The sequence below is a fragment of the Aquila chrysaetos genome, chromosome 19 (genome assembly GCF_900496995.4).
Source record: "Aquila chrysaetos chrysaetos chromosome 19, bAquChr1.4, whole genome shotgun sequence".
NCBI classification, from domain to species: Eukaryota; Metazoa; Chordata; class Aves; order Accipitriformes; family Accipitridae; genus Aquila; species Aquila chrysaetos.
This window is the reverse complement of record NC_044022.1, coordinates 24,672,603-24,734,798: the sequence shown is the minus strand read 5'-3', so window position 1 is coordinate 24,734,798 and position 62,196 is coordinate 24,672,603. Positions and strand designations below refer to the sequence as shown.

Below are 62,196 nucleotides of genomic sequence, written 5' to 3'. Positions count from 1 at the left end.
AAAACTTGCGAAACTGGCACCAAACTCCTTCCTGTACTGTTCCACCTTGTAAGGCTTTTGGCCAGACTGCTTAACTGGGTCTGGGACTTTGCTCCTCTACAACAGAGACAAAAATCTGCCCCGACCTGGCTTGTTTGCTAAGATATTGGCACTTTGTGCCAACATTATTGAAGGAGTGCCTTGGGTTCCCCCAGCTTTCCAACCTTCCTGGGAAGCAGTTGAGTTTGCAAGGTGCAGAAAGAAAGCAGAGGTTTGCGTCACTGAGCAGATGATTCTGCTGGCTTGGAGTTGGCCAGAGACCTTTCCAAGCTGTTTTACAAGCATGTAAGGGCATAAGAGTGACTGTGCTGCGTCACACCAGGTCTATAGCCTTTCCCCATCCCTCCTGGGGTGGAAGCTTAGGAAAGGAGCATACAAACAACATCAGAGGGAAGTGATACTGCCCCGATACCTCCTCTGTGCCTACGAAGTTACGGCTTAGGGACTTGCCAAGACACAGGTTGTACGTTTGTGTTGAAAAGCCTCTGATGAACATTTCTTCCCTTAGCTACACAATTGCCTTTGGGATCTGTATAAATGTTTGGTATTCATAATACCTGCTGACAAGGAGGTCCATAACTGAACCCCAGACTTTGTGAAAAGGAAGAGTCTTGCAGTTTTTTTCTAACCCTACTGCCCAATAACATCATTTGATGACCCTAATTCTGCTATTATTAGAAAAAAATGAATAGTTATTCTCTATGCCATTGTGTGCCTGTAGAGATATTTATCGTGTCTCTCTTGCATAATCTCTTATGAGGTTGAACAGTCGTATTTTATACACTTCTTGTGAAAAACATTTTACACCTCCAATCCTTTTAAAACTTTTCTAATTCTGCTATATCCTTGTTGAGAAGCAAAGCTCAGAGAGCAAAAGAGCTTTCAAGACTTGGGTACTTTGTGGTTTCTTAAGTGACGTCATCCTGTAGTTTTCTATCCCTTCCCAAGTAATGGCTTCCCTATAATAGCTTTTCCTAAATGTCTTTTAGCCACAACTGAGTGTTCAGTTAACATTTTCATAGAACTCACTCTTATGACATCAACATTTCTTCACTGAGCGCTAAAGGGTGGTTCAGAGACCTTCTCTTTGTAGGAAAAAAAAGTTGTTTATGTTAATCTGCCAAATGTAGCATTTGCTGCCTTTGACTTTTATCCCTCAACCACTCTTTCCACAACTTTTCACAGTTACTTTCCTCTTTAGGATTCCTAATAACTGAGTGTCCTTCACATACAATGTCCCCTCACTTTTCACTCCCTTTTTAAGATGATTTATGGATGTACCGCATGGTGCAGACTGTATCCTAGATCCTGTGGATATCCCCTGGTGATATACCTCCATTATGGAAACAAGTCATTCATTTCTACTCCTCAAGAGATATCAAACCCTTAGACTTGTCTTGTTTCATGAACTTCTTCATCCAAAACTAGTATCAAACTACAGGTTTGTATGAATTAAAATCTTCTATTATTTCCACCTTCCCACCTTCTCAAGAAAAGACACCAGAAAAAATATTATACAGTCTTTCTGATCCAGCCCGAAATCCCATTAGACCCAGTGTAGCCATCATGGGAGTTATGTACAATTTAGATACACCTGAGCAAACACTCAGTTGAGCACAATCTTCAAGTCTTTGTAGATGCCATGAGGCGTCTTTTCAGGTCTTCTGTTGATGCAGCTGTGTTTGGCCATTTCCATCGTCAAGTGCCTGTTGATGGGAAGTGACATTTTGATACCAGTCTAGTCATGGAATTCTACATGTATGCAGTACCAGACAACACTAGATTTTTTTTGGCTTGGTATGGCTGCTGTATGAGCAAACCACATTGGTCTTGTGACCCTTTCTAAGCAGTCATCGGCACGCTGGCCAAAACTTGCTGTTCTTCCAGGCTTTCCTATGCCTCTGTCTTGCTACCTCATCCAAAACTGGGGAGCTAATACTTGCCTAGCTCTCTTTCCAGCAGAAGGGAGAAAGAGGGTCCAGAGATGGGGCTGTGGTCCTTCTCGCTGCCTCTGCTTGGCAATGCCTCAGCTCTGGCAACGCTGCTCCCTCTGCCCAGCAGCCTCAGAGCCGAGCAGAGCTAACCCGCCTCTGGAGATACTTCTCCTGGAAGGGAGAATCAAACAGTGTTTCCCATCTCTTCCCTGTTCTGCTGGGAGTGGCAGACCTCTGGTTTAGTCCTAGCTCTTGCCTTGTACCCTCTTTCTTATTGGGCCATAAAGAGTCTTCCTTCCATGATCCAGGTTGGGCACCAGGGGCCAAACTCCATACACACCTGCAGCGCTGCAAACCTTCAGTCTTTCCACTGAAACATCATCAAAATCGTTCTACATTTTCACCAGCAAGAACACGGGTGACTTTACTCCACTGGTACCAGCACTAAGACCGTTTCACCTTCCTCCGCTGCCACAGTGTATTGGCACCCAGATGAAAAAACTAAAGAGTGCCTCAATTTCTTGACCTGTACATTATCTCTCCTAAAGTATGTAAAAGTGGAGGTTCATTACAAACTTTCTATCTGCTCCTGTTGTAGTCAGTAGTCTTCTAGGTCTTTACAATTCACTTCATTTACTTCTTTTAGGGTATTTTTCATCAAGGACCAGTCATCTGCCTTTGGAGTCTCCTACTGACTTCAAGTTTTCTTTTCTGTGTTAGAGGAAAATTAATCCCTGACTGTAAAATCAGCTTTATTCCTCATGGACTATGAGAACACAATTTCAAGCTCTTTGTACAGTGATGCACAAAACGTTGATGAGGAATGCACATTGCGCTGTATTTTTCTCACTGAACTTACTGTCCCCTTTACATGTCAGTCTGTAAAGGATCCCTCCAGAGTTTTCATTACTAGTCATCTTTGTGCAATGCAAAATGAAACATGTATTGGAATTATTTATACCATAAGACAACTCAAAATTTTTCTACAAGAGACACTAGATTTTGAAGTAGCAGATGATGAATACAGTAAATTAAGGGCATATTGAAGGATATTATATCAGAGCCAAGGGCAGCAGACAAGATGTTGGAAGGCCCCTAATTTGCATTAATAGATCTGCAGCCTTCAAATATGAAATTAACCCAAGGTTAGATTCAGTCATCCTGCCTGGAAAAAAACCCTGTGTTACAGGGATTTTATATGGCTTCTGTGAGCTTCGATTTAAAGGCACTGTAAAAAGGGCACAATATCTCTGTAGTCATCAGTGTTTCTGGGTCTATAGTTTAAAGAAAGAAAAGGTGGTGAATTTTGTTGGTAACTGGATAGATCCAATCCAGGTTTGTGGCCGTTTCCTTTAGTTAGTAGAAATCCCATTTTATGTGATACCTGACAGTCCCTCTATTGCATTTTCCTGCCTCTGGCAGTGGTCAGCAGTGATTGCTTAGAGAAGGGGAGTGTAAGGGATTTCTTCCCCAGCAAACTCTTCTCTGCTAGCGACAGCTGGCTTGGCAAGCGGATGAGCAGGTACTGGGACTAGGGCAATTCCACAACTGTAATGAAGTGAAGCAGAGGCACAGAACTTTTTAATCATGCTTTTCTGTCCTGCCCAGGACTTAATCCGCCTTTTCTTCGCATGCATCAGAAGAAATCTCATCCCCTTTATGACTACTATGAACCATGGCCCTCCAGGTGAATCACAAAGAAAGCGCTTACCAGCAGGCAGGGAGCCTGATCATTTCTTAACTGCGTCTCTGGGAAGACTTCAATTATAACCATTTCCTAAGTGTGGAAATAAACACTTTGCGTGGGTTGCTCCAGCGGTGAAGAACCTCCTACCATGTCCTGACTTACAGACCAAGAAAATTGTCTTCCTGCTAGGTAGGATTAAAACAAAAAAAAGTATCTTGTTTTAGCCCTCCTAAACCTGAAAGCTTCTTAAAAGTCTCAGAAAAACAAGAACCCCCCCCCCCAAAGAGCCATCCAAAACTATTCCCCTGTCTCTTCTTGTCCATGCTCCTATGTGGAACAGCTGGGAGCAGCTTGTTAAGAGACACCAACTTATGGTCAGCCCATCCTCATTCGCAGAGAGTGAATAACAGCTGAAAACAAGAGTGCTTCCGATGACAGCCACCATATAAACAGACAGCTAACAAGGGGAACACTGGATAAGAAAGCTGCTTCCCTCTCTGTTCTTCATAGAAACCCTCATTACCTAAATGGAGCTGGTAAACCTCATTCTAGGTATCTTGACAGGTTAATTTATTACTGTTCTTTTTCTACCAAAAGGGCCCAAAGCAAAAAAAAAAAAATATTTGGGGGGTTTGGCTTGAAGCATATATCCAGGGATCGAGGGCCATTTATCATTCCCATCCTCTGTCCAGTGTGTATGATATGGATATCGCACTTCCAGCTGAATTTTGGAGCAATAAGCTTTATTCACCATAGTCACAGGAACTGCTTCATCAACATGAAGCTTGACTTGAGTTGCCTTAAACCACATAATTCAAGTCACGTCCAGGGCCTGATAATATTTTCCTGCACCAGGGCTACTCTTTGAACTTCGTGGGATGCCAGTCACCCCAGAGCAGTGGGGTGGGCTGTGTTAGGACATGGGGAGGACTGACCCCCCCATCCCTTCAGAGGCATGGGCTTTCTCCTGAGCCCCAGCAGATACCAGGGCCTGTCTGCCCCCATCCTGACCCAAAGTCCAACAGGCGGCTGGATTTTGTGGGATGTACAACGCAAGGGAGGCAAAGCTCTGGCTGCGGGAGGGCTGTCTCGGAGTAGCTGGAAGCGATATCAGAGGTGAAGAACATAAACCAGCCCCAAATCTGCCTTCTGAATGACTAATCGGGCTGAGTCTTGACTGAACATCAGATGGTGTCTCATCTACAGCCAGACTCTGCTATCACGCTCCGCCGATGCTAAAAATGAATAGTGTGATAATCCCCTCTCTGGGGGAGAAATGGTTTGCAGTGTAAAAGGTGTGTCTCAAACTTTTTGAAACCCCAGGAGTTCTGCAAACACTAGAAATGATAAAGCCCAGTTTCCTACTGAGCTGTGGCTCTTGATTGATTGCCTTCAGTGCCTGAAAAGCCCGTGAGCTCTAACTTATATTTTTCTTGCTGTGGGGTCATTTATAATCTCTCTCTCTCTTATTCTCTCCCCCCATGTGAGTTCTCACATGAGCATTTGCAGGATCTCTCTCCTGCCCAGCTGATGGGAACATGACACAGCTGAGACATGGGATAGACACAAGCACCCGCTCACGACCCACAAAAGCCTTCTTTTGGGGGATTATACATAGACAAAATGGCTTACACCCAAATACAAAGGAATTAGAGAAAGTTAATAATTTCCAAGGCTTTGGGGGTAGACGGAACCTTTGAGATAATCTTATCTGGCTTGTACAACTCAGGCCAAACAACTGCACTAAATGGCTTCTGCGTAAAGCCCTTATCTTTTTTTTTTTTTAGCTGACAGGCATCATCTTTCTTATAGAAGAAACAGTAAACTGGGATTCGAGAGATCAGCATTCAGTATCTAATCTCCTGTTTCACTTTGTGTTGCTTAATTAATTCTGTGCTTCAATTCCCTCTGGGCAAAATATAAACAACAATACTTCACTGTTTCACAAAATTATTGTAGCTGTTAAATGTTTGTAAAGTCATTCAGATACCACAGTGGTGAGAGCCATGGAAAAATCTATACATAAATCAGAGCTGTTTATATTTCTGCTGATAGCAGAGATATCACAGAGTTTTTCTCGTATGGTGGTTTTTTTTTTTTAATCCCCAAGTGTGGAGAAGATGTCATATTACACACTGAAAAAAATTAAGCTCATCAACATCGTAGTACAAAAAAGGGGAATAAATACTTCTTAGCAGCAGTGTCGTACTTCACATCTTCAAAGCACTTTGCAAATATCTGCCAGGAAGCTGACTTTCCACTCTGATGTTCAGATTCCCAGGGTATTGTTTCTATTTTGGTGAAATGTTTGTTATGACAGCATGACCTTCCTGAAAGAATAGCTTCAACATTTGAGAACCCATCCCTGGCAGAACTACATGTCAAACTGCATTTTTAAGCAGCTCTTCTAAAATATCTAAAAGCATGTATCAATAATCCCATTCTTTCTTACGAATTGGTGGGGAGTTGTCCGTACAGGGGACAATGAACCAAGCCTTTCTCCTGCAATGTGTAATAAGGAGGTTGGAGGGATGCCTTCATGGGAGGAGTTGGGATTTAACATCATAAACATAATTTTTGGGGGAAAAAAGATGAAAATCGAAATGGCATGTGCTAGGGAGACCATCATCCTGCCATTCCGCTCCTCAGAGGTGAAGAAGGGCACAGAGAGCTGTGGGGCTACTCCTGGGACAGTGAATTGCAAGCAGAGAGCAGAGCTGTGGATGAGGTGCTCTGGAGGACCTGGCCCCAATCCTGGGCAATTAAGGTCAGTGGTCACAGGAAGGAGTCCTCTGTACATCATTGCTCCTGGAGAGCTCAGAAACGGAGTTGCCTGAGCAACTGAGACCCCAGAATTCATGGTAAGGACCTCACAGAATGGGCCCTCCAAGCTCAGGGGTGGGAATGCCCTCTCTTTGCTGTAAGGGAGCAACGCAGCATGGTCACCCTTGGGTTTTGGGCTGTTTCCTAGGGCACTGTGGCTCTGTGAGTTGGCATCTATGTGCAGTAGGAAGGGTCTGCTTGCCAGACCCTTCTTTATAAACCCAATAGTGAAAGGCATCCAGAGGGCTTTAAGACAGTGTCATGAAAACGGACTGCTCGGAGAAAGTCCCAATGCTCCGGCTGAGGGAAAAGCTGTAGCATGAGCCCAGGCTTTCTTTGATGGCAGGAATCACCTGCATAACCTTAGTCTGGAGGAGACCATGGGCTTCTTTTGTTTTGAATCCCAGATTCAAGGTAGAATTTGCTTACTGGGAAGGAGGGAGGAGAGCAGAAGAGAAGAGTCTGCTCACCAGAGAGATTTCAACCTTGATGTTTTGCAGTGTTTTTTTGGCTTCCCTCTCCCCACCTAATCATTAAAATGCACTTTTTCTTGCAAGCAAATGCAGCCAAGACTTCCAGCTGCAGCACGGGCACTGAAAACCACCACGTTGCAGAGCAGGCTTGCTGTAGCCTCCTGTCACTCTGGCATGATGCAGAGCAGCAACAAGCAGTGTAAACAGATCAGCCTGGAGAAATAAACATTAGGCTAAAGATTATTTAATGACTGTTTTTAATTAAGTAATTTACTGACTAAGGTCGGCGGCATGGGGTCCTGCCTCCCATGAAGACCTTGAGGATTGTGGTCTGCAAGAGGTGTAAATCAGGGGAATTTCTTTGAAGTGCAGTGGTTGTGCCAATTTACACCCAGATAAGGATGTGACCCTGTGAGTTTTCCACTTGCTTTGGTTGGAATAAGGGCAGGCCCAGGTTTTGCAAGACTAAAAAAGATCAAAGAGGTGCAGTTTCTTGGAAACAGCGGAGGCGGGAAAGCCAGTCTCTAAAGATTTCCTGCTCCTTCTGTAGGAGAAATGAACAAACAGCCAAACAGAAAAAGCAAGCAACAGGGTTCCTGGTATAACCAAGCCTCCTTTTAAACATCTTTCTCCATCTGGGATATGTATAATTGCTATCTTCCGGTTCAAGCCACAAATAAAAGGCACTGTAAACATTTTAGAAGGGCCTGGATTCATCCTACCTAAATATAGGCAATGAGCTGTGCTTTCCGGGTTACAAGCACGTCACTCTAGGCTCCCTCTATAATTAATAGAAAGTGTATACTTTCTACGCCACTGAGCCAGAGGGACAGTGACTGAGACCTGGTCTAAGGCTGATATTCATTGCTTAGGGTTCTCACTCTCTAGAGTCAACAGTTTGCGTTGAATTTACACAGCCTTGACTCTGCTCTGGACTCTGTGGCTCCAAGACCTAAAGAGCCCAGAAAGCCAATTGCATCCTGGGCTGCATCAAAAGAAGTGTGGCCAGCAGGTCGAAGGAGGGGATTCTCTGCTCTGCTCTCCTGAGACCCCACTTGGAGCACTGTGTCCCGCTCTGGGGTCCTCAGTATAGGAAAGACATGGACCTGCTTGAGTGGGTCCAGTGGAGGGACACGAAAACGATCAGAGGGCTGGAACACCTCTGCTGTGAGGACAGGCTGAGAGAGTTGGGGTTGTTCAGCCCGGAGAAGAGAGGGCTCCGGGGAGACCTTATAGCAGCCTGCCAGTACCTAAAGGGGTTCTACAGGAAAGATGGGGAGGGACTCTTTAACAGAGAGTATAGCAATAGGACAAGGGGTAATAGCTTTAAACTGAAAGAGGATAGATTTAGATTAGATGTAAGGAGGAAATTCTTAACTACGAAGGTGGTGAGACACTGGCACAGGTTGCCCAGGGAAGCTGTGGCTGCCCCATCCCTGGCAGTGTTGCAGGCCAGGTTGGACGGGGCTTTGAGCAACCTGGTCTAGTGGAAGGTGCCCCTGCCCATGGCAGGGGGGTTGGAACTAGATGATCTTCAAGGTCCCTTCCAACCCAAACCATCCTGTGATTCTATGTGTGTTTCCATTCAAAGTATCTGAAATAATGTAGGCAGTGCTGATTCCACCAGCACAGTGTGGCGATGGGATGAAACCACAAAGGTGTTGAATGCTCTTGGGTGGTGAATCAGGGCACTGGGGGGATGTTTGAAGGTGTAATGTTTGCTGAACCAGTATTGGAGAACTGCATGACTGGTTCTTCTCCTGGGTCAAGCTCAGGCCTGAACAGAGCCAGGGAGGCAGGGAAAAATGAACAAGGATGGACAAGCCAGAGTTGAGGTCTTAAGCCTGTCTCTGACATACTTTTGTTCAATACAGTATGTAGTACACTTTTATTTAGGAGTGCATTGATACACACAGATAGATGCTTTAAGATCTGATGTCCAAGGACATCTGTTCTTATTCATAGCTATGATGGCACAAAATATACACATGATTTAGTGATTATTTTCCTACATATTAGCATAGTGTCTGTCATCACCTCATCTCATCCCCTTCTGATGACTCACATGGTCACCATCCCAGCACAAGTGTGGCATAGAGAAGGTCTTACATCCTCTTAGGACAGTTTGGCAAAGGGACGCTGGTTGCTGTGTCCCAGGAGAAGAGGAGAACTCATATGGGAGCCTCACAGGAGCTAAACCTGTGCTCCTACTCCTTTCTCATACACTTGTTAATAAGTTTTGTTCCTCGTCACTTCAAATTCTTACATGATTTCTTGCATTAGGCTTCAATAAACTCATCCTGGTGTGGTTAGCCTGCCCTGTTGGACTCGCCAAGCGTAAGAAAGGAAATAATTCTTTATCCCTGACAGAAAATAACAAGCCATGTTTTAATGTCATGTCCATAGAGACAAAAACTGGATGATAGAAATTAAGATTAATTGGAGAAAAATAATCAAAGAAGATAACATATTGGTGGATCATGCTCTAGGCCTGGCAGTTCTGATGGGCCGGACTTCTTGTCAAGCAGCCTGCTGATTCATGATCTGCACTCCTTGGAGGATATGTTTGTGATTGTACCCAGATGTTCACCAATCGGAATGAACAATGTCATGTCTGTAATAAAAATGGAGAAACTGTTGGTAGCTCTGTCAGCCGCAGCTGAAAAGTGAAAGGGCTCTTGCAGCATTTACACACCAGGGTGAGTTCTTGGGAAAAATGAGTAAAAGGTGATGTGGCCTGTCTGGTTTCTTGGTGTTTGTTTCCTAGAGACCTACTCAGTCCTTTGGGGAAACATTTGGATTAACAAAAATTTTGCCTGTGGGCCAAAGTGCTCTACGTTACCCCCTCTGTATGCTGGCAAGCCAGGATTTTGATCCTGCAAACCTCCAGAGGGACATGAGACATCTCCTTTACATCATCTTTGTTTAGAAATTTGGAGTTACTTGTTATTTAGTGTGATGTTCTTCTACCTGAGACTTCACCATACACATAAACGGTGCTGCTGTGGAGGTTAGGAAACAGCAGAGCCTCCTCTTCAAGGTAGAGGAGCATTCAGGTTTATTTTAGGACAGCATATTTACCGCAAGTGAAAGGAGATGATCTGATGTGGCATACAGCACTTTTGTACCAACACAAATCTCAATGGTAGTTATTACATCGGTTTGTTTTTTTGGAAAAGAAAATTGCCCTCTAAACCAAAACAACAATAATGGTAAGAAATTTGAAGATAGTCCAACCCTAGACCGACAGACATATTTCAGCATCACAAGTTGCCATGCAAGGGCGTGCAGGGAGTGGAATAGGTGGGACACACACCATCAAAATAGCAACAGCAGCAAGCCTTATTAGATAGGCTGAATATGGGAAAAATATGTGTCTTTTTCCCCTCACAGTGGTTGTCAAAGGGAATGCGTGTTGAACCAGATCCTAAATGTCTCACAATATTTTTAGGCACCTGTAGCATTAACCCAGAGTAAAGATCCCCCTCCTCAACAAACTGCAAGGAGCTGCGCCCTGAAAAAACCCACATGCTAAAAATTCAAAAAACTCTCCCAGATATTTGTTGTGACTACGACTGTCAAAATCACATCACTGTTATTTGAGCAGAGGGTAGCTGTGAACCCAAATGTAGCTCCTTGTTGCCTGGAAAATTGTGGACCCTGGGAGCTTGAGAAATCTTATTGAGGGGGATTTCTTCTCCAAAACCCCACAGGGCTGAATGAGACAACTTCAAAATAACTGACGCCTCTGCCTGTATTTCTTTGAGCAAGGTTGACCTCATGTAGGGTGCAGAAAAAAAGTAGTAATTCTTAGCTAAAATGTCTCAAGCAGTGAAGCCTGTAGAAATTCCGACGATTCAAGCTGAGTTAAAGGAGAAATGAATAATACTCAACTAACGGAGCCAGAAAGGTTAGGCTGGTCAACAGAAAATAGTTTTAACTCAGTGAAGATCGTTACTCCCTCCACATTTTTGTCTTGAAGAGGTGTGTAGAGGGAGCTGTCGGTTTAATGTAAGCAACTGCAGATAAATGCCATCAGACACCGATGCTCCGGAGGAAAGATCAGCTTTATTTCATGAAGCAAAACCAAACATCAGTGACAACAACACTGCCAGGAACGGGACCTCACCCACACTAAGGAAAGCTCTGCCAGGTCCTCAATCTGTCATCCACAAGGATGGAGTTTTCCTCCAACCTTTGCTTTGAAGGAATATATTTTGACGGGGGGGGGGGGGGGGGGGGGGGGAATACCTCCTGGCTCTTGGACTGGGAGGATGCTGTGGTACCACATTTGTTTCCCTACCTGACTTTTGGTCTTGTCAAAGGCTTACGTTGCTAACCTGGGTGGATCTGCTACAAGTCATCTGTTTATTGTCCGGTTAATGCCATTGCTTGGTTGTTAAGTCCCAGTTCTGGTTTGCTTATCTCATTGCACCAGGCGCTGAGCAAGCAGAGGGAGAGACAGGCTGGGTCGCTGAGCAGGACAGCAGCGGTTCTCATTCCCAGCAATTGGTAGATAGCTAATTGTCTGATAGCTTTTTGTCTCTAAAAATCCTTTTTGTTGCCATTGTCCAGGTCAGAAGACAAGGCAAAGTAGGGTGTTATTTTTGACATGTTATTTTTTCACTATTGTGGTCTCCGGGTCAGAGAAGTGTCATACTTTTCCAGGCTTCAGTGGGGACTCCATTAGGAGAAAGATATCCGCTTGCTTAGAAACTACAGGTTTTTTCCCCTTCACTCTTCCGCTGCATATTCTCATGGGGTTAGCTGATCACCCCATGGGTGTGGTAGGAGAAGCAAGACTGATAATTATGCATACCAGGACACATATTCAGAAAAATATTCTAATATTTAGGGCAGATGAATTGGAAACATATGTATCTCCACAGAACTGAAAGCCAAAACAGAGCTGTTTATCTGCTGGATTTTATGTACTACTACTGGCAAAGAAATCAATGATGAATATACACTTTTGAAGAAATGAAGTGCTACTTCAGGGCTGTTCTTACAAATGCCCTTTCTTCTCCAATGCAATTATCTGAATGGCACCGACCTCCGAGCAGGCAGATGGTGAGATTGCTTTATTCATGCAGCTGGGTGATGGTCCCAAGAGTTTGTGAGAGTCCTGGTGGGAAACGCTGATTTCAGATGCCACAAGCTTTAAGCACCCAGACAGAGATATTGTCCACTGGAAGAGCCTAGCTGTCACCTTCAAAGCAAGAATTTATCATGCTTGAGTCTGGGCACTCCCCGTCAGAGGCAGCTTGGTTGCCCATTTGAAATCCCTGGCCCAGAGAGGTGGAAAGGCAGGTCTGGGATTAAAGGAAAGATCATAGGTTCTGCATGAGACATTGTGACATGTTTGACATGCATCCCTGGTCATCAGCTCACACTTGGAGAGCAGGTCTCAGTGCTCCCCGTGTCCCAACCTTGAGCCATGACCTGACCCAATGTGGAGCAGCCAAAGCAGAGAGAAAAACAACACGCAGGTGATTTTTCATAAATGCTCCCATTTTCTTCAGTTAGTTCCTCAGAGGATAATAAATGGGATAATAAGTGGTGTCAGGACATTTGGATTTTGTGTCCCATTCCTCTTTTTATGTGAAGCTATGTCTCTTCACTGAGTCAAACACTCTGTTATGAAGACAGCATTTTTCAATTCAGGAGCCTGGGGAAAGGGTCCGGTCCCAGGGCAGGCTTGGGAAAAGGTTAAGCCATCACCAGCACTTGTGCAACACAAACATCACACCTACAGATAAACCCTGAAGAAGGTGATTGCAATGGTGGTGGTGGTGGCAGTTGGCCAACTGACTTTTTATATATATATATATATATATATATATATATATATGAAGCATAAGTGAATTCAGAATCAGCGATATAAAGTATATGCGATATACATGCATATAAAAATTTAAGTGCCATATGTGCCACCAGCAATGTCTCCTTGCCAGTGTTTGTTTTCAATTCTGTCTTCTGATTTGATTCCCCTTCCTCATTTTTATTGTCAACCATGTCTGGACATTTTTGTCAAAGTTTCTAAGACCTGAAAGCTTTTTCTTCCAAGCACTAAGTTCACAGACTCTCCTCCTGATAAAGCAGATGATAAACATCTGAAGCAAAGAGGCGTCTACTTGAAAACAGCCCAGCCAGCATGGGGACCTCTGAGACCAACTTAGCTGGATACAGCTGGAGAGTCTGGGAGAAAGGGACAGTCCTAGTTCAGATAAGATTTTTTAACCCTCTGAAACAAATCTTCAGCTGGAACATACAATCTAAACTTGACATCTTTTGGGGATGGAAAATGTACAGCTATGACTAATTTCATGACTATCTCATTTTTCCTCCTTACTGATTCTATTAGGGTGTTTTTTCAGAGAGAACCTGTGAGAAACTGAGGTCCTGTTCTCAGTGAAGTGTTGAGATCACAGGGCATGTGATTTTTTTTTTTTTCCGTTTTTTTTTCTTTTCTTCTGGTCTTGAAGCAGAGAGAAGACAAGCGGCGAAGGGAGAGGTTAGTAATGAAGTTATTTTGCACACATGCAAACACACACTTTAGATCTCAGTGATGCAAACCAGATGTTCACTGTCTGACTCTTAGGAAGACTCTAATTTAACTCATCCCAAGTTGTAGAAAATATGGAGGCTTCTATCAAAGTGTTGCCAAAAGAGGATTTAGCTATTTCTAATAGGAACTATGCACGTATATCAAATATAGTTGTTACAAATTAATCCTTGATTGGTTGAAATGTTGTTCCTTAATCAGTTGAAATTTCTGAGACTCCATTATTATTCGTAGGAGAAGAGTTTCACTGAAAAATTTTTGTTCTGTGGCAAGAGTTCCCAATTTCTCCTCATGTGGCTCCAGTTCTGAAATTTAACTCCATTTTAATCAGCCTGATGTCCTCAGTTAAAAAATAATTGAATTTCCACCAGTCTCATAACCCCGTTCATAACTTCATTGACCTCTCAGTTGGGAGCTGCTGCTGGATGCTTAGTTGGTTTTGTGCTGTTCATTCCGGTCTGTACTGTCTTCTGCTTCTGGTTTTGGTTTTGGTTTTTTTTTTTAACATATACCTCATATGGTATCATTTAAGCTCCCTGGTTGCACACAACTTAAATAGGAGGATGACGGCTCCAAAATACAGATTCAGTGATAATTTTTAAGTCAATAAATGTTACAGTTCATTTCAGGATTCCCAAACTCACTCTCATAATCCTCCAATAACCAATCAGAAGACCTCGCCAGTCAAAGTGAACCAAAAGCTGTGTTTTAATTTAAGAGCATATTTACATTACAGCTCTGGTTCAAGGTTAACATTCTGCACTCTGGTTACCAATTGCTATCACACTGCTCTTTAGAAACAGACCACTGTTTAGTTAGTCTTTTGATGTTGCTGCAGCATTTTAGGTGAAATTCATCTCCCCTAATTTTGATGCATATGTAGTGGAGGCATCCCCAGGAGTTCTGGTTGCCCAGATTCCTTTTATAGTCAATGAAGAGAAATAGGCACTTTGGAGACTCATCTGCCTTATTTTACATATCTTCTTGAGGAAGAGGTGGTTTTTACCCTATCACTGTGTATGTCTCTTTAGATGGGTATTATCAGCTCAGCTGATAACTCAGGTATCTGCATTGGGTCAACTGAATCTCACCCTTTCTGTCTCTATGGAAAATTCAATTCACATTCAATGCAAAGTTCAAATGCAATAATTCAGGAGTAAGTGGTGTTCTCTCCTCTCTTTGAGTACCATGTAGTAGTCCCTCATTAGTCCTCTCACTCCTTGTCCACTCTAGCTAAAGGATCTACTCTGTTTTAAGCAATTGCAACCACTATCTTGGACTACCCTACCTGAAGGCAGAGACACAACCTTCATGCCTCTACTGTTCTGAAACAGCTCTAAAATCTGCTCGAAACTTCAAGGGAAGTTTGTCCAAAAGACGTCGGTCTGTTCCAGCCTCTGAAAGATGGCTGGAAGGAGGCCTTTCAGGTGTCCTTCATGTTTCGTGTGGTCTGTGGTGGGACTGGATGAAGACAGTTTAAGCAGAGCTTTACTTGCACCCCTTTCCCAAGCTGCAGATACGGGCGTGCTCCACAGCTGTGGTAGGTCTCCACGTGTCATTCGTTTCTGGGAACCCTGTTCCTGGATAGCTAGAGATGTGTGAGAAAGGATTAAAGAGGTTGATACGTAAAGCTTGGCACGGAGATGACTGAGGAGGACCGTAGGATAGGAGTCAGCTGAGATGTGAAGGCTGTGAACATAAAAGGAAGTGAGGGATTATTTACTGAGCTTTGCCGAGAGGAAATAGAACAAATGGGATGAGGCCCAAAAGAAAACGTCAGCCTGGCTTTCGGGAAACTGGATGCATTTTTATGATGCCCGGAGTGAGGATTAAATAAGCAGTGCGTTATCAGATAAGATGCTGAATCATGTGGGATAATCGTGATAAAACATGGAAGAGAGCCCTAGCCTGGCAGCTGGGAGCCAGGGTCCTCTCCCTGGCTTTTTCATCTGTTTGCCAACCTTGGGAAACCTGCTTCTTGCCTTCACTTGTCTCATTAATCTGTAATCACTTTGGGAAAAGACTTTTGGGACTTGTTTTGAGTTTCTTTTACAACGCCTGCCCCGAGGGAACTATTTTCTGGGTGCTATTTTAATAGCATTAGTAAGTAGTCTTCACCAGGGTCAGATTTCCAGGGAGGACTGCTCATTGTAGTGGTGTTTTAGGTGCCTAACCTCTCCTGGGCAGCTCATGTTGGACTTGGATTTACCATAAAATGTTGTGCACCAAGGACAAGGTTTATGCTGCTGAGCAGAGAGCTACCTAAGATAGCAAACAGAAAATGTAATGGGAGGACAGGGTGCTACTAAATCCTTTCTCGTACAATATGTTGAAGGAATAAAGCTTCTCCCTTTTAACTCAAGGTGACCTTAAATTGTTCATGGAAGAGATGACACCCTGGATCCAAGTTCCTCCTCTTCCTCAGGACACTTGAAGACAAAGCTCCTTCCCCAAAATAAGAATGCATTTGCAGGATGCTAAAGGACATCCCAGTGCCACATTTCCCACTGTTGTTTTGTGGGGCAGGTCAACATCTGGATGTCTTTCCCAGACCAGACTGTGAAGAGGAGACAGAGAAACATCTGGTTTATGAGCTCCATTGGATTTTAGGAGAAAGCTGGGTATTGAAAAGTTGATGCCAGGACTTAGGCAGTCCTTTTCATACCACCAAAAGACTATTGTAGACTGCTATGGAGTGCTACTACTAGGAACACAGACAAATGGGATTTTAGGGATCTTTAGGGTTAGAGGGCAGCTACTTGAACGGTTTTGGCCTTACACTGGTGCCAGAAGTAACAACTAGATGCTTAGTCTTTTGGTGGAATTTAGCATTTAAGCTTTGAAAGCTGCTTCTTCCAATTTCTTGAGACCTAACAGGGTAATGACCTTCCAGCATGTTAAAAGAAAATTCCCAGTGAACTGAGAAATTTTAGAAACAAATCAAAACTGAAACAAGAGCAGGATGTGATAGTAGCAATAAATACAACAGTGCTTTCTTCTTTTCTCACAGCAATAGTCCTATGCTGGGAACTTTGCCTTCAAAATGCCTGCTGGGAGGTTACCTGGCAGAGACCGAGCAGGTGAAGTGCTTCCAAGCTAATGAGCTCCAACAGATAAGAGCAGGAACTTGTCTGGTGAAGACATGACTCCTTTCTTTTTTCTTCCAAAGGAGCTTTCAGAGTAGCATTGTTGGGTAACCACAATTCACATAAAATATTTGCTCTTTGGGAAATGAAGCTGAGATAGTCTCGAGTCTGGCAGAAAATCCCCATAATCCCCAGAGAATATGGAACGTGAAGGGGAAATACCGCTGGCTCCGGAGTTCAAAGCAGAGATAAAAACTCCCCAAACTCTGATTTTTCTTCTAAACAGTATTTGTGGGCTTTAATGTAAACTCTTTGCGTGCAGTCTCCTTGCTCTGAATTTCTCCCCCGCACAAGCTGTTCCTGTCTTTTTGCAGTCCTGCAGTGGCAGAGAGGACAGAAGGTCACATTCGCTTTGATGGGTGCATGCATGTGCGTGTAACCTGCTGGCAGAGCTGCAATAGCATCGGCCACCGCGTTGTACAGACGTGTATTGAAATTGGATCCTGTAGGTGCTGTGGAAAGACGTAAGCAGTGGCAATCTTTCTCTCAACAAGGTTACAAATGATATAACAGATGGATGAGACAGATAAATAAGCATATTATGGAGTGAGAGGAGACAAGATGATCAACAAATATAATAGGGTATGTTATATCTTATCATCTGCTGAAAGGCCCTTCAAGGCTAAATGTGGTTCTTGGTGGTCTGTAAGAGAGCTGTCCCTTAGACCTAATACTGGAAACCAGACTCCAAGTCCTGAGCTCGGGTCCTGCTGGCAAGACATGGGTGGAGTTCTTATTACGCACTGCAAGCACTGAAATGGGGAAATTAATATTATCAATAATTCTAAGCACCAGACAAAATTATTTTGCTCATCTCCGAACTTACCCTGCATTTTAGCAGAATTTGCCAAATAGTTTCAGCGGGAAGCTTTGGGGCAGGGGATGAAGGTAACGATGAGGAGGCAGTACTGCAACAGCCCTGCCCAGGACTGCCCAGTAGTTTAGGCTGGATGTGAAAACAGAGACTCAATCTGTGCTTTGACCAAGGGCATCAGACCCCCTCAAGCTCTTCTGACACAGCAACACAGCAGCTTTTTTGCCAGCACTGTCGCTGGGTGCTCCAGACTTGCAATGGTATATCCCCCCCCCCTACTTCCTGAACTTCATTGTGGCAGATTTATGAATTTTTTTACCCTTTCATGGCCGTTAGAATTATAGCGTGTTCGCCTCCAGATGAAATACATGATATAAAGTACTAAGGAAATGTTTGAAGCTAATAAAAGCAACACAAAGCCCTCCCAATTCCTCTATCCTGCTGACTTAAAAATACACTGGTTGGCTCACATTGACCTAAGAATGACTGTTGGGACAGGCAAATGTATGGGATATGCAATATTTCCGGGAATAGCTGCTAAGATGCAAGCCAAACATCTTATATTGGGAATCATGTTCATAAATCAGGAAAGGGGAATTGTGAACCCATTCTGATACTCACTCCTGGTCCTGGAGGAAGGTCACCACAAACTCAAGGATGATACGGACCAGTGTGTCCTTGCTTCTGAAATTCTTGAATTCTCTAGTGTTTCAAACAGGATAAACATTTTGGCCCAGATCATGAGCTAGCAGCATGTTTTTCCCCAGAAGGAACAAACTGTAAGTTGTAATCTTAGATCTGAACATTCCTTATTAACCCATTTTTTTTTAATCAGTGATAGCACTAATTAAAGTACACATTACTAACAGCATGCAGGAAAAAACAGGAAAAAACATATCTATTGTAACATGTTTAATCAGGGCCATGTTTAAGTGAAAATTGAATGTTTTTCTTACAAATACTCTTTTGTGCAAATAGAAACTTGCCCAAAGATGGCCGTTCCCTGCATTATACAGGCAATCATGCTGAAAAATCAAACTGATCCACTCTGGTCTTATAACCTGGGAATCAACTCGATTTTACTAGTGTGAGAAAGAAGTCATTTCTGGACAGCAAGCACCACCAGGCCATAAACAGATATCTGTCCTTTTCTGCAGCCCATTAGACTAGTCCTCTTGGACAAGTAGGCAGAGACACCTTCTTCCAAGCAAAGTAGAGGTGGACCAGTTACTTTCAACCATTGCTTAACATAGCTAATAAAATATTCACAAAAAATAGGGCAATGATTCAAAGGTGAAATCCTGTAGAAACCTCAATTCCTGGCATTGCCAGGGAAGTCCATGGTCTAACAGTGGGTGTTTTCCAAGTATAATTTCCACAGGAACCCATCATCCTATAAGGAACAGAGGAGAACAAGCTGCGATAGCAAAGACAAGTAGATCTGAGGAAGAGCACTACACAATGGGCTTCCTCTTGGCATTAAGCACAGCATCTGGGATTCAAGGAACTGAAGAGGCAGATGAGTCAGATGGGTCTGGGCTGTAGGGGTCAGTTATGCTCAACACCTCCATTTCTGGCAAGCCCATGGAGGAGCTTCTGGAGGGTCCTTCTGACCTCTTGGGGTTGAACTAGTACAAATGAGAGTAAAATTTGACCTGCACGTGTCTTAGATGTCTCTCCTTGTAATGAGGAAAATCAGGAATTAAAGCCAAGAATAATTAAATATTCTGAATCAAGTTCTACAACCGTCTGGTTTCCAAATGCAAAAACACTGCCTCCACTTTGGCTCACAAAAGCAATTCACATACTAGACCCTCAGGGCCACCATTCAAGCTCCCTGTAATTTTTTTTTCAGCTGGGAACTGCCTTTAAGTTTTTATCAGAACTCAGCTATCTGCCTGCGTTATTTATATGTATACACATGTGTACCAGATCCTCGGTTAACTGATTTATAGCCACTGAGGAATGCAAAGAGCAGCATGCCACTATTTGCACTTGGAGCTGATTTTTTTTTTAACAAAGTTTGTCCTTTTTTGAGAGCTGTGACATTGTCTCAAATTAAGCTGCTTTTTTTTTTTTTTTTTTTTTGTGTGTGTGTGTGTGTGTGTGTGTGTGTGTATTTCAGGGAGGCTGGTAATTTTGGTTCTGTTCTGCTTCATTGCTGGGTCAGACACCAGACTCAGAGTATGAAAGTCTTTGTTTTGGGACATTCTCATGTTATTGTCTACTTGAAGGGGCTGACCTTAGTTGTCTCTTCAATGACCAAGCCAGTGGGTTGGTTTTGAGGTCAAAGCTATGTGTGTGCAAGAGGGCTTTGTGATAAGCCAACTCATAAAAATCTCTAGTGGTTTGGGATCAAAGAAAGTGGTGGTGTTTGTACTAATGTGGAGAAGGATCTGTGCACAACATTTGCTGGAAATGAGCTTGTGAGGAATATGAGGCTCCTGCATTTGACATACTCCATGTTTTTTGTTGGTTTCGGGTTTTTTTTTGCTTGCTTCTAATCAATGCTGTAAGTTTTAATGGCTTGCTTTGTGCTAGCTGAACTTGATAAACTCTTTAAAGAAGGCTGCGGGATGATAAAGCATGAGTCAGGTCCCATAGCAGAAGGAGAGGTCCTTGTTTTGCTTTGGGTGGAGCTAACAGCTGCTGGCGTGGTTGATGGTTGAAAGGGGAGTGAAGTGGATCTGGGACCTCAGCAATCACCTAAACGCTTCGGGGACCTGGAGAAGGCCTGGCTTCTGCTTCCAAGTGGCCAAGACCCCGGAGGAGGGGGTTATGCATCAAAAAGGCTGCCTCCTCCCACCGCTGATGGGGTGCTAAAGTTGTGTGTCCAGCTGGGGCAGTGCGGACCAAGGTTATCGATGGGGCTGTGGGGTCTGTGGCTCGAGGGCTTTGCTCGGGAACCTGCAGTATCATTCCCACGATGCCTGTGCTCCTGGGAACACACACCCTTGGTGAATATCCTCTTGAGTTTCCAGATGACAAGTCTGGTTTAGGCAACCTCAGGCTCATGCCCAACTTCAGCTCGTAAACTCCTCTCCAGCTGAGGAGAGATCCAGAATCGGCAAGGAATGAAGGGGCAGCACTGTACTGTCTCCAACACCTCTGCACAGCCAGCAGAAGAGCCGAACTGAGTGGATAAGAAAAGAACTCTGTGGTTAAGAAAAACCACAGGACTAGGGACAATCCTTGTGCAAAGAAGGGACTGTGAACAAACCGTTGGGCTTTTGCCCAGAGAAGGAAACATGTCATGTTTCAAGTGGTGATCTATCCAAGACTGAAATAAGGTATCCTTGATGCAAGCTTGATGTGGAAAGGTAATGACACCAGACAGCACTTATGTTCCATGTAACAAAGTTAAACAAAGAACCTTGTGTGCATTTGAAGAATAGCATCAGTTTCCAGAGACAGTATTCATAAATAAGTAAGCTTAATAGAAGCAAGCCTTTCCATATTCTGCTGCTTCTGTTCTCATTCCATACTCATTTCCTTAGTGAACACCAGGTCTTGGGGGGACATGTTCTTGACTGCATGCAGTTTGATAAACCTGTCAAAACCCTGGTGTCACTAAAAATCATAATCAGTTATTTTCAGATGACACAAACACTGGGAAAAAGGCAGACGGGGAAAATTTATGACATAAGAAAACATAAAATCTTATGTACAGGATCAAAACTGAAAGGCACACTTACAAGATGAAGAAGATTATGGAAAGCAACAAGGCTGGAAGAGACTGGGGAGGATGCTGCTCAGGTGAACATAATCATCTGATGGCATCTCAGAGTGCGTAATTGTGGGAACTGTAAGCTTTGTTCTGTTTCCATTCAGCAATGACTGTCTCCAGAATGAGGACTCATAGTCAGTGTCTATTTAAAAAAACCAAACAAACAACAAAAAAATACCAACAAAAAAACCAAACCAAACAACCAAGCTTGGAAACATTCAGGCAAGAGAACCAAGGATAATTAAGGTGCTGAAAAATTTGCCTTGTAGTAGAAGTCACAAGGTGCTCAGACTGTGTAGCTGTCAAATCTAGAGGAAAAGAAGTGTCTTGATCAGATTCTTACAGTACTTACTTTGGAAGATGATTTAGGAGAATTTTCAGTCTTAGACAAAAAAGTAGAATGAGACCTAAAGGCTGGAGGTTGGACCTAGACAAACTGAGATTTAAAGTAAAGGCGTGTAACAAGTCATCAGAACAGCTTGGAACAGGGAATGTGGTTGAATTTCCATTGCTAGCAATTCTCCAAATCACCACAGTACATTTTTCTCCATTTCAAGCATGAATTAACTGCCAGAAGCCTAATGGCCTCTTACGCAAGAAGTCAGACAAGACGATCACCATGGTCTCCTCTGAACCTACAGCCTATGACTAATGTGTCATGTGTTTGTTCTCTCATTCTCTCTGGGGGAGAAGGAGATGCAGTGGGCTGTTTTGTTTTGGAAGGATTATTAGGAGTTTCTAGTGTGCTGTACTTATTTTAGAGGAGGGAGGACAGAAATGCGTGTTGTAGTTGAAATAGAGAGTTGCAATGTTTGTGGGGGTTCTTTGTGGGGAGCTTGTCCCATCCTGGCCCCTGAGAATGCTTTGTATTTCATCCCTCTTCTATTAGAAAGTGCCGGAGGATTGAGATGTTCCCAGTCCTGGAACTGTGGATGATCTTTTGCCAATGCCACTGAACCCTTGAGGAGTGGGGTTATGACACTGAGCTGTAGGAAACTACTGTGCACAGGAGAGTCATTGCATGCTTCCACGTCTGATTCAACTTGCTGTGGTGTTTTGGACCCCATGGAAAGATAACTCATTGCTGATTCGGAAGACCTGTGGTGCTCCTCTCCTCATGCGCAGCCTTCCTTCATAGAAAATGAGCGATGTACAGCACAGCAATACTTGCCGAGGGGATAGCGTTGGCCCTCTGAACTATGTCAAAGGTTCAAAGATGAGTGTCAGGGCTTCTGAGTCACTTTTCAAATATTAAGATAGCTCATAATATCACTTGCAATCAGCCAAAGATAACTGTCTCGCTCTCATATATCCAAGCTGTGACTAATCAAAATCATTTTTAAGGGAAAAAATATTTATCCGGGACAACAGCTTTTACTGTGATTAAAAAATGTCATTGCTTTACAGTGTTTAATGAAGCATGCAGTATCAGCCTTGCTGTTAGTGTCTTCTGCAAGAAGAAACTGTGCTATACATACACTATATACTATACTCAATTCAGGAAACACTGAAGAAGCAGGGAAGGCCAAGTTTTGTAAATATACAGCAAATCTTTAGTATTGAGCAAAACATTATCGTCACTCTATAAGACAGCATAACAGACCACTGAACTAAGGAGAGAGTTGTTATTTTACATGTAAAGAGAAGAGGGACTATGGACCACATGCACAGAAGGAGTCAGGTGCCTCAGTCCTCTGAAGCAATAGGGACTTCGGTTTCTAAGAGCCTTTTTAGGTCTGACCACAACTAACTGGTCCAAAGCCACAGACAAAAGAATATAATCCCTGTTCATTCATCCCAGCCTGTAAATAACAACTGCTGAACTATTTTGGTTAATAAGACCTCAGCTTTCTGTTATGGAGGCTTTGTAATTTATCCAAACCAGAGCACAAGAGCTAACAAACCTGAATTTGAAGTAAGTTTGGATCCTTATTTTAGATTTGAGCTTCTTATTTTGGTGGCCAACAGTAAAAATAGATAGGCAGTGAGCATCATTGGTAGCATTTGCAATTCAAGGCATAGGGTTTAATCTGCAGCCTCTTGCTGAACAATCCAACACTCAAAGCTTTGATGAATAGGCAGAAGTTGCCCACCAGGTTGAGCACTGGTTCACTATTTCTATAACAAAATCATCATTTGCCTCCAGGCACATACATATAATAAGACTTTCTCTGAAAATCTCACACCCTGTGTTAGTAACGAATATAGAGGCTGAGAACATAGGGTGAAATTAATTGTTCAATAAGAGCAGCGGAAATCAGGATTAGAAACAAGATCTTTTGAGCTTTATCGTTGTGAAACTGCTCAAGGAAGAGGAAATCCTGTTCCCTTCAATTCAACAGCAAAGTACCAACCTCTTCCTGGAGGTTACACACTTTGATGAACTCATTCTTGACAGGTACTTTTACCCTCCTCACCAGAACCTTTCAGCTCTCGAAGCAAGTTTTTTTCTAAGAACGATCAATGAGAAAGTTCAGGTTCCTATTTATATATGACAATTTGTTAAGATGTTGGGTTTTGGGGCTGAACCCTGTGGGATCTCCCATATGCCTCAATCCTGCTGCAGCCAACTGCAGTTGGGGTGCTGAGCTCTATTTTGTGGGGTTTTGAGAGTGGTCAGCCATTCATGATTTTGCAGCTTTGAGGAAGGAGAGAGAGAACTGGTCCTGGCAAGTCTGAGTGGAAATCTAAACCAAGAGACCAGATCCAAGCTCAGAGCATCACATCCTTGTGTTCAGTTAGATGTGACGCTTAGCGCATCACATCCTCTTGGGCAGTTCAGACCAAGGTAAGTCCTTCCCGAGATCCATTATGAGTGTTTTGGAGCAATATTTCTTTTTGTATCTCCCATCCTTTGCAATGCTCTTTTATAGACATGTTATGAGATTGATCCTGACACAGACTGGTGTGCACTCCCTGATAGTGCCAAGAACTGTAAGTGTTTTTCATTTTCTTTCTCCCAGAGCACTCCTGTGTTTCTGACGAATGAGCTATTGTAATTCACATGACTCAGGTTTATTCAGCACGCTGTCAGACCTGGAGTGCTGTCAGATATGTTTGTTGGTTTTATGTTCTTCCAGGCCTTTTATAGGAAATCACAGAAAGCTGCTATTTCACCCTGTACACCTCTCGTATCAACAAACGGCTGACTAACACAGTCCTCCTTCCTCTGCACGATAGCTTGTCCTATAAAAATTCACATGGCTTACTCTCATTTCTGAAGCTAACTGGTTTTACCCGCACAGATGAAGTAGACCCAGACAAGCTGACACATTTTTGTAACACGTCTTACATTCAGATTTGATAGTTCGCATACCATTTCTCAATTTTGGGACTGCAGAAAGGCAACAAAAAAGTGATTTATAAAGAAAACGTTCTTAAAATGCCTCTTTTAGATTTTTTTCCAGCTAGTCAAGAGTCACTGTGTTTGGGGCAAATGCTTCTGAGCAATGTCAGTAATCACTTCGGCTGTGCAAATCTTTTGAGTGTTGCTCCTTCTCGAAAGAGACAGTGTTGAAATAAAGTAAAGATTTACTTTTCAAGGGGGGTTACAGGACCTTTCCCCAAACTTACAGCAAGATTTGGGCAGCTCCCCGAGCTAAAATGGAAACACACTCCTCACCCCCTGCACAACCCCTCCTATCACTTGCAGGAATGACCTTTGAAAAGTGGGTTTGAAGAAGGGTGGCTCGGAGGTTTGGCAGCACATCTCTGCTGACCTTTACCAAAATGCTGCTCGCTGTTGAGCTGCTGTCACTGTGCATGCTCCTGCTTTCAGTCTACCTCGGCTGCGTAGCAAAATGCTCGAGCTTAAATCTCTCCTCCACCTCTCGTGTCGAAGCGGAGTTGTGCTCTTGCACATCAAGAACGTGCATAAGCCAAGTACTAGAGCTGAGCTGACAAGCTGTAACTTCTTAACCACCCACTTGATTATATATAACTGTTTGCTTAAGGGCTTTCTTTTACTTTTCGACCCCCCATGCTGATAGTATTTATACACATATTTAACTTTACGTACACAAGTGTCTGATGTCAATTAGCCCACTCTGATAAATGAAGCGTAGCACATATGTAAATGTTTGCAAGAAGGAAGCTTTGATCCTGTTTATATCTTTCATATCTCTAAAGGAAAATAATCTATGGTGTGTAAATCCAGTGTCTATAAAAAACTCATCTTGTCACATCATTTTGCTATTGGCCAACACTATTACTACTGCTGTGGGACGCGAGCACTGCTAGAGGACGCTGTCTGAGGGCCTGAGCCAGCCAGTCCTATGTAAAGTTCCTTCCAAACCCTTTAAATCTAGATCAAAAATGTCCGGAGTGAGGGAGAGGTGTCCAAAGTTCAGACATTGGGGGAAACTTTTGCCACATTCAAATCAAACCCTTACCCTTACTGATGCCAGAATTTTACCACTGGCATTTGGCTTTGAGCTTGTTAGAAAAAAACATAAGTCAAGTTGCCAACTTCTACTACAGAGTAGAGTTAACATGGCATCTGACTTTGACGTGAGGTGGAATAGGGGCTATATTTCTGTTGAACTACATTGAAGTGTAGTGAAGTTCTGCTGTTCCCAGAAATGGCTGGGATTTGTAACCCCAGAGGTACCATCCACCTGAACCTGTGCAAATGGTCACCTGATTTCTGATGAGACTGATCTATCCCATCCCTGCTCCTGTTGGAGAGGCCCATTTAGTATAACACTGCGGAGGACAGAGAGAGAAGAGGATCTATCTCTGCATTAATTCCTGATTTGGCATTTTGATGAATGGGTAGTCAGGATTTTAACTCCCTTTCCATACACATAGGAAGAAATCTTTGCCTTCTCCAAAGACTAATTCTATGAATTCCTTTGACCATTATGTGCTGCACTCATTTATCCATTCAACTTCATTGTAACAATATGGTAAAAAGTGATCTTCAGTTAATTTTTTGAATTCATGCTACCTTGAAATGCAAATACATTTGCTTTCATCCCACCAGTTAACTCCTGCTTATTCAAAGCCAGACTGTAACTATTCTCACTCTTATAAATGTTCATTTTGATGGAGGACGTACGTGGAATTTGGCTCCTGATGCTGTTTGAAGAAGCCCACCGTGATTTATAGTCACATAAGATTCTGGAGAATGTACAATTTTCAGTTCTACATTATAATCCTGTCCTCAAACCTTCCGCCTACTCAGTGCTCATCATCTTCTTGCTGAAACATCTGGTCTTTAGACAACTAGAAAGTGTACTGAATTATAAACTGTGAGGTTGCTCTTCAACCTCGCACATTATCACTCAACAGCAGATATCAGAGACACTTTACTTCTAATAAACATCATATGCAGTGCAATGGCTTTGGAGATCTTTCTCCTTTGCTAGTAAGTAGGAGATACCCAGCTGCACTATCAAAACTGCAAATATTTGAGACTAAATTGCACAAGATGTGCTTTGTATTTGAACCATATTGGTAGGATTTGCCAGATTAAATATAGATGTATGTGATGTAGATGTTTGTGTCTGAGCTCCCTTTTTTGCCAGCGGAGAGAAGGAGGCACTGTTAGAGACTGATTGTAGAAGAATCTATCCAGCAACTGATCTTGATTCCATAGAGTCTTATAGAAATACAGGTTGGGAAGGTCCTGAAGAGGTCACCTGTGTCCCCACTCAGTCTCCTAGGGTGGATCAAACACTTCTGGACCTTCCTCAGCAAGTGTTTGTCTGCGCTGTTTCTAATAAAATGGAAAGACCAGGTACCATGTCGACTTCCATAGAAAAGACATGCACAGATGGCTTAATCCTACACCAATTGATGAAGCGTTAATGGTTTGATCTGACACTTTTTGTTTCAGGTTCTGAAACGTTGTGTACCTGCTTTAAGTTACTCTTCTACTATTGGCTGTGGAGAGAGAAAAGAATCTCTGAAAAACATCCTTCCTGCCCCAAAATATGTAAAATCACTTCTTGGTGATGTGATTCCTCTGGAGGTACCTCTGTCTCTCTGTTGGCTATAGACCAACACCTCAAATTATCTGCCCAGCTTTAAGTGTGATGGATTGAGATGGGATGAATCTGACAATCATCAGGCCAGCAGTCAGAGCCCAGGCCTGGAAAAAGATTTTCATGAGATGACCTTGAAGGTGTTCAGATTCCAGACCAAACTAGGGCCAGGTTAAAAAAAAAAAGAAAAAAAAAACCAAACAAGAAGAAAAAAAGAAAGCCTCTACTAAAATGAAGATTTAATAGGCCTTTAAAACATGTTTCTGAAAAATGTGAGCCCTTAGAGCTTAGTTGGAAGACATTAGCTTTATATATATAACAAAAATATCTGCCAGTGACAATCTGACCTCCTTAAATGCTTAATTTGATTCAAAGGTGACATGAATATTATTGCAAGGCTGATACCAAATAGGAAGAGCTAAATGACCAGAAGACCATCAGTCTTCTTTCCCACCTGCTGTTACTACCCTTTTATCAGGGCCTGATGAATGAATTACATCTTAAAAATTCAGCGCTGCACTCTGATGGCAATAGGAGTAGTGTTTCTGTCATTTGCAGTTGACACCAGGATATTTTCTAGATGCTCAAGATTATAAGTGCTGCTACTGTCATATCACCACCTTTAATGGGCATTTAAAGTGACTACTTGGGTAAGTTGAATTTACATTTGAAAAGCATTTTTAAGTTCTGGTAAAAATATGAAATTGGGGAAAAAAAAAAAAACAACAAAAAAAAATTTTCTACATAGTGAAGTGAAAGGCACTTCCTAGAAATTGTTGTAGTTCTTTTCCCAGTCCCAGTGCCATAAATGGCCTGTTCTGATTCTTTCACAGCTCCCAGGTCAAACCACACATCTTTTTTACACAATTTTTCAATAATAGAGGTCCACGTACAGTCCAAAACTTCAAAGTTATGTCACTAACTTTGCAAAGTGCATAAGAAAGTAGGAAAGTAAATATTGTGGAAAGGAATAAGAGGGCAACCATTACGTGAATAAGGGAATTACTTAAGTGTCTAAGAAAGGATTTCAGATGACTGTTAATCATTACATTATTATGCAATTTCTATATATCATTAACAGTCTCCCTTTGTAATCTGCATATTTTTCTAATATAAGGTTTCTTTGATGATAGTCCATTTTATTACGCTTGGTGATGTTTCTAATTACCAGTGTCAGTGCTTCATTACTTTTGCTGTTATTGCACTCATTAATGATCTATGAAGTTTTTTCCTTTTTGATGTTTTTCCCAGCTCAACACATTATGAAACAGGCAACACTTTGCTGTAATGGGAAGTATAATTTTGAGAATCAAACTAATTTTCCCAATAACTTTTTTCTGATACTTTCCCATTTTCTGTCGAAGCCTGAACACATGTTTGTAATCTCTTTTGGTGTCAGAATGCTGTCTACATGTTCTGGAAACTCTGAGACCTAAACTGCACATTTTCCAATAGCAATGATGCAATGATTTATACTGGATCCTTTTAAGACTGACTCTTAGTGCTTTTGATGTGCTCAACCAGTTGTACTTAAGCTTTATCTGGACTTATGTGGGTCCCAGATCTCCTTCCAATCTCAAGTAGTGCTATAGAAGTAAATGAAATATTTCAAGTGTAAAATCTGAGGCTGGAGTCCCCAAACTAGAACGTAATAAATCTGAAGTAATTCAGCAAAATATCAGTGACATATTTGCTAGGAGTCAAAACTGGGAACAAACATTTCTAAACACAGACAATAGGCCAAATATAGGGAAGAGATTATAAGGAACAATGAGTAGGTTTTTTTACATTGGTTTTAAGAAAACAAATGCCAAATACAATGTTTTGGATAACTTCTTTAAGAAAGAAGCGCAAACCAAGTTTGGAAGCGCAGATCCACTCTCAGTTCAGTCTTTGAAATACGGATCAAAGTTGTCTGCGCCACGGAGGCGTCAGTCAGCTCTGCTCTGTTTCTGCTCCTTGAAGGCATCTGCTTTGTATTTCATCGGGACTACTGCAAAATTGCTTTCAGCTATAAATTTACAGTGACTATTTTTTCTGAAAATGAAAGACATAAGTGGCAGCTTACTAGCAAACGAACAGTTCCTGGGCCTGGCTAAGGCTGCGTGTGCTACTCTGATGGGTGACTGCTTCTGTCTAGAATAGAGCTGGTGGAGTTACGGTTGATGAAGATTAAGCCCATCATACATATTGCTGGTTCAGTTACCAAACAAGAAACTAAACAGATAGGTTGGATCAACTTGAAATGAAATTTTCAAGCCATTTTCTGTTGGGGTGGTTAAATAAAACAGTTGGGTTGAGCTATACAATTTGATGTATTTAGACCAAAAGTCAGAAGAAACCAAGGCTAGGTTTATGTGCCATTCATGAAATGGAAGATTAGGAATAGCTCAATATCAATCCCAGGGAAAAAGAGTGTCCCTGGAATAGAGATCAAGGATTCAAATCCCTTCAAATCTCTTCTAATGAAGGGAGCCCCACTACAAAGTTTTGGGGATGTCCTCAGTGGTAAGTGCCATTCACTGTGTTGAGCTGAATGGCGGACCCCAGCAGCATCACAACCTCTTCCCCATTGGATAGCCACTGTTAAGAAGTTCATAGGTTAGGTGGCTCTGGAATACGAGTACAGCTCCAAGTTTTGCTTTAATTTTTTAAAATATTATTTAGGACAGGGAAGCCTGTTTCTCCTTCAGAGAGCTCTCCTTCAGGATCCTCCTTCTCCTCCTTCTTCTCTTTCTCCTTCTCCTTCTCCTTTCCAGAGTGCCTGGTAGCTATCTGGGTTCATGCTCGGAGGTGGGAGATGGGCATTGAGATGCTGTGTCTGCCTTCCTGTGCCCTCCCTTGGCATGGGATCAGGACCCCTGGACCAGGCTTTCCCATGACAGCACCTCCGTCAGTGGCATCAGAGGAGCTGTCATGTGTGTCATCGTCAGTCATCAGTGATGTCAGCAGCTTCGTGTTGACTTTCTATGGTTATTCATGCAAATTTTCATGTTGAAATTTGGCAGGACATAGAGCCTGGGTGCAGCCATGTTTTCAGGTCAGCCTGATGTGTTTTTTCAGAAAAAAGAAATAAGATCTCCTCAGCCTTGTTAGAGCCATGTGTCTGTGCAGTGAGGCCTCTCGAGTCCGCAAGGGTATGCGGTCAAAGCTCCGCTCCGCTTCCTCTTGTCCCAGCTGAATAGGATAACCGACAGTGACCCTTCCCTTGATTTTGCTGAGTGAGAGGAGATGGAGCTACGTATGTGGTTCTGGGATCATTTTGGCACATATATGGGGTTGAGTTAAGTCAGTAGGCCTCATGACTGAGGCTGTTATTTCTCCTCATTTCCATGGTAACCTCTCACAAACTGATGATAATTTACCCATATGCAAGATGCTCAATGAAGGCCATATGCAACTCGATTGTATATGACGTCTCTTATTCAAAAACCTTCTATACAACAACCATGGTTGTCCCACCGAAAACTACTTTCTGCAGTTGGAGTTCAGGCTGAGAATCTTTGGAAACTGGATTTTTCTATCTCAGTTGGTATGGGCTAAAAATATCCATCTGTATTCCCTGGTCCCCACAGCAGCTTGTCATATATTTTCATGCCATAGCAGCATGAGTGGCTTAAGAGATCTTAAGTAAATACTGTGTATGTACAGCACTGGGGTTTTTTTCCTTCTGCATGAACAGGGTCCTATTGTGTGGTTTTAATCTGTAGTTCCCCTCGTGCTCCTTTAGCTTCCTCAACGGGTTCTCAAATTTCCCGTCTGACTTGGCAGTGGTGCCCTGGCTGGAGTCTTGCCGTCCTCTGTTTGGATATACAACCAAAACCCCAAGTGGCCCTTTTTTGGTTATGCCATCAATTAACCTCACTGTGAAGAGCAACCTCTCTAACATGCACAACCTCTCATACTTGGGATGTCGGGTAACTTATTTATATGTATTGGTTAGTCTTTAGGGTATTTATTTCTCTGATGTTAATTCTAGATTGTTGTTTATTTCTACTGGGCTGGCTAAAGCTGCCAGTTTTCAGAAATCTGAGCTCTGCAAACAGTACAAGCAATGCAAACAATACAGGGATACGAGCGAGTGACTGTGAGTCACAGCTTCTACATTCAATTTCCACCTACACTTCTACACTCAATTAACTCCTCCAAGGCTCAGTTTCAATACTTTACAAGAGTCCAGTAATTACATAGGAGTGCAGTGGTTTGGGCAACCTTAGATGAAAGGGGTGTAGATATTCAAAACCTGATAATTAATTTAAGTGCTGTAAATCAATGAATAATAATGATTAATTGGCTGTGATTTCTATTATTACCTAATGATGACAGCTACTTGCTCTCCTCCAGACCTCTGCCCTCCCAGTAATACAAGTCATGTGAACTGTGGTTCAAACCAGAATTTATGGGAAAATTGAACAACAGAGATCCCACTAGCTCTGCAGCAAGTGAGAGCCACCTGAACGGGGAGCGAGGACACAGCCAAAGGGAAGCTATGCCAGAAGGAAGGCTGTTTGTTTTGCCTTGCAATCACCATTGATAATAGGGTAGAGGAAAAACAGTGACAATGGAAAAAACAGTGAAAACCACTGCCCTGCACCTTATGTCCACGTGCACCCCAGACTGGCCAGATTGTCCCTGCGCTACCTGGCACTTTGCAAGTAGAGGCTGAAGACCTAAAAGTACCCCAGGAAAAGAGTGTCTGCTACCTTGCATGACCTCTGCCTGCACCCCGGCTGATTTCTCATGCCCCTTTGGGTATTTTCCAAGACTCCCCAATAGGGAAAATCCTCCCACTGTGAGAAAAATGTAATATTTGGCTCGTTAAATTGACTGTCACTTCTGCAGCTGATAATCAGGGAACTGCTTATCTGTTAAACAGCCCCAGTCAAGAGCGGGCAGCCAAAGAGTCTGCATGAGTAACGTTGCTGAATCAGCCAAAAAACCCTTCCCTGGGCTGCTATACAGCCTCTCTGCACCCCTCCCAGCCTATCTCCCCTCTCCAGGACACAGTGAGCAAAGGGCTGTGGTCTGCTCCCAGGGAGCACTTGAGCCTCAGCCCTGTCCCGTCTACCTCTTTGCTTTGCTGGATTGTGACCATAATATTGCAGAGGCAACAAAAACCTGGCGAGGTCTGGGTCACTCTTCCTCACTGGGAAGGAATGGACCGCACCCAATGCAGTCCTTAGGCGGGACACCCACTGATTTATGCGAATTGACTCCAAAGCTGGCTCCATCATTACTTGCTCCTTCATCCACAGGCACCAAACCTAATTCTTCTCCAGAGCATTGCTATCCTGCAACCGCCACAGCTTTCTCCAGCACCCCTGAGGGAAATGGGGCTGCTTGCGTTGACTAATCATGCATGATACATAGCAAAGACTCATCCCTCACATCCCAGCTGCCCATCGGACCAGCTATCCTGGGTTTGTGATGATCCTTGGACCGTTCCACAATTGGATGTGGTGAGCCATGCTAGCACACCGCGCTGCCCTTTCTGGGTTAGCTTTCTCACATCGGATAAAAGCAGCTCTAAACATCAGAGCGATCTATCTGGCTCCTGAGTCATCGCTGCCAGCCCAAGAGGACCGAGGGATTGGCTGGTTCCAGTTTTATTAGGAGTTTTTCCTAATTTAATAGTGGGGAGCACTGTAGGACAGCTATGTCACCGCCTGGCTCTTCAGCCTTTGACTTCACTCCGGGGTTCTCAACGTAGAGAGACATCGGTAGGGCATGAGCCGACCCTGTCTGGGGCTGTGTGCCCGTGAAAGCTCCTTGGTGGAAGCTGTGAGCTCAGGCACATGAAGCCGTGCAGATCCCAGCCAGAGCTGGCTTGAGGCCCACCAGCTCAACACTCGGGTGGAGCAAATATACATCTGTCTGCACCCGTCCATGGAGACGTACCCTTGGGTACGGACAAGGACGGAGCTGCTGGGGAGGGTTGTCCAATGCCTTTCCCCAGAAGCATTTTCCCTGGCACAGGGCTTGTCTAGAGCAACCCTCCTCAGGGGGCTGTTTCCTTAATGGAGGAATGTACTCATAGCCTGATATAGTGTTGAGTTATAAAGACATGATTTGTGACACATGTTACTGCATGGAAGGAAAACGGTAGCCCCAAGTAGCCCGGGTCTGGGGAAAGTATGATTTATTCCCTACTGCTGTATCCAAGAGCATCCTGGAGAGGCAGCAAGTCTGCTGCCAAGACCCCTGGGGTTGTTTTCACTGCTCCATCCCTCCAATTGCAATGAGGAGATGCTCTTCAGTGTTATCCAAGTATTACTAAACAACAGACAGGTGCTCTCTCTCACAACATCCTAGGGGTCCAGCTCCCTTTTGGGAGCCACACATGGCTTTTACCAACCCAAGCGAGGGAGGAAGGCAGTCATCTGGCCAGCAGAACAATAGAGGGATGCCCCATTCAGCTCAGCTTTGGCCGAGGAGCAGATTGGTCTGGTGGCTAAACTGGAAGCCTCAAGTTTAGCTCCTACCCAGGTCATCTGGAGAGATGGGGAATGGCCATTGCAAGGAAATTCAGCAAAGATGTGTATGTCTTGGGGTTAGTGCAGAGCCCCTGCCTTGTGCACATTTTCACCCTTGGCCAATGCAAAATGCATTTTGTTGCAAATATGGGGTGTGAGCTACCAACGCACACTGTGGGGTGAGAACTAGCTGCAAGCACATATTTATTGGATAAGGCTGCTCCAAATGGTGTCACCTTGTGTAGTTTCTCTGTGTGCTTGGAGGGACTTATGCAGGTCTTCCCCATCTATGGAAGGAGCCAGACTGTGCTTCTCTCCACCCATTTTTGGTTGAGCTTGTCTGGAAGCTCTTCAGACATGTTTTGATACACACCTAACACAGGGCAGTCCTGATCCCTACAAGACTCTCAGTGTGCCTGTAATGTGGACAAGTTCTCACCTGAGGAATGCAAAAAAATTTGTTCTTTCTCCACCTCGATCCAAAGAGTGCATTGATTTTTAAGTGAAATTTATGTAGGTTCAGATGAAAAATCTAGCTTAAAAGGAACTTTCTAAGTTTATAAGTTATCAGTTGCTGCTTTGAAGTCTTCTGCGTGTGCTATGGATAACACAGTCCACAAGCTGATGGATGAAACAAATACTTTACGCTATGCTTGGTTATCCAGACCCTAACATGGTGGAAATCAACAGATTCAGGAGAATTAAAAAAAATAATTCTCCCATGAAGATTTGACCTTCTACTTTTTCAATAGGACTACGATGGGGTTTTTATGCCTATACTATGAACAGTCAAGACTAGACACCATTTCCCCTTGGTCTGCATCCTGTTTTTGAGAACAATAGCTGCATTTTTGACACAGTGCCAGCCCATAATTTATGCTTGCCTGCATCCTTTAGAGCACAGACTTGGCTGATATTATAATATTTTGGTGCACTGGAATGACTGTTTCAATTAGAGCAGATTTTTTTCTAATAAATTATATTATTTCTAAAAATTTAAATGTTTTAGGAATAATAAACAAGGAAAAGAGGTCTCATCTCTCGATGAAATATGGGTGCGTAAATTCCCTTGACCTAATCTCCAGTCCACTAAAAAATACAGTTCAAAAGTTCAGCTTGGGATCAAACTTCGTTGAGTTTATGTCCTGTTTGGGACAGACAACTTGAAACAAATGAGGGCAATCCAGTGAAGAACAGAGGGAGAAGAAGGTGGTGGTCAGGATGAAGTAAACAGAACAGCTGGGGGGAAAAAAGCAAGAAATACATTAAAAGAATGAATACTCTGTACAAAGCCTCACTTTTGATGGTATCACCACCTTTCACCTAGGTTGTCCTCTGAGCACAGTCCAAAAAGTTGCTGGATGCATCAAACCTGCTGAGCATCACCTAATGTCATTGCCAGTCCCGTATATGTTGTTGGTGCCATTTGTAGAGCAAAAAGTGAGCGCCGACAGCAGCAGCACCTTCACTGGTGTGAATGAAACAATCCCACCTAAGGGTTGCTCCCAAGCAGGAACTTGGATATGCTGGTTGAATTGTCCTGTGAGAAACAAGCACATTTTTCATTCGTGGAACAAGAAGGATTCAGGCACTCAGGATGATCTGAAAACCCTCCGGGATAATTAGAGTTGTCTCGGAAGTCCTGAATAATTCACATTCCAACATCTGTGAGTCCAAACTGATGGAAAGGCATCTGCTCCCTTCCCCATGCATAAAGCTTCTTCCAGGAGGCAGTCTCTGCTGGGTCCCCCGGGTTCAGGATTGATCCCAAAATACATTTACGTCTATGCCACCACCAAGACTGTAAAAATCCACCCAACATTTGACTTACATTTTCTATGTGTTTCTTCCTTCTTCCCTGCTGATTCAGAATGTTTAAAACATCCCTTTCTGTTTATATTCTTTAATTCTCCCCCTTCCACTGTGAACCAATTCTCATAACCTTTCTGCAAAGGTCCCATTTTTCACACCTTTCCCAGTTGCTGCTGCATCCCCTCTGAACTCTCTCACAGTGTCTGGCTGGAAAACTTTGCCAGGTTTTGTAACCTCATTCTTGGGAGAAAGTACCAGGGATCTTGGGGAGAGCATTTGGGAGCTCTGCAAAGCAGGACAGCAGAAGGGGGATAGGAGCAGCTGCCATGGAGTTGGGTCTCGTGACCTAATAAATTATCCCTAGACAGGATGAAAATGATACTGGACATAGTCTTAGCCTGTCCCATTTGTCAAGTAAAACACAAAGATGGTTTAAACTACTTCACAAGCAAGGAGAAGTGTAGAGAATTGTGAGGGCTTGGCTGGCGAACAGATTGTAACTTGACCTCATTCATTTACGGCTGAGATGTCTTCAAAAACTGCACCGACTTAACCAGAAAAATGATTGCCATACCTTCCCAATGTGCATAGTATGTTGTGTCTTTATTTCTGATTTGTGGCTGTATCTGAAACAGTGCAGTGAGAAAGCAAGGGAGTTTTGGGTGTTTGTATGCAAAACTTAGCTATGTCTGAGCTACGTCTTTTAGGCCTTTATTAATTGAATAAAGCTTTTTTTGTTATTATTGAGGGGGAAAGTTAGGGAGATCTACTCATTTTATTTGACCCAAATAAAGCAAGATCTTTCTTTGAGATAAGACTTTATTCCCATAACAACCCTTGCACAAGACCCAAATCCCAAGAGGCAAGTTGCGAAATAAGAAGTGGTAAGAAAAAAACCAACATTTGGGCCATGAGATGCTGAAAGCATTGTTCCACAGACCGCAGTAAGTGGTTTGTTTAACTGTGCAGCACTCAGGTACTCTGCTAGGGGACATCTGAGAATACTTTGTGCGGGTGAGTCCAGAGGTCTACTGAAGAGCAGTAGGAAGTGCACGATGCAAACTGAATGAAGTGATACATTCTGTAGTGCACAAACACCTGATGTCATTTTATTGCCTTTACTCGAAAGCCTCCTCATGAGCCGTCTAAGGAAGCAGAAGTTGGAAAAGCAATTACACTGTGGGAAAAGAAGAAAAACAGATAACATGACGTTGGATGTACACAGGCAGAGAGTTGTGCAAAACCTTCTTGGTTGAAAGCTGGTCTTGATTTCTGGTTTTGATTACTGTTTAAGAGGGTAAACTGACATTAGACTCCAGAGAACAGATCTAACGTAACCAGTTAAAGCAAAGGACTCAGAGCACCTGTTTTTCAAAATAATTCTGACTTATCCAACAGTGGGTTTGACTGGATGCCCACAAACTGGTGTTCAGTTGCCTTTGAGATACCCTGGCGTATCTTGCCTGGCCTCCAGCTGATGCTGAAGAACAGCCGTTTCCTCTCTATCCTGTATCGTATCTGCAAACTCTGTATTGATGTAGCCCAAGCCCCAGGAACATGCCAAACGGCACTATTTTCTTGCCATAGACAAACCAGCTGCCTATGTTTAGGCAATTGACTCAATCAAATCTTTAGCTCTGGGTTAAGATTAAGCTCTGGCTTGTATCATAAATAATGTGGGCAGCAGGACCAGGGAAGCGATCGTCCCCCTATACCCAGCACTGGTGAGGCTGCACCTCGAGTACTGTGTTCAGTTTTGGGCCCCTCGCTACAAGAAAGACGTTGAGGTGCTGGAGCGTGTCCAGCGAAGGGCAACGAAGCTGGTGAAAGGGTTGTCAAGCATTAGAACAGGCTGCCCAGGGAAGTGGTAGAGGTATTGAAAAGACTTGTAGATGTGGCGCTTAGGGACGTGGTTTAGCGGCAGACTTGGCAGTGTTAGATTAACAGTTGGACTTGATGATCTTAAGGGTCTTTTCCTATCTAAATGATTCTCTGATTCTAAGATACTTAAATGTAAATGGCTAGATGTAGCCATCACCATGTGAGCTGGTGGTCGATGCTTCTTTTGCAACTAGTGGAGGTCTAGTCAATATAGTTGATGGAGGCTGAAGGGAGGTTCAGCTCACTGTGGAGCAGGACTGTCGGTCTCCCAGAAGACCTGAGTCACAACCTCCAGGCCACGTAGATGTAGATGCCCTAGGGAAATTTAGATGTCTGTCAGGGGGCTCATATGTCATAATCCTTCATGGTGACACCTGCATTTTAACCTCTTAAATGACTTAAATGCCTTAATCTGGGCTATAGAGGGAGATGGCACTGGCTACTGGTGGTTCATATCCCTAGACCTTCCTCATGAAGCACAGTGACTGGATGTTGTGGTTGCTTTTCTTTCTCTTTTCTCCTATAGCGTAGTATTTAGAGCACCATGTAGAGTATGGCACACCGTCACTCAGTTTCCTCCTCTGCAAGAAGGGTATTGCTTTAATCAGTACATCAAGCAATATGGGAGCATGGTACTTCCCAAGTGTCTCATTCAGGCTCTTCCCCTCTGTCTGCTGCAGTCCCAGTGGCCAATTTGTTGTGTTGAGGGCACAGTTCCCTCCTCCAGAGATTACTTAAGTGCTCCTTAAGGGGCGCAACGTTCTAAAAATTGAGGATAATCTGATAGGGTCCACCTAGAACTCCCCTTGGACTAGCAAGGAGGGCACTGCTTGAGGAGCAGAAAATACCGATCTGGGTAGGGAAGAGAATGGAACCAGCAGTCTAGGCATGGAGTTATCATGGCAGATCTATTTCCAGCTGCACTTTGTGCAGAGCTTTATCCAGCAGCGATGCTTCAGCAATATATACTCACTTAGGAGACTTGGCAGAGGGATGCTCAGCATGAGAGCCCTGTTGGGGCTTACCCAGATATGAATGGTTTTGTGCTGTCTGCACCATTTCTGAATATGCCAAGGAGCAGCGTGTTAAATGTGTAGGGAATTTTAACATCAGACACAGTCCTCTACAGACTTTAGGCACCAGATGGAAGAATCGGCAGCTGAACAAGGATTGTAAAGATTTAAGTTTTGGACTTAAATACCAAAAGTGGCAATTAAAGCACCCAAATCCTTTTCTGGACCTTCCCCTCACTGGGCATCATTCTTCCCAAACAGGAAAGGAGCTCCATTTAAGGGTGATGGGTCCAGTTCAGCAATGCAATAACTTGCCTGACGTCTGTGGTGAAACACGAGGGACAGATTAGAGGAAACATACGGTCTTGAATCACATATGTAAGGCAAGAAACATATGCTAAGGTCTGTTACAAAGAGCTTTTTCCAAGAGTAAGCAGCAATTAATGAAGCTGGGGTTTTGAAACTCTTCAATCTACGACTCTTGCCAGAATTTTTTGTTACAACATTTTAAAGTGAAAGGCAGTGGAGTCATAAAACTTGTAAATATTATTAAAAAGCACCAATTACAAAATAAGTACTCATGATAGAAGACAGTTTTACAATAAAAAACATTTTTGAATGAAAATCTTACCTCATAGGTCTCTTCTGGAATTTCAAGGTTACTGCCATTATTTTATTTTATATTCTTCCTGTGTCCCAGCACTACTTGATGTGTTAAAACATTAAAAGTTTTATATAGTTTCAACAGCCTAACTTTTTTTTTTTTTTTGCTTTGCTTTGTTTTGTTTTAGTGATAACTGGGGGGGATGTTATTTAGCATTAGCCGATTGAAACATTTCCTCATATTCTCTAGAACAAAGATAATAAAAGCAAACTGAATGTTGCAATGATATTTTTTTTTTTAATTGTATGAGAATGTGCTTGCTGCAGTAGGAATAACTGGATTCAAACTGAAGGTCTGGCCTTACAAAGCAAACATTTCTCAACTTCAAGTTTTTCAGACTTTTCATGGAAAATTTTGAAAACTTTAATTTTAATTTTGAGCTATAAAAAAGAAAAAAAAAAAGAAAAAAAAAAAAGAAACATTATGTGAACTCAAACTTCCACCATCTGACTAAGTCTGCCCACATCTGACATCATCAGCCACTTTTGTCATCTCTCTGGGCACTTCTACTGCCAAATCCCTTCCATAGCTTCAGTGCAGGGAGTAGATACCACTAACAGGCTCTGTTGCTCAGAAGTTTCTCTGCTACTCTATTCCTCACCTAAGTGCATGACCTGTTCTTGTTTTGCAACATTTTGGATAATAATTCAGGTTGGAAAGGGCCTCTGGAGAGCTCCAGTCCGGCTCTCTGATCAAAGCAGGGCCAACTTCAATGCCAGAAGTGGTTCCTCAGGGCCTTGCCCTCATGAGTTTTGAAAATCTCCAAGGATTTTCCAGAGTTTGACCTCTCTCGTTATGAAGAATTTTTTCCTTATGTTCAGTCTGAACTTCCACAGTTACAACTCTCAGTGGTTGCATCTTGTCCTTTAACTGAATACTCCTGGAAAGAGCTGATGCTGTCTTCTGTGTAACTGCCTTTCCAGTACTGATAAAAGATTTCCCCCCAAGACTTTCTCTTCTCCAGGCTCAACAAGCCTAGTTCCCTCCATCTCTTTCTCAGATATCATATCCTCCAGCCCCCTGACCATCCTGGTGGCCTCTGCTGGACTCACTCCAGTTTGTCAGTCTCTCACTTGCACTGGGAGGCCCACAGCTGGACACAGTAACCAGATGTGGCTTTAGATGTGCCAAAGAGAGGGGAGTAACAACATCTCTTGACTTTCTAACTAAGCTTTTGCAAATACAGCTCAGTATGCAGCTGGATTTTGTTGTCACTAGGGCACGATGCTGATTCACGGACAACTCGTTGTCCGCCCAGACCCTCAGGTCCTCTTTTGCAAAGCTACTTTCCAGTCGTCTTGTCCCTAGGCCGGAGCATTGCATGAGCTTGTTCTTGTCCAAGGTGCAGGTCTTTGCTGAACGTCATGAAGTTTCTGTCGGACCATTGCTCTGACGTGGAAATTCCCTCTGAATTGCAGTTCTGCCCCCAACTTATCAATCACTGCTCCATTCGGTGTCATCCACAAACATGGTAAAGGCTCTGTCCCATCAGCTTAAATACAGAAATGTAGCTTAAAGCAGTGTGCAGCCTTCCTTTCCTTTGTATCTGCCCTGTAATGCTGCACTCTCTGCTTCTGCTTCTGATTTCATCCTGACCATTCCTCCCCCATTTGTCTTCCAAATTTCTGTGCTTACTCCCTTTCTGTTCTCCCCGCCCCACGCCTCCTGCCCAGTCGTTGCCTGTCCCAAACCTTCTTCTCCCTGGTGGGTTTCCTGCCTAAAAATTGGTTTCTCTCCTTCTCTGGTCTTGTCTCCGGGCCCCTGGAGTCCCCTCTCCACTCCATTTTCTGGGAAAGTCAGAAAAAGTAGAGAGGAATCTCTTCTGTTGTCACCTCCCAGAACATTTCTTCATAAAGAGTACTGCTTATGAACTGGAAAATGTGTGTCTTTGATGCAATGACAGCTAAAATGGACAGGAGGAGGAAATCTGCGGAGCTAACTTGGCTCTGCAATGCGACAGAAGAGCCATGATCAATAGCTTGGGAGAAAAGTGACTCTCCCAGTGTTGCAGGACTGTTCCCTTGTATTTGCCAAAATTTTGTTTAGCATCATGTTGCGTCAGCCTCCAAATGTCTTTGCTTGTGAAAGAATGTTGCACAGCCCGATGGGCCCTCCTCAGAAAGTTCTGTGCTTATTCAGTCTCTTTTCCCTCCCATTTCGGTTTCCCCCCGTTTCCCTGTATACTATATACTTCTTTGTGTATTGTGACCCCTCGTGAGCTGAAGCCCTCCTCTGTTTACATGTGTCACATATTTGCCGGCAGCTAACATGTCCCCTAGCCAGGGTACCCGTGTCTCACCCTGCTCCGCACAGCTCAGCTCTGACTGCCTCTTTGCCAAACTTTTCCCACCCCTCTTTCTCGGATGTTCTTCACTTTCCAGCTACAATTCTTGGTTACCCATCATGAAGAGCTGAATTGTACTAAAACCCTCTTCTCTACTCCATTTCCCTTCCATCTTTCACTTCTTCTATCATCCTTCATTTCTGCTCCTCTCTTATTTGTCTCCTAGGCTCTCTTCTCACTTTTCCACTACAAAAGATGGGTTGAAGCTTCACAGATCTCCTCTAACCTCTTTCCCTGGCGAGATGTGGGTAGGTACCTATTACTGCCTGTTCCTCTGGAGTATTTTCAGCTCTCCACTGCTTGGAGGGAATTAGACCAACATTTGGTTTTCTCCTTTTCCCATCACTCAGCCTGAGCTCTCTGATGGCTCTCAACAGTTCTCATCCCCCTTTTCCTCTTGTTTCTTGGCAAGATCTATTTGAACCCTCACCAATCTATCACCCGTGAGACCAAAATCTACTCTGGCTGGATAGTTGCAGCACTGTCAGAAAGCTGCAGACACTAGATTTAATTTTTGTTCTTTCCTTATAGATAATTTTCCTCTTTCACTCAAGTTAAGCCACAACAGCAGGTGAAAGATTGGTCTGTGAGTGAGGAGATATTTAACTTGGTCCTTCTGAGAGCAGACTACAGGGCAGAGGAGGTGTTGGTGGGTAGCTTTGCTGTATTTCAGCTCTTCAGATGCTCAACACAGCACTGACAGGGCAGGCAACTATCATTAGAAAGCAGTAAGTGAAAGAATTATATATTCATCTGGACAATCTCTTTTTTTTTTTCTGGGGCTTGTGTGAGGCATACTACAGACCCTTGGTTTTGAGAGGAGATGGCCCCAGTTTTCTGGAAAATCAGACTTGTTTCAGGATTGGTGAGATGCAGGCTGCAAATATAGGCATCTGAAATAAATCATTGATTGCTTTTGAAAATATTGATCAAATTGCTTCACATGGACAAGCATGAAATAGGAATCCACAGGCACCAGCACCACGGGCTGTTTGTTATTATAGAAGATCATTTAGTACAGGCTGTTCTAATTTATGTTAAAAAAGCTAATCCTGAAGCGATGTATTTCTTATACTAGCCTGCGTGCATCTGTGCCTTTGCACATGTGTGCACAAACAGAATAGGCAATTGTTATGGAAAATAATAGATATGGCCAGAGAATACCTTGCCATACAAAGTAAGACATGTTTCTCTCTCTTGTGGACATATAGGGGATTCAGATTGTGCTTTTGGTTTGTTTCTCCCCAGGCAAGCAAGATGGTACTGAATGGCATGGGGAATAGATAGGAACAGGAAAGCAAATGCTCTGGGCTCCCAAAATATTAGGAGGCGCTTACTGGGTTTTATACTAATCCACCTTGGCTAGTTCAGGGCTGAGCAGGGTCCCTGCAGAGAAGTCTGTAGCCAGAGGCTCTGGTACTCCGCTAGGGCATTGTTTTGTCTTGGCTTTGCAGGAAATGCCAATGCCTTTGGAAACTGAGACTTGACTTTCTGTGGATGGCCAACATGAGTCATGGCTTGCTGAACTCTCAGGGACTCTCTCTGGGAGTCTTTGTAGTGCTTCCAGTACTTATATCTACTTGATCCCACTGCAGAGGATCGTTTTGGGGAACAAACGACAGCAAACTGTGGTAGGAAATATTTGAAGGAGATCTATTGTCCTGCCCCATGCAAACAGCTCCGGAGAGGAAGCCACTTGTTGCATGCAACAGTTTAAAAAAAAAGTTTGCATTGGCTGCATAAATCCCACATGCTCTATTACGTATCCCAGAATCCCAGAAGGATATTCTTTGGCTTAGCAGCATGAGCTCTCTTTGCATCAAAGAGGACTTTATGAAAAAGCAATGAATGAGAGTGTAAAATTTAGTTGCAAAACAGCCTGTATCATGCCAACCTATTAGGACAATGGGGCTGACTGGTGGAAAGATGTGTAATGGGTGAGTAATGGCTACATTTGATGCAGGATCAGGTACTTTGGGGTTTGGGCTTCTTGCAGACACAGGAGCAGACAGGGGAGGCAAAAGTTTGGGCTGTCACCCGCGTACCCCTATTTTGAGGAATAATATCACACAGAGCTCCCATTTCTCCCTGTTTTCCCTCTCTTTGCTCTTTTATTCATATTTTCTTTCCTTCATGCTCCTCATCCCATCCAGAATAACAGAATTGGCTGGAGTGGGCTCATGTCACTTCTCAGTTGCTTGTGACACTAACAGAAATCCAAATGAGCCATACTGCACTTTATTGTGAGGCTTATTCCTCGAGAAAGCTGATTCTGCTCCCAGGGAAGTCAGTGGAAGTCTAATTAGTCCCAGACGTTTAGTAATAACAAGCACTTCCTTTTGGTAGAGCCAAACAAAAGCAGTGTTAAAACCGTTAATTAAATGGGTTTGGCTCTGTCATCAGGTTATTAACTAATTCCAGTCATGGCAGCCAAGCTAATACTGGCTCTTAGAAGGAGATATAATCTTGCCATGCTCAACATGAACTCAGTGTGTGGCTAAATTAGCCCACGTCTGGGCGCACAGCTCAGCTTGCTTTCGCACCAAAGGAAAAGCTCACCAACCAACTTCAGCATTGGGCTTCCAACTAATCCCTGGGATTGCTGCTTGTGCCAACTTTCTCCTACAAGAATAAGAGCTTGAGCCAATGGCTAGCATTGGCTTTCACAGGTGTTAGATCAGGCCCTATCGCTGCTGACTCTGTGCAAACACTTGCCTGCATCTTCAGTAGATCTCCTTGCTCTCCGTTGGTTGTACTCTAAGATGTGGAGCAGCTGTCCCTGCTTCAGTACCAGAAGGTAAAGGTCTAAGGTGGAGTCTGAACACCATAGAAAAATAGGAAGACATAGCTTTTAATCCGTGGAGCATTCCAAGCTGGTGCTTTAATATATTCACAACCCTGTGCTTTTTACAAAATTCAAAGGTGTTTTTATTGTACAAAATTCCACAATGAAAACTACCAGCCAGTTTCTTACATAACTGCTTTAAAAATAGAATTATACACCCTTTTGTAGTGTGTTAATTTTGACATTCACTAGCTGGAAGAAACAGAAATGGAGCAGCAATTTGACTCTGAGTTATTTACCTGGACAGGTTTTGGTTTGACCTCTATTTATGTGCCTTAATGTACAGTTCCTGGCATTAACAGAAAACCTGATATAGCTCATTTCGAAGCCATTGAACCCCGTTAGTAAGTCAGGCTCCCACTGTTGATGAGCTGCTTTTCACTTCAAAAGTGTGAATTAGCTGTCAGAGTACGGGACATAACATATGTCAGTGTCAGCTTTTAGCAACACAACAGGTTGGCCATGTTAAACCCATCACAGAATGAGGACCCACGTAACTTTTCTTGCAGCCAGTCCTCTAGACCATAATATCTTTTTAGGGAGACACAGTGGACATTTGATCTGAATAATGGCCCAGGACTAGTTTCCCTGTGTATTGTTTCACACTGGTATCTTTACAACACCTTTTTGCTGTCTAACCTCCTGTGACCTTTAAAAATAGATATATTATTTATTTGCATTGAAATGCAACTGTATGCAGTGAGTTCCCAACAGTTTTCCTTAGAAAGATAAACATTTCAGTCCAATGTTAGCTGGTTGAAAATCATTCTCCAAGATTTTTCTTTTAAAAAGCGTTCACCCCAGAGATGAATTTCTTCACATTAAACCCAGTTAAATATGTATTGCACACGAGGGGCAAATTTCTTCTCTTTGAGTTGAACTGTGGACCTGTGACCTTCCGAGCAGATCTGGGTAATGTACAGTGCAGCTGTTTCACGCCTGAGATTTCTCTTACATCCCTTGTGGGTATTAAGTGCCAAGACTAGTTGACCTCATCAACCTCTCATGTCTTGCCCCAGTGGCTGGAGCAACATAGTACAAGCAAAGGGAGGTATCCAAAGCAGGTTCCTACCACCAAAGTCTTTTTGTTCCCGTGGTCAGCCATGAATTTTCTAAATGGCAGCCATGAACACAATGGACACAAACTGCAATTTCCTTTTTTAGCCAAATTCACATTGTTTTGGAACTCATGGGAGATTTGCAACCAACTTCAAGGAGTGAAAGATTGTATTTTGGCCCACCCTGGCGTAGGTTTGTATCATTTCAGTTTAAGAAGGGTTAGGAGCTAACCAGTTAGGAAAAAGCAAAGCTCAGACCAAATCAAAATACCTCACAGATACACATAACTTTGAGAAGGGCTTTCCTACTCAGTTGCTGTCATCAGTGACTGTCATAAAGTGATTCAGTTACAATGCTCAATTTGCGTAAAGTCTTTCTGTGAAAGTGACATCACAAAGTATCTCTGAGCTTAGTGAAAAGTCTCAAGACCTTAGAGGGCTTTTTCTTTTGGTCTGGTTTAAATCACATATCCCTCAAAACAACAGCAGGACTTTACAGCGGCCTCTTCCACCACTGTATAAACTTTTTCAAGCAGATCTGCTTGTGAATGAAGCAAGTGCAAAACGCGGGAAATTCTCCTTCCAGTCCCTGCAACCCAGAGCACTACAGTGGTGCAGTTCAGGGGTACTTTGAAACTGTCTTAAAATCCACAGTTAAAAATCAAAGAGGAGAATTTTACCCTTCATTTCTACACACTGGCAGTGTAGCACCTGATTTCTTCGGTTTTCAAGGCATTTTGTGTTCCTATGCTTTAAACTGATGGCTAAAGTTTTGCCTGCGGAAGCAAAAAAATGAACCCACGCCAATGATGATCACGGATAAAACCAACACAAATGTTAATATAATAAGGAAGTTGATTTTCTTCAGATCCTCTTTTTCACAGTCTTCTGGTCTAATGTTCCCGATGTACATTTCTTCCTGGTACCTGAAGTTCTGAGTGTACTGGCACGTTAAGTGCTCCACGTTGGGGATCTGGACATTTTTGTTCTGGATCATTGATGAGAGCCAGATGTTTCCACAGCAGTTGAGTGGGTTCCCAGTGAGATACAAGTTTTTAAGGGAATTTTCTAATGCTAAAATATTGCTGTTCTGTAATGTACTAAACCTATTGTTCCGTAGGTCCAGAACTTCCAGTGGAGAGTCACTACCCCACTTAGGCAGCCAGTTCAGCTGATTTTCAGAGAGGTTTAAATGTTTAAGGTGACTAAAACAAGGCAAGTCAATATTTAAATCTATCAGCCTATTGCCATGTAAATACAAATATTCCAGAGACTTTTCCAGTCCCGATAATGCTTTAACTTCTATTTTCAGTCCGGGGTTCATGGAGAGATCCAAGACAATCAGAGAAGTCTTGTAGAAAGTGTATGCTGGTAGGATGTTCAGCATGTTGTCGGCCACGTACAAATACTGAAGAGTAGGAGAATCAACAAATGATACACAGCCACTTTCCTCTCCAGCAAGTCTTTGCTTAGCTAATCCTGAGTACATGCTGCAAAGGCTGATATTATTGCTCTGTAGGTTAAGCAGTCTGAGGCTAGGAAGACTTGAGAAGATATCAAATTGTAGGGTCTGAAGATGGTTGTTCTGAATGTAGAGCTCCTTCAAATTTGACAACGTGCCAGCATCTAGGAGAAGGTTCTGCAAAGCATTGTAGCTCAAGTCGAGGACAGTTAGGGAGATCAATGCACTGTCGTAAGTTACTGCAAATGCCTGAAGACAGTTTTTGCTGAGATTAAGGGTGTGAAGGGACAACATTGATTCAAAGAACTCATCCGGAATAGATTTGATTTCATTATAACTTAAGTCTAAATATACAAGTTGGGATAGATAAAGAGAACTTTTGTTTCTACTTTGCTTCTGATCAAGAAGATGAAAAGAAGCATCTAGCCATTCGTTTTCCATATAGTCCATTTTATTATGAGAGGATTCAGCAGTGAGCTGGATTAAGTTCTTTGATAAATTCAGAGTTACCAGTTTATTTACCTGGGGAAAGACTGGGAAGTGAAGCAGTTTGTTTTCACTCAGATCCAAACATCTTAAGCTATATTCATCGTCTGACTCTGCTGTGTGGAAGGTCTCAATGCTATTCCTGCTAAGGTCAAGTATCTCCAGCTGCCTGAGGTTGAAATCAGAGATGCAAGTAATGGAATTCATGGAGAGATTGAGTTTGGAAAGGTTCACTAGAGTCTCAAAAGCACCTTCTTCTATTTCCATGATGATATTACTCTGAAGATCTATCTCCACAAGATTGGGAGATCCCTGAAACATCTTGTGTGATATCATTATAATACTGTTGTCTGCCAAGGAAAGATACCGCAGTGCTGGAGCTTGTTTAATGAAATACTCAGCCATCCCATTGTACAGACTGTTGTGGGACAAGTCCAGTACTTCCACCTTGGGTAAAAGTCCAATCCCTTCTGTCCCATTCTGAGCAAGCTCATATAAGTGATTGTTGGCTAAATTTATTTCCAGCAAACTCGTCATGTGTGCAAAGACTCCAGGCGTGATGAAGCTTATCTGGTTAGAGCTTAAATCCAGGCACTGGAGGGAAGTGTAAAATGATAACGGCATTTCAGGGATGCTTTGAATCAGATTTCCAGACAGATCTATTTTGTTTACATTCGGCTGGAGCTCACGAGGGATTTGGTGGAGGTCTTTGTTGTGGCAAAATGCCTGCGAGTTTGCCTGCCAGAAAAAGAGAGAAAAGGGGTTGTCACGTGACAAATGGAAAACATCTTTGCATGAAATATAAAGAAAATAACATTCAGCATCCAGGCAGGTCCTTCTTCTGAAACACTGATCACACTTCTTTCTCTGAGCATTCAGACAGCAAGAACAACAATCCTAATGCTTCTTTGCAGCTAACAGCACTCATTTCATTTTAAAGACATTTCTGACTTACAAGAGTAGAGAGTTTTATCTGCAAGTGGTAACTACTAAATGTTCTCCTTTTTGTACATTTCTCCCAGGCTCATTTTAATAGTTCCAAGTGAAAGAGTTGTGCCCTCTTTCCATTGCAACCAAGCACCATTTCCTCACTTTTGTTCTGATGTTAATTTTCTCAGCTCCATCACTGTATTAGATTTTGCAAACTATACTTGCAATAGTAAGTAGTATGTAGAAGAGCTTTACTCTGTTGGCAGCATAGGTCCCAAAGCAAGGAGGTGGAGAAATGTATAAGGATCCTATAACACAAACTCCATCTCTCTCCTTCCTAGTGACACCCTCAGATATTTGATCGTGTCTTCCTTTAGCCATGGCTTAGTTAAGCAATACATCTTTAACCAAATGGGTCATTCAACAACTGAATCATTTCCGATGCAAATCTCCAAACTATTCCTGCTTTTACCATCCATGTTTATCCTTTTCTTAAAGCAACAGTTCCCTTCTTGTGTGGGGAGCACACCTTATGAAACCACCCCCACAAGACACCCATGATACAACATGGAAAAGACAAATTATGTAAAGCCAGCTTTTGAGAGGAAAAAAGCTGTGATGTGCAGTGAGGGTCATGCCTTTCCAGTCCAATTCTCAGCAGCAGGGTAGAGAAAAAACCCAAGTGTGGACGTCAAATTAATCTTCTAGATGCGTGTCTGTTTAATTGCAGCTAGGACTGAATCTGTGTCCAGAGCAAAATTTGGAGTGTGTGTTCATAAGGAACATTGGAAACATGAACATGATCATCCTTGCAAAAATGCAAGCTGTACTTTGTTATTAAGGAGAACATATAGCAGCAGGAGGAAGTGGAATGTGAAAGGCTTAGGCAGCATTTAATTTACTGGAGGAAAACTCTTGTTATGAATGTATTCAGGGGACTGCATCATGTACTGTTTGTAGAAAGATCAGAAAGAAAAGAAAGAAAAAAATCTGTTGAATCTCAACTTCCGTGGAGAAGCAGAATCCAGGTTCCATGACGCAAAGCTTTTCTGATATTAAAGAAACATTAAAAGTAAAAAATGCTAAGCCCCATTGTTTCATGTGAACTTCTAGGTGAATGAAGTGGCAGGTCTGTTTAGGAGAAGTGGGGCAATAGTCAGCGCTTTGTGAATCTCTTTTGCATCATGTGAGTTTTGGAGACTGCACAAAAATGTGCCAGAGAAGTGTAAGTGCTCATCCAAACTCTAGATATACACAGGCTGCTCCACAGTCCTTCCCATGATACATCTTTCCCAAAGATCCCAAGTAAATGGCCTATTAAAACCTGAACCCCTTCCTTTTCTTCCTCCAACTCACACAAATCTCCCCCAGCTAAACAAATTAGGAAAAAAGAGTAGGGGATTTTATGGCTTCTGCCTGACATTATTTCTTTTCTGCAAAGCCACTGTAGAATTGATCATTTTGAGCTAAAACGTGCACAGAGTTGGGCTTAGCTCCGAGGCCCAAATAACAGGGCAGGAATTCTCTTCTAGCTCGGTTTGTGGAAGAGGGAGAAGCCAGAAGGATACAAAAAGCCAGAGTGAAAAAGCAGCAGCTGCTTTGCAGCCTAAGGCAAATGCCAGGTTTCTTCCCACTCTTTGAGCCAGATCTCAACAAGTGTTGAGCACCCTCCACTCCCTCTGGGCACCCAGCATCTTAGCAAAGTCCCCATCCAACTCCCATCTATGCCAGACGGCTGGTTTTCACTGAAGTCGATGGGGGAGAGGTCAGTCCCAGTTCACCACGTAACTTGCAGGACTGGGCCTTTAATCTGCATCCACTGAACCCTCCCAGTGATAAAAGGGACTGATAAAATCTATACCTCCCACTGTCTGCCATTTGTTCCTATAACATTTCTCCTCCCATTTTTTTTTTAACTTTCATTCCTTTTCACTGACTATTTTGATCCTTACTGAATTTCTTATCTAGTCTGTTCTGCACCATCTTTTCCCCCCCGAGGCTCAAACTGCATGAATTTCATTCTCATCAGCACGAGGAAGAAAATACGAAGCACGTCTCAGTGGGATGGAGCAAACAGCATCTGTTTGCGTGTATCTCCCCTCTTCCCACCCCATAGCCCAATGGGTTGGCAGCCTGAGGCTGGAAAAAAGGTTTTTGCCAGTCTTATGTTCTGCCTTCATCATCTCTGCCAGTGCTGCCACTGGTTTGTTTGAAGTCCATTGGCAAGAAGTACTGCAGGGTGGTGAGCACTTGGTCCCTTTGGTGTCTGGTCCCATTCTGATTCTGGTGAAAAAAATGACCCAACAGCTCAAAAGTTGAGCATCGTTTGAATTCTGACTCCAGTTCTTCACTGCTCAGCATTGGGTGGAAGTTGTCACCCGCCTTAGTAAGCAAGAGCCCTACAAACAAAGCAGCTGGATCCAAGCCTCCACTTGTGTACTCCTGTAGCAACTCGTGAGCATTTAAACCAAAGAATTTGGGCTGGAGCTACCTGGCGCTGACTTGCACTTGCACACTGTCCATGCCCATTCTCTAGAAGAGCTGCCCAGGTGGAGGCCCAGCTACACAACCGAACCTTAGTAATTTGCCCAGGTATCACATAAAAGCTGACCTACCATAACTGGTTATGCACATGTTCTTGCATCACCTCAATGCAAGATAAGACATAATTTGCCAAAAACCCTTCCCTTCTATAAATTATTTGAAAGCTCCTCCTTTGCCAGTTAACATGAATTAGCAGAAGTATCTTTCTTTGGGAGGTAAAACACGAACTAGTTGAAGCCCTTCTCCTTGGAAGGCAATGTGAGTTAGGAAGAACCTCCTGACATTTAAGCTGTGCCCTGTGGTCTCGCAAACAGGTAGATGTGCAGTAACTTGTATAATCAGAAGAGCTCACTCCGATGTCAGGGGTCTGGTAGGGACTGTTTCCTTCCTAAAACCTCTTTCATGAGACTTTGGTGCAACGACAGGAGCACCAGCAGTGAGTCAGAGAGGGGCACGGGTTTCTGATTCGTGCCTCTTCCATGAGATCTGGGATGAAAGTTTCCATTTCTGAGCCTTTGCTATTCTAAAGGTGTTGCCACAGGGAAAGTACCATGTAAAACAGCAAGGCTGTGATGAAAAATAATCATGTGAAGTAAGAAGGACTCTCAATGGACCCATCAGCTAATCCAGTAGCTCCCTCTTTCTTTAAGCTGTGTTTGGATTTACACCTTCCTCCTTCCATTGAACCAAACGCCCAGCAAAGGAAGACGATCAACATCGACATTAGCGATGCTGAGCTGTTAATTTATACCAGATGAGCATCCCAGCCCCCGACTGCAGCGTGTTTTCTGTCGGGGCCGAATTTATCCCAGCTTAGTTGCGTAGAGCCTTGGGTTATTGGCTTGATGAAAGCAGTTTACAGTGGAGTGGTAGAAACAAGCATGTGTTTACTTCTCAGCAATCAGCCCGATCTGTGACCCATCAAGAAATGGGACGGAACGTATCTGCTTGGATTATTGCGTGTCTCGCCCAGCCTTCATGTGACTATGATACATGAGACCCAAGCTGTCATGTTTACAGTGGCTTCATCAGTCTTCCCTCTCCAGCCAATGAATTGAGCTACCCAGTCACCTTCCCAAGATCTTTTTATATATACTAGGTCTTAATTTCTCTGGAATTCAGGAAGTGCAGCAATACGGCAGGGTGGGCAGGAATGGAATGAGTCCCATAAGGGAGATGTGTACAGCTAGCAAATTATTTTTTTCCCTATTTTGGAAATTCTTGAGGATTTGTGCTGAACAGCTTCAACATTCAGAAAAAAAAAAAAAAAAAAGATAAGTATTTTTAAACGGCCTGTTACAGTCAAAAGCACTTGGATAGGGAAGGGAGAGAGTTCATCTGTGAATAACATTTATAATATTGTACCAGGTGCCTGCAAAAATTCAGGGAGCAAATTCTGTACTGGAGCGAGAGACTTTGTCACTTCTTTTACCTCCAGCAGAAGTCAGGTACAACTCCCCTGGCAGGAATGCTGTGTCAGGGCAGAGGAGGTCAGCCTCCCTGTTATTACAAAAGGGCCGGTATAGATGTATTTCACAGAAAATGCTTTATTTAAAGCACAAAGAACTTAGGCCTGATATAAAGGAGTTGATTTTAGGTCTAAGTTCTTTCTCTGTCTCAGCCAGAGAATCCTTGTACAGTCTTGGGGAAATCAGGTCAAATTTCTTTTAACCAGCTCCCCCTTAGAAAAAAACCAGAGAAAATGACACTTCTTCCTCCCCTTTTCCCGTCCTGTCACTACAACAAGGACATAGCCCGAGAACAGCCTGCTGAGCACCCACTAACGCAGCAAAGCCCACCTCTGCCATCACCGAGAGCCCGGTCCTGGGCGAGGGTTCCCTTCTCAGAGACCATAGCTATTTGTGCAGTGGCTGTAACAAGGGGCTCCCAACCTCATCTGGGGTCTCAAGGGGCCTGAGTAGGGAGATTTCCTTACCATTTCACAGGACACCCCCTCTGTGGGCTGATTGTTAGAGGTCCCTCTGTTCACCACTGCCAGGAAGAAGATGACGTACAGTTTCATGGTTCTGCAGGTAAAAGTAATTACGGTTAGATTTCAAATGTGACACAGCGGTTGACGCATGCGAAAGCTGGCACCAGATCATCGTCTAACATGGAGAAGCACACGTGCAGTGCAATAAATTAACCCATCTCCGAGCCTACAGCACTTACGACCTACCTATGTGCCTTTGCATCCCTTTGAGCCTGGTGGGAAAAAGAGAGGTTTATATGAGGACTTGAAAGGAAGGTCCAAGGCATTTCATGGGATTGCCCCAGTGTGATTTCAGCTGCTACCCAGATGATCCCCAGGCCACCCCATGAAGTCCAGGTGCTCAAGCTGGGCAGTGTGTCTGGCATCATGGAGAAAGACAGCTCCTGAAGACCGAGTTACCTTCACTCTCCCCACAGAGGCAGCTCAGGTACTTTCAACTGGGCTGGAGTTTTGGGGTGCCAAGTCCTGAGTAAAGCGAATGGGTGCCACTCAGAAACAACAAGCATTGGGAACGGTTTCCATTTCCATCCACAACATTTTCCACTCCTCTTATCCCAGAGTGTCAAAGAGCTTTTACACACTCATCCAGATCTGTTGAGTTAATATAAACAGCTTAAAGAATGGACTGAGAACTTTTGGTCCAATGTTAGTTTTCCATTTTATACATCCCAGGTATGGGCAGGCTTTTAAACACATTTGAAAGCAAATACCCTACAAAGAGACAGATATAAAATGGAATGGATTTGCGTGAAATGAAGGATTCATCAGAATTTAACTGTTTGGAAAGCACTCCAGAAAAGAGCATAGAAATAACTGCAAAAGGAGCAAACAACACTGGGAGGCCTGTCACGGGGCAATGGGAGAAAAATGCAAATGAAGCCAAGGGAAAGCATTCATCCTTCAAATGGCTTGTTTCTAGGTGGACACTGATGAGGTCTCTGGCTGTGGTCACCACTGATGTGAGCTCCAGATAGCACTTCTTTATGACAGCCTCTGTTGCAAACATGCCAAATCTATTTGTATTTGTATGGCTTCTTGCAGTCAAATCTGAGCTGGTCCTGCCTGCATCCAGCTGGTGAGACACACGCCAGCTCCCAACTGGAAGCCATGCAGCAGTGCTTAGCTAGCACTGCTCTTAAGTCTTTCCAGGAGCAAGCCTGCATCTGGCAAGCTCCAAACGCACGCCAACCCCATGCACATGTGCCGCCAAAACCCGGCATCAACATACCGTTACTCAGCGGCTTCCACCCACAGAGCATCAGGAGGCTGGAAACAAAAGATCATTCCCAGCCGGTGGAGATCCCTCCACTTAGTCACTGTTGGAGGGATGCCGCTGATGGCCGTGCTTCCGCGCAGCAATGGCGGCTGTTGAACAGCGATGCCAACGGGTTCACTATGGAAACCTGCCCATCCTTCCACTTCCCAACCAGAGAAAAGAGTTGTGTACTAGGAAGAGAGAAACTGGGGAGGCTTAGACCACAGCTACTCTATTTTCAGATTGCACATTCCTTCCAGTTCAGGGAAACAACTAATGATGGATGATGATCTGGGACCCCAAGGTGAAAGAGCTTGGAGTTTGTCTTTGGGGCCCAGCAGCAGGATCAGAAGTCTGTTCCCCCCCTCTAAAACAAGACCAAGGATGTTCATTCTTGACTCTTTTAATTTATGTTTGCAAAATACACTGAAATCATCCTATGGAAGGAGGAATTGCTGATACCACCATCTATAATGTCTCTGTCGTTCCCCCTCTGTCCCTCATTCCCCAGCCTTAGAGGAGTGGGTGCCTCCTCTAAGGAGGAGAAAATGAGTTTTATCGTTTGGGTATTAGTTTGCTGGAATTGAGAGAAAAGACAAACATACCGATGATTACAAGGCTTTACTCAGAGCCCTAAAATGGAAATTGTTTCTGTTTAGACCCAGTGAATTAAGCTGAGGAAATCTCCATGGATATTACCCACAACAGGGCACCACCCTGATGGACAACGTGCGTCCCATGCGCTCTGCGATGTCTTCTATCACCACACTGCCAGTGCAAAAAATGGTCCCTTTGCTTCTTAAATAATTAACCTGACACAATCCACGGTCTTAACATGCTTTGAAACTTCCTAAATTGTAAGTTTATAAAGCAACTGGGAAATTGATGTATTTGAACACAAAAATGTGATTTAATTCCTTGCTGTGTAAGACGGATCTATAGTAAGGAAGGATGCTGTCCCTCAAGGTGTTTCTAAGGTGGCTGTCACACCCTGAAGCACCAGAAGGCGGTGGTCTCTTCCAACATGAGACCACGTGGACTCCGTCCGGAGGAGGGTAAGCTACTCCTCACGGTACAGCACAACCTCCTTGCTCATGGAGATTCCCTTCCCAAGGTGGTTTTCACTTCAGCTGTCCAGCTGAGGAGCTTTTCCTGCCCAGGTTTTCTCTGGGCAACCTTTAGACCCTCCTCAGCAACACCTAAGGCGACCCAGCACTGCGTCCTCTCTGCCCTCTGGGCAGGTCTCAGCCCTCCACCACCTCTCCCAGTGCAGAGCTCAGGGCTCACAGGACCCCCATTGCCCCGGCGTCAGGGAGCATCACCGCCAAACCCTGCCTGCCGGCACTGATGTCTCTAACCACAGCCTACAAAAAACCCTCTAGGAGCAGCAGGAGCAACAACTCGACCTAAAGGAGCTTTTATTGCTCTAAGGCTTTCCCAGAGTTGAAGCAGCTTCGTGCTCGGTGCCGGTTTACTCCCACTGGCAGCTGTGATAGAAATCCCAGCATACCCCAGAGCAGGATTGAGCTCAGAACCTCAATGTCACAGCTTTCCACCACTACCTCAGAATCACCCATCCCCATCCACAGCTGAAAAATACAGGTGATCTTAGTGAGTAACACACCCAAGGAGTCTTATTAAGTGGGCCAAATAATTTAGCATCTAGAAGAAGCACGGTACCCAAACCACGTCAGCGTATCCACTTAACAGATGGGAGGGCAAAGGCAGAGAAGAGCAATGATTTGCCCCAGGACATACTTGAAACCATGGAATAATCAGGGTTTAATCCCAGTTTGCCCAATTCTCACTCTAGAACAACATTTGCCTCCATCTCTATTACAATATTAACCCTGAAACCACTTCATAGATGTTGCTTGTAGCTGACAACAGCAGCACCTTCTAAATTTCCCTCAAAGGTAATTTTTGTTACTGCTTAGACAATTAACAGAGACGTTCTCCTGTGCCAAAGAGAGGTTAAATACAAGAGAATACACAAAACACAAACCAAACTCCCCAGGTTCTGATCCTTTTTCACACAGGACTCTGCTGCTAAATTAGAGCCTTCAGGCTTAAAAAGAGTGAATATTTCACATTTACCTTGTTTCGAGGGTTTCTCGCATCCCCAAACACTGCTTATCATGCCTTTAAAAAGCATATCCAGCTCTTCAAAACCAGTTCAGTCCTGGTACCGATGAAATTGTTCCTCAGCTTCACGTTCACCCATTCAGGACACCAAAAGGCTCACTCGTAACTTCAGAATGAAGGCATTTTCAGGGAAATAACCTTATTTGGGACAGTGTCTGCTTTAAATTATGTTGCTTGTCTTCCTCCGGACTCCTCTCCAGGCTCTTGCTGGGTCCTAGCCACCGCTGTGCTCCGGACAGAGTCAGCTACTGTGCGACATCCTGAAGCCCTTGCTCAGGGCAGGCGTTGAGAAATAAGGGGGATTTTTGCCAGAGAAACTGTCAGGATCAGGCCATGGGTTTGCTCAGGGGAATAAGAGACTTATCGTTGCCGATGCCATTGTTTAGCTGCGTGCGTGGTGCAAGGCGGTGTGTTTACTTTAAGGTTTTGTGTCCGCCAGTTACATTCCTGGAGGGTTGCAGCCTCCTACCCCTGCACCTAAATCACTCTCTGCATCATTAAGAAAACAGCGCTTGAGGATTAAAGGTTTCAAATTCACGGCTGGTAAATAGAAAGCCCAGAATCTGGAAACCTGTCCTGGAAGAAATAACTCTTTCTCTTTGCAATGGTCCCACTAATCAGAGCGTGATAGCAGCCCGCTGGCAGGATGGGGGTTCGGTGTCAGCTACAATGCACCTGACTTGAAGGGTTTTCATGGCACGAGGCAGGAATTAGGGAGAATGATAAAGGCAGGGGGGGTCTGAACATCCAGATGAGTTGCTGAATTTTCGGCAGCGAGTACATAGTGCTCAATCTACCGGACAAGCTAGTAAAAACTTCCCATTGCAAAAGGGTTGCTTTTGTCATGCAGAAGATTATTTCAGATTGTCTGTAAGTTCAGCTTTTTATTTATTATTTTGTGCTGCCCTCTAGGGCTGGAGCAGCTGTCTAATTGCTGGTTCCCTCTCTTCCTTTTGCTAATTAAGTCCCACTTCTGGAAAACCCACCTTTACATAGATTTCCCCATTGCTTTCTCCCAACTTCACAAGCCTGAACTGTTGCAATAAACTTTTCCCATGCTTGAAATAATTTGCCAAAGAGCCGGGCTCTTAGCATCTCGTTGGCTTTGCAATGCACCCTGAAATGAGAAGCATAAATGCTATGAAGAGGCAGCAGTATGCTTGCGGGCAGGAGAGGGCATGATTAGGTGCAGTGGATAGAAAAATCCACATTTAGCTCTCAGGAGAACAGTCTGCCAGTGAGATTATCACAACCCTGGACAGGTTCCCCTTGACTGGGGTCTCATCAGACTAGTTTTAATCACCTTCCCCCAAGCACATAGTGTCTGAGCTTCCCTTGGTCAGAGCTGTCTGCCAGGCTGTTTTTCACTTGATCCCTTTGGCACGCTCCCTAGAGTCAAGCCCTCCATCTGCAGTCCCCTTGGGGTAAGGAGGAAACTCATGTTGAAGCTGGGGACCGCTGCGGTACCCACAAGATTAAACACCTTTTGGATGCTCTGGGTTTAGAGCTCGCCTTGTCAGCAGCATACAGTAACACTTGCAATGTGCTTTTGCAAGGAAAACCTCAAATATTTGAGGTCTTAAAGAAAAAAAAATACTGTTTTGTTTTTTTTTTTTTTTTTTTTTTTTTTGTGAAATAGGATCTTCTGATTTGATTTGGAGATGGAATACAAATATCCTGCCTGTAATGAAGAGTAGCAAGCGCCCTGGCTGATTGCCGCGTCTCATTTTTCTACACCTGGATGTTCAGAGCACTTTGGGAAGTTTGGATTTGCAGGGTAAAAATAGCAGGGGTTTTGTTGGTTGTGCTTTTTAAAAAACCAGCTCTGTTCCTCAAGCTGTTTTACCGACTGGCCAAGCAGCTGTGCCAGCTGAACTGTGAAGAAGAGCCTGGACAGAAACAAATGCTAAAGCAAGAGGGAAGGGCATGCACTGATTCTGCTGCTTAGGACTTTGCTTCATTAAAAACACAACCTTAGAGGACACCAACTGCGCTGGGAAAGATCAGCACTGTCCTTATCGTCTTTGCCCTGTCCTAAAGGGGATCTGACAGCAGATAGTTTCAAAGACCCCGAAGCATTTGGCTGACTTCCCATTTTCAGTATTTCTGTGCTTTGGGCTACCCAGCAGTTTACACCTTAAAGTGCTGTTGAAACATTAGCGTGGCATGTGTGTTTGTAGCCACGTCTGCAGAGCAAGGGTCTTCTCCATCGCACAGGTTGGGTCATCTCCATCGGGCAGATTGGGTCATCTCCATCGGGCAGATTGGAGGATCAAGCTCTTTTGCCCACCGGCACAAAATAGCAAGGGCTGTCCCATCCCGCTGATGCCGAAGTGTTTGCACCTGAAATCAGGCCCTTCCTGATTTTCCTGTGGTCTCCTCAGCGATCGCTGCCTGCTCGGTTTCTGCCAACGTCAGCTGGATTTCACCCTACGCCACCCAAAGCCGGGGGCACCTCATCAGACCTCTCCTCTCCTCCAAACCCTCTTCCCAGCATGGCCCAGAGCAAGAAGGAAAAGCAAATCCCAGCCGCTGGCTCTCACGAGCCGGTCTGTAATCTGCTGCAGGTTCCCAAGGGTTTCAGATAAACAAGAATATGCCTTGACGATTATGTGCCTTGAACCTCCAGACCTTTTGGAGTCTGTCCATCCGTAACGCTGCTGCTTTCTAAGGCACTGCTTTTGGGTTGAGTCCTGTGCCGAGCCGTATGAATCAAACTCTCCGGAGAAGTAAACAAAACAAGCTCCCGCCTCAGAAAGTGGGTCTGAACTGCAAGGGCAGGAGTGGAACAAATCTTGCTCCCTTTTGACTGGAATAGCTCCCCGGTGAGTCAGCCCACCAGGGAGCTGGAGGCAACATTAACATTAACCCTATTAAAAAAATAAATAGCCCATGCCATCCTAAGCCACAGCTTTTGTGAAGGAGGCACAGCTCCAGCTCCTGAGACCCTACAACATCTCCGGGAGCTGCTTCTCCCGGTTTTCTTTGCCATCTGCGTGGGGCTCGGTCTGTCACGGGCAGATGCAGCCTCCTGCCGCTCTGGTGTCAAGTCCACACATCAAAGTAAGGACTCCTACATCTCCTGTAATCCCACCATGGCTTTTCTCCTGTCTTTTGAAGCTGCTGCCTTCCTTCCTTCCCTCTCTGTCCTCTCTCCACGTGCACCTCTACCAGGTGTTTGGCCAACAGCATTTCCCCACCAAAAATTAACTTTTCCAATTAATTGGACGCACAGGGTTTAGCCAGTTTCCCTACTTTATTCACCTTTTTATCTACTCCTGTCTCCGGGAGAGAAAATGTAAGTGGATGAGAATTGCACGAAACCCACCAGCCTGGAGACTTTGTGAGCGAGGCACTGGGCGAAGGGACAGCAGCACATGGGAAAATAAAAACACTTCCATCAACAAAAAGTGACATGTACTGGCATTTGCAGATTAAACTATCTGAACATGAAATACTCTCCCTGGAGAACAAAATTCCTGGAGAAACTCAACTTCAGGAACCAAAACAGGATCTTTTCTCACCAGCTTTAATCTAAGTGCAGCAAAAAGAGAGAAAAATTGGCTTTTAATTCAGCAATTTTTCTTTTACTGACAGTGGAGTCAGTGTTTGAGAAAAGGTGTACTCAATTTATATGCTCCAACAGGAGATAAAATGAAGTGAGGAAAATTATTTCTGATAGATTTGACTTGCATGATATTGATACCCCCCCCGAATCCATCCATCATTGTATTAGTAAAAGGCCAAGCACTGATATAGTCACTGAGCTGTAACCATCTGCTTTAAAAAGAGATGACTGATTGTGAACTTTTGTTATTGAAAACTGAAGGATTTCAGCATTTTAGAATAATAAGATGATTTTAAAGTTGAAATGATTATGTCTTAATAAAAAAACAAATTTCCACTGTTGTGGAAAGCTGAACTTCAGCTTCTATTTAAGGGAAACATATTTGTACTTTTATCAAAAATACAACAGGGTTTGGCTTCAGAAAATTATCTGTGACTTTTATATAAACTAGGATTTTCTAAAACTTTACTATTTCCAAATATTGTCTAAACATTAATTCCTCATGATAACAATCCAGATGCAGCAAAACACTATGAGTAAGTCATCGTTCACCCAAGGTGACATTCAAGCTGTCAGGATCTTAAGAGCAGAAAAATAACCCTGCCATCTCACACCTCGTGCTCCAACAGGGAGAGTTCAATGACAGTGCTGATAGTAAGAAGAGCAGACGAGCTAAGCAGCATTTTGCCCATTTTACCTGGGGACTATGTGATTTGCCCAAGGCTATATTCGGATTCAGTGTCGGAGAGCTGGGCGAGCAGCATTTAATCAGCGCACAATGCTGATCTCTGCAGCACTCCTGGTTCAGAGTGCTATAATGCAGTAACACCATAAATAGACTAAAGTCCTGTGAAGAAAGGAAAAAAAACCAAAACTTCTCCCCATCTTCCATTACTGTAAACACAGAGAATAATAACGAAGCAGGCATATGACAACTGCATTGTTATAAACTAACCGGTGCCTCCTTAACGTAAAGGATCTAACTCACTGCAGTGCAAGTCCCCGATGGATTAAATATACAGCTGTGTGGATAGAGCCATCTACACAGTGTGTTTAGTCAGTTCCTCAGCCTATTCATAAACACAATATATTTTATTTATACAGTACCTTCCTCATCTGTGTTATTTTTAAAGGCTGCAGCTCTAAGTCACCAGAGCCCCCATCTCTCCCGCAGTCGAAAGCTCAACTTTCCAGCCGGCTCCCGGTCTCGCACGCGTCTCCACGTACCTGCTCTATGGCTGGAGGAGGAGGAGGAGGAGGTTTCGCCTCTGCTTGCAGCCTTCTGCCTCCCGGACTCTCCCAGCAGCCTTTCCAGTGCAAGCCGAGGAAGAGTTTCCTTGGGGAAGTCGTACCTCTGTTGCATGCCAGCTGACTAAAACTCTGCGAGCTCCGAGAGAAGTTTGAAGTCACAGGGAAAAAAAATACTCCCCATAGACTGGTCCTTGAGTTCATTCCTTCGCAGTCATGAGCTCTTATATATTCCCAGGCTCCCACGAGCACGTGAATACATACCTCCGTAATAGTTTTAAAATGTGTGTGTCCTCTGCGCTTCTCTTTATTTTCCATTTCGTTCATTCAACCTTGGCTTATTTCCTGCAGTTTCTCAGCTGGTAATTATGCTCCTCTCGTATTGACACATGAAACAGCCTGTGAATACCACAAAAAATCCCCTCCGCAGGCTTCGGGGACACGTGCTTGCCTCTGAAGTTCGCCGTGCCTGTCCCACAGATGCGAGCATGTGCTTTCAGCCACATGGACCTGCAGGTTCTCGGGGGCAGCGCTCGCCGGGGCTGGGGTAAACCATGGGGACTGAGCTGGCTGCAAACCCTGAAATCCCAAGTCCGTGCAGGATGGGGTGGGTAGGAAAAGGGTACATCGGAGGGAAGCATCGCAGCAGGGCAAACGCATCGCCTTTGGTGTCCCGACAGCTCAGGTGTGTCTCTGTGGCACAGCAGCGGGATGGCCGAACGCACCCTTGGGGGAAAGGATAAATTCGATTTAATGCTTGAATGGGTAATAACTACCAAGGGCAATGAGATGGCTTTTTATTTCTTTTCCTTGAGTGTGAAACTCCCTTTTATTTCAGATGCAATGCTCTCCTGTAAATCAGTGGGAGACCTGCACGTTGCCCGTGTTGTCACCTTCTGCTTAGAAGTGTCCTGGTACCTGGGCAGGCGTCCACTGGTTCCCCGTGTTAGTTTGCAGGAGTACAAACCTCTGACAGGGTTTTGCCAGCTCCTGAGCGGGTGTCTTAGGACCAAACCGACTCTTGGCTTCACCAGCTGGGACCTGACCCCCCCTGGCCACCCCACAGGCACCGGGGACCTCCCACCTTCTCCCACGCTGCATGAGGAGCACCTCCACGGCGTGACCTCCCCGTCGAAGGAGAGGTTTGGCTTCAGCATCCTGTGTTTTCCCCCCTTTGCACCGAGATGTGCAATGATGGCCAATGATGTTCACCAAAAAAAATGGGGTGCTGACTCCCTTCTCCTGGACAGCATCAATTCTGTCCTGCTTTCCTGGATCTG

At 43.8% G+C, this 62,196-nt stretch overlaps 1 protein-coding gene across 3 annotated transcripts; it reads right to left on the bottom strand.

Moving 5' to 3' along the window:
- Positions 1–44,237: 44,237 nt before the first annotated feature.
- Positions 44,238–61,415, bottom strand: LRRC32 (leucine rich repeat containing 32). 3 transcript variants are annotated; one of them, XM_030043191.2, is made up of 3 exons: positions 60,896–61,415; positions 52,644–52,734; positions 44,238–47,971 (listed from the first exon to the last, which is right to left on the bottom strand). In XM_030043191.2, exons 2-3 carry the CDS (start codon positions 52,728–52,730, stop codon positions 46,031–46,033), a joined length of 2,028 nt encoding a protein of 675 aa, XP_029899051.1. In that variant the 5' UTR covers positions 52,731–52,734; positions 60,896–61,415; the 3' UTR covers positions 44,238–46,030. The 3 variants fall into 3 exon arrangements, with proteins under 3 accessions (XP_029899051.1, XP_029899052.1, XP_029899050.1); XM_030043192.1 differs by lacking the exon at positions 60,896–61,415 and adding an exon at positions 60,776–60,878; XM_030043190.2 differs by lacking the exon at positions 60,896–61,415 and adding an exon at positions 56,053–56,660.
- Positions 61,416–62,196: the final 781 nt, after the last annotated feature.

Bases quoted from the DNA above. Each gene is read 5' to 3' on its own strand.
- LRRC32 (XM_030043190.2), bottom strand. From the start codon at position 56,075: ATGCGAGAAACCCTCGAAACAAG. The intron at 52,735-56,052 runs GTAAATGTGAAA...TTTTACCTGCAG, and splicing joins CGAGAAACCCTCGAAACAAG to AACCATGAAACTGTACGTCA. The intron at 47,972-52,643 runs GTAAGGAAATCT...TTTTTCTGGCAG, and splicing joins AGGGGGTGTCCTGTGAAATG to GCAAACTCGCAGGCATTTTG.